This window comes from Nesoenas mayeri, assembly GCF_963082525.1.
Source record: "Nesoenas mayeri genome assembly, chromosome: 8".
NCBI lineage: Eukaryota > Metazoa > Chordata > Aves > Columbiformes > Columbidae > Nesoenas > Nesoenas mayeri.
Window position 1 is genome coordinate 14,913,397 of NC_137554.1, and position 72,089 is coordinate 14,985,485.

General features: G+C 38.6%; 2 protein-coding genes across 6 annotated transcripts; both read left to right on the plus strand.

The window, feature by feature from the left end:
• The first annotated feature begins 21,214 nt into the window (after positions 1-21,214).
• On the plus strand, positions 21,215-38,504 carry RNPC3 (RNA binding region (RNP1, RRM) containing 3). 3 transcript variants are annotated; one of them, XM_080348489.1, is made up of 15 exons: positions 21,215-21,461; positions 22,437-22,484; positions 23,528-23,646; positions 24,770-24,850; positions 25,565-25,676; positions 26,149-26,217; positions 27,664-27,812; positions 30,277-30,402; positions 31,258-31,394; positions 32,254-32,415; positions 32,592-32,686; positions 32,766-32,824; positions 33,365-33,497; positions 34,455-34,527; positions 38,288-38,504. In XM_080348489.1, exons 1-14 carry the CDS (start codon positions 21,240-21,242, stop codon positions 34,512-34,514), a joined length of 1,572 nt encoding a protein of 523 aa, XP_080204615.1. In that variant the 5' UTR covers positions 21,215-21,239; the 3' UTR covers positions 34,515-34,527; positions 38,288-38,504. The 3 variants fall into 3 exon arrangements, with proteins under 3 accessions (XP_080204615.1, XP_080204616.1, XP_080204614.1); XM_080348490.1 differs by lacking the exon at positions 38,288-38,504 and adding an exon at positions 37,407-37,592 and having other exon boundaries at positions 31,261-31,394; XM_080348488.1 differs by lacking the exon at positions 38,288-38,504 and adding an exon at positions 37,407-37,590.
• LOC308042799 (pancreatic alpha-amylase) lies at positions 37,774-59,747 on the plus strand (the record flags this gene model as incomplete). Of its 3 annotated transcripts, XM_080348491.1 has the most annotated exons (11): positions 37,774-38,430; positions 43,912-44,127; positions 45,637-45,783; positions 46,086-46,283; positions 47,563-47,793; positions 48,695-48,828; positions 48,917-49,039; positions 49,157-49,256; positions 49,468-49,589; positions 49,698-49,823; positions 50,979-51,569. In XM_080348491.1, 10 exons carry the CDS (start codon positions 43,936-43,938, stop codon positions 51,166-51,168), a joined length of 1,563 nt encoding a protein of 520 aa, XP_080204617.1. The 3 variants fall into 3 exon arrangements, with proteins under 3 accessions (XP_080204617.1, XP_080204619.1, XP_080204618.1); XM_080348493.1 differs by lacking the exon at positions 37,774-38,430 and having other exon boundaries at positions 43,913-43,963; XM_080348492.1 differs by lacking the exons at positions 37,774-38,430; positions 43,912-44,127; positions 45,637-45,783; ... (6 more) ...; positions 49,698-49,823; positions 50,979-51,569 and adding exons at positions 54,983-55,150; positions 55,415-55,561; positions 55,766-55,963; ... (5 more) ...; positions 59,133-59,258; positions 59,558-59,747.
• Between the last annotated feature and the right edge of the window lie 12,342 nt (positions 59,748-72,089).

A 72,089-nucleotide genomic window follows, 5' to 3' on the forward strand; every position in this document is an offset into this window, starting at 1 on the left:
CAACATACCTTATATATTTATATATGTCTAATTGGTAGCTGCTGTGCATAAAAATAATTTCCTTTTTCTTCCAAACTGCTAGTATACTTTTATCATTATTATTAGAAATCTGTTTCAAAGCTTTATAGGATACACGGAGTGAAGACATAGAAAGCAGGAAACTTTACATGTTACAGGATGATTGAATTTTGTTTGCACATTGTGAAACAATTCAATTTACTAGATTGGCACTAGTTTTAAATAATTTGATCTGGTGATTACACATCTGCAGGCAGCACTTCGACTTGTGAAATTATAATACAACTATGTTTTAATCTAAACAATTAGAAAATAATTACGTAGTAAAATTTTAATCACAGTTCATTAGGTTTTCAAATTCTATGAACAGTCCTGTGAAAACATCAAGATGCAACTTCAGAATAGCCAACAGCAATCACCTGAAGCCAAAAAGTTGAATACAGATGTATTTTTTCTTCCTATAGCTCATGAAACAAGATCTCCCAGTGCTCAAATCAAGGCCATAAGAATTTTACTGTTTGAATAAAATAGTATAGATGTTCAGGAAGCTCTGGCCTCAAATGCAGAATTATATCCTGAACACAGAGAAGACTATAGGCTTCCCTTTGGACATGAGGGAACAAGTGGGTTTGCCATGCATCTCTTCAGCTACTTATACAGACAAAAGAGTCACCTCCCAAAAGATGGGGAGGCAAACAAAGAGAAAACAGCATTTTTTAAAAGATCAAAAATAATTCTGAAGCAAAAATACTGAGCATATAAATATAGTAGAATGGTTGTACAGATTAGTCTGCTAGTGGTAAATAAGCAGTGAAAAGTGTTACAGAACTCATTGCTATAAAATCACATATTTTGTTCTAAGAATACATTATAGTTGTCTGATGCAGATGTTAATTCAGATAGTATCTTTAATAATGAGGCTATTTTGGATTAAAATCCAACAGCATGGTCTTCGTTCCAGTGTAGCAGATTAAATAAACTGGACAGTTCTCTTTGTGAGTCTTCAGGTGGTACACAAAACAACCTTGCAAAAGGTATAGTTACGTGTCCTCTGTCATCACAGTTGATGATACTGAAGAAAACAGGTTTGGTTTTTTCTTTTTATTTCTCTGCCAAATGTATGTATCTGCTTGACCGGTTGTTCTAGGCTTAAAGCTGAACTGAGAAAAAAAATAACAGGAAGACTTCTTTTCCCAGTCAGCACTTTTGCATACTTGAGGTAAAACTGTATTTCACAAAAGCTCTGATAAAGTTGCTAAGATACTTTCTTAAATCTGCCAGAGAGTCAAGATTAGCTTGCTTTAGGTCCCTCAGGTTATTTAATTGTATTAGAAATTAGCTGAAACACATTTAATCCATATTTACACTAGTCTTTTATAAAGGCTGAATCTTTTTGTTGTTAGGTGCTTATGTAATAGCAAAGGTGATGAAAGTAGGAATAATTCTGTCTTCTATAGATGATGGGTGTCCTGGAACACAGGCAGCATCCTTCAATTTGCCCAGCAATATGTAAAGTGATGGTGCTCAATAAATATTTTTCATTAGTAATGTTTGATTGGTCGGTTGATAGAAAATCAGTTGCTGTCGTAGACTATGTGGAATACTTTTTATAGTCATATAAAGCCAATGACTGTTTGTTGGGTTTTTTGTTTGTTTGGTTGTTTTTTTTTCTTTTTCTTCCATTTCTCTGTCTTTTGCAGTAAGAGAACTTGTACAAAGAGTGCTGCAAACCCTTCAGGGATTGAGGTCTCCCATCCCACAGACATTAGTTTCCCTATGAAACAAGTCTTATTGGTCCTATAAAAGTTACTGTTTATTTTGTTGCCTACAAAGAGTCCTAAGCTCCCAATGTAAGTACCTAAGATAGATTCATAAACACAAGTGATAATGATCCCAAAGTGTGTCATAATAACAGAAGCTATTCCTTAGTTGGAATCTTTATTCACGTAATTACTTGGTGTTTTCATAGTCTGAGATAGTAATTTTAAACACCAGAGCAGTCTAGGTACATCACTGGACACAGATGTTTTCCATTCTACATATCCTCTGCAGGCTTTATTAAATTGTCTGTACTGAACAGTAGGACTGAGACTCCTAGTTGTGTCATGCTTTTTGTTTGCTTGTTCTGACTGGTGTATCTTGATGGTGCGCCTCAGGTAGACACACTTTGGGCAAACCTGGACTACAGGGAAGCCTGATGTGGTCCCAATCCGCGCTCCCCTTCCCCTCCTCCCCCCATCCAATTTCTTTCTACTTGCTACACACCAGGGCTTCACACACACTTGCTACACACTTCAGGGCTGAGAATTCATATCCCAATGTGCACAATAGCTACTCTTTTTTCCATATAATAGTTATGTAACCTGTATGAGCATCAGAATCCTGTTGTGCACACAGCACTAATTAAAAGAAAAGCTTGCTGTTGGCTTATAGCTGGCTTGTGATCTCCTCGCATATCCATCGACCTACCTTCTGTATTTTGTTTTTATTTGCCACTTCTTGCACATTCTGCTTTGCCAATAGATGCCACTGGTAGGTTGCCAAAATGCTACTTGGAAATTGCATTTGCATTTTCCAAATTATATGTTAGGTTTTGTAATGTCTTAAATAGACAAATGTTTGAAAAAAGTCCAAACAATATGTTCTTTATAATTTCCTGCCTAATGAGGTAATTTTGCCAAGTAAACTGGGAAAATACAAGGGTTTTGGATACAAATCAGATCTTTGTCATTTACATAACTAATGTCCTTGGTCCGCTTTTTCATGTAATACTGTTGTGGTTTAACCCAGCAGGCAGCTAAACACCACACAGCTGTTCACTCACTCCCCCACAGTGGGATGGGGGAGAGAATCAGAAAAGAAAGGTAAAACTCATGGGTTAAGAGAAAGTTTAATAAGACAGAAAGGGAAAAACAACAACAACAAACAAAACCATACAATGTAATTGCTCACCACTCACTGACCGATGCCCAGCCAGTTCCTGAGCAGCGGCTCTCTGGCTAACTTTTCCCCTAGTTTATATACTGAGCATGATATCATATGGTATGGACCATCCCTTTGGTCAGTTGGGGTCAGCTGTCCCAGCCGTGTCCCCTCCCAACTCCTTGTGCATTCCCAGCCTCCTTGCTGGAGGGGTAGTATGGGAAGCTAAAAAGTCCCTGATTTAGTGTGAGCACTGCTTAGCAACAAGTAAAACACCAGTGTGTTATCATCACATCATAGTAAATACGAAACACAACACTATGACAGCTACTAGGAAGAAAATTAACTCTATCCCAGATAAAACCAGGACAAATGCCTAAAGTTATGCAGGCATAAAAAAATAAAGACGATATATTTCAGTGGAAACATGCCTAATTCCAAGCATATTTCCAATGTGATGACATTTTGTACATGGAAGAAAGGGAAAGCTCATTTACCAACATTTTACTTACATGAATCTATCTATACACTGTATTAATTGGAAATCTACTGACTTCAATATGAATATCATCAGATGCAGTAAAGCCATGTCAATTATAGGAAGATTAGGACTGTAATAAATTTGCTAAGAAGTGTTAAAATGAGAAATTTTGGTTCATCATAATGAATGCAGTTGTTTATGTCCTGATTTGATGCTACCAAAAATCACTGAGAAAGAGGTCATTCATGGTCAGAAAATTCAAAGATTCTTTTCTCCTTCTGTGGTTTATAAGCCTTTCAGTTTTGGATCAGGAAAACCACTTCTGACAGCTTGTCAGTCCAAATACTCTAGGTAAAGAAATTTAATTTCTCTTTTGTCATTTTGACAGGAAAATTATTTTCTGTTGTTCTCAAAGTCCTACTCTAGTGACTTGAATAGCACAAAATGTGAAGATATTACACTTTGTCCTAATGGGACTGACTGTTCTCTTGCTATCACGGGTATGTGATATGAGCCTTAATAAAAGGGAACTGGAATATATAAATTATAACAACATTTCTCTATGTTTCTCTATAAAAGAGTGAAAAAATTCATAATGTGAAACAACGGCTATTTTTTTCAAAACAAAATGAGCAGATAAAAACACCTTCATGTCACCTGCTTAGATGACTGCAGATATGCTCATGTGTGAAATGCATCATGATAAGTGTGTCAGGATGTCTTTTATCTCTTAAAACTTTATAGCTCAGTTTTAACTGCAGAAGCTTTGAGCTTTGTGAATATGGATGAACATGAATCATCCATATACAAGACTCATGTATATGTTCTTGTGAAAGATTATATCACAGGTATCAACTGATAATGAACCTGAACGAATAAGTGAAGTCAAACAAATAATACAGGATTCTACAGTGAGTAGAACAGAGACGTACTGTTAATCGAGAAAACCACTGGGAAATCTCAGAACTGGACCACTCTGCTGTGGATAGATTTAGATACTTGTCTCAGTACCAACTGTTCTGGATTGGATGGATAAGTGTTATTTGCAGGAGCTCTTTCCAGATTGCCAAGACATCTTTGGTCTTTATCACTATACCTGGTCAGCAAAAGAGAAGCATCAGCAAGACACAACTTTCCTCACAGACTTTTTGGCTGATGCTACATTTTAGAACATGGTATCTGTTCTGTCTGGTTTCACTCAGATAACTGCTTCCTGATGCCTTCCTTAGCTCTCAGATGTGATGTTACTTTAGGCAAGGCCACAGACCCAATATCCTGTCATTTCTGGATGCCTGCAGCATAAAGGAAGGGAAAACCAGCTTTTTTTCCTGGACGAACTAGAAAATATTGTTTAATTGTATTTTTGATGCAAAAGCAGCAAAGTTCAATGATGATTCAGTCCTGTATTAAAGCAAGATGAAGACCTATTCTAGACTACTTCTGATGAAATGTTAGCTGTAGCATGCTTTTGCTGAAGAACGCAAACAGAGACCGTTTTCTGAGTGTTTTAAAATTAAATTATAAAAGTACAGACCATACTAGACACTTTTCAGGAGAATGGCTTAGCACAATCTAATGATCATGGAAAGCACAGCTGTCCAAGATAATTGAGAAAATCCTAGCAGATCTGCAGCACGGTCAGTCTGGTATATGCTCAGGACTTTACAGCACTGCTTCTGAAGGTTAATCATGTTCACACTCTTGTCCTCACACTTCCCATTTAAATAGTAATCAGGAAGTGGAAGAGTTTATTAGAAAGTTGGAAATCAAATTATTTCTGTTCCTCTGTTTTCTAGTAATATAGCACCAACGTGAGACATAATGCTTTCTAGACTCCTGCTTTTCTCTAATTTTCTGTACTATTAGCTTTTACTGTAGAAAATAATAAGGAACTACACCATTTTTACTTAACTGACTGTTAGGCTTCTGTGAATTACTTTTATTTCTCTCATTGAATGAATTTGTAGTGTGTACAATATAAGTAATAAAAGATATACTTTTCTACATCAAGCTATTTGAAAGATCTTAATTTTGGATTCCTTTTTATTTAAACATAATCATATCATAAAAACAAAAAAAAATTCCTGTAACTCATTTCCATATTGTATTTTTAAGCCAAGTAAACTTGTCATATTATACTTACTAAAATTTTTTGTTCAATGGTAACTTCTACAGTTTGCAAGTCCATTCATGCTGTTGCATAGAACTATAGTGTTAAGTGCCAATGACAGAATTATTTCACAGTATAATACACCAGGCAATTACTCTAGTTCAGTGATATTCACTGGGAATTACCCTTCTTCAGTGGTGAAGGATTAAGACCATGTATTATGCCATGTTAATGAATGAGATAAGATTGTTCCTAACTAGCTAATGTCATAAGATGTGCTATACCAATATACTCCTCAAGGAAAATACACATTTTCTTAACTTGAAAACTACTGTTTGAATTTAAAAGATACAGCTTCTTCTAAGCCTTACAATGTCTGCGGCATAGTAAGCTTTTTCTGTTTTTCCAACTAGACGTTTTTATAGTACTACAATAAAACAAGCCAAATTAACGGATTCATAATAGGAAGGTACAAATTTGTCTATAGAGAGTGCTGGCATCAAGTAAAAATTAAGCTAACAGAGACTTTTTTTCACTGGATAGTTTTCTGAAACTCAACGTTAATGGATATGGATCATCTATCTCCACTGATATTTTCTGGGCTTTTTGGCTTACATTGTGTATGCACTGCTCTGAGAGATTTTTGGTTTTGTTTCTGTTTTTTTCACTGAGACTAATATAGCTTGTAAAAATACACCCAGTGAGCCAGCAAACACATTTGAATATATTTGGTAAAATCTATGTGGTCACTTCCTGAAATATTAATCTCTTAAAGGCTGTGGGGATGGCTGAAAGCAAGGACACAACATGAACTGTTTTTAGTTTTTTCCAAGGTAGGGGGACATAGTGCTATAAGAAATTCAGACAGATTTGCAACAAAAATGTTGAGCTATTGTCTACTGTAATCAAACACCAGGTCACAAAATTCATAAGTGGGTCTTATCCACAGTTATGCATAGAATCCAAGCAACTTGATCAGTGTTTTATTATTCACTGATTGCTATTTATTAAAAAACAGTTGTTCAGAGGTAGAAGGTTACCTCAGCTTTTTACATTTGTACTGTAGGATATGTTCCATGTCTGGGAGATATTACAGTTTAACAGATGTCTCCCAGATGGTCATCTGATACAAAGTCATACACAGAAGTCATGTCAGCAACTTTGGAAATAAAATCCAACTCACAGGAAATATTTATAGTTGATTCAGCAGGCAGCAATATGACCTTTATTAATGTTTAAGGAAAAACAAGAGAAAAAGTTCACATACTTAGACTAGAAAACTTTCGGTAAAATATCAGGGTAACTTTTAATTTGGCATTCCTAAGGCCTACTCAAAGCTAAAAAAAAAAAAAAAAGAAAGAAAAATGTTTAACATACTTAGAATAGCAAACTTTTCAGTAAAAATATTAGTGAAACCTTTAGTTTGCTATCCTGAGGCCTACTCAATGTAAAACAAACAAAAACCACAAACCAAAACCAAACCAAGCCAACAAACAAAAAAACCCCAAACAAGCAAAAACCCAAACCCAAACAAAACCACCTCAAAATATAATATCATGACATCTGCTCAAAACAGACGGATTAAATGGATTGTAGAAAACTTATGAATTGGAAACAAAATACATTTTCTTTCACATACTCTAAGTAGCTGCCCATAGTTATCCAATTATTTCTCCAAAAGCCATTCAAGGCATTTGGAGTTCTGATACACAATGACCTATTATTTCTATCAATTAATGGCCAAATAATCATCCTTCTTCATGAGCAGAAGCAAAGGCTTACAGCAGGAGTAGAACATATGATTTGTCTGTTCAACTTTGATGGAAAACTGAAACAACTGCCAAGGGACAAACAACATTAACATGGAATAATTTTATCTCAGAAGAGTTCTATCTGCTTGTTAACATGTAGACACCTCACTTAGGCACTCTGCAAACACCATATTCAAAATGAAAATAAATATTAATATTCACAGTTATCTATATTAGGGGTTATTTGCAATGACTAACATTATGATATCTAAAGCCAATGTAGAAAAAAACTACTAACTTAAAATGGTCTGCATTACCCTGAGAGGGGTTATACATCTCTTCTTGGACAGGGAAGCTTTTTTTCATAGCAGAAGCATCTCAGGCGCATGTCTAAAGTTAAACAATTCTGGTCTTGTTGGGTTAGCTTTCAGCCAGATCAGCAGGCAGAAATATCCAGTGGTATGATGGTACCAGCAGTCTGCCAGCACAGGGGAGACAACAGAACATGTGGCTGAAGGGGAGGGAACGCCACTTCTGACAGCAGCATTAGTCAGCTCTGGCTGATTATGACACTACAATCCTTTCTTGCCAGCCTGCCAAAACAATCATCTAAATTGCACTAGAGTACTTCCAGATATTACACTGGAACTCTCCTTTCAACATAAGAGATCCAGCCAGACAATTTGCTATAACAGTTCTTTTACTCTGCTTTGGATTGCATAGGAAGTTTCTATTTTTCTCCTGGCAGTTGCATGTCACTAATTTGTGTAGAATATTTCATTCACAAAACCAAAACTATATGATGACTTCACAGATTTGAAAAATTACTTGAAGAATGAAAAATGTGGATTATAAGTGATTTCCAAGTCTGATTCTCACACTAGTTTTCAGTTTGTTATTCTGCACACAGTATATTTTGCTTCAGTCTTCTATAAGTGCTCAGAAAAGCATTTATCAGGAGACTGCTGTAACACCATTTCAGGTGACATAACTTCTTACTGTGATCAGCATGCTGGTTTTAAGGCAGGTTTACACTATACTGCAGTAACCTCCTTGACTACAACAGCCAGGGGGGCTGACTATCATCTGGGCACTCCCAGAAACCTGGAGAAAAACTCTTAGGGCTTTCAACACTTTTTCAATTCTAAATTGGTCTTAGTCCTGTTTAGAGTTTGAAATAATTTATTTAACACAATTTTTGAATTACGGTGCCTGTTAAGGTGCTTCTGGTTCATACAACTTTAGTGCTCTTTATCTGCCTTTATAAAAGGGACTACAGGATTTCAGGCACAAGAGGCAGTTTCTCAGTTTATTCTTGTGTAAGGTGCAGTGATCTGTTTTCTAGGATCTGGATGAAGAATTTATTTTGGTTCTGGTTTTGGTTTTTATTGCTATTTGTCAAATACACAGGATGCAAAGCCAAAGTGTCTTCTACTTTCCCTGGGGGACCATCGTGGCAGTCCATAGTTAATGGAAGAACAGCATGAAGAACAGATCAGACACCTGGGTTGTGCCATGACTTTTACATTCTTTCTACTTATAAAGATTGCAGAACAGAACAGAACAGAACAGAACAGAACAGAACAGAACAGAATAGAATAGAATAGAATAGAATAGAATAGAATAGAATAGAATAGAATAGAATAGAATAGAATAGTATTTCAGTTGGAAAGGACCTACAACAATCATCTAGTCCAACTGCCTGACCACTTAGAATTAAATAATCTAGTTTTACCATACAGACTCAAACCCCATTAAGAAATATATTTGCCCTAGATTCACACATTTCAGGTCCAGTTCCACTGTCATTATGTGCTCTCAGTGGGAATACTGCCCGAGCAAGGAGAGAAGTCTTCAGCTTTCAATGATATGCTGGTAACATAAACAAGAAAGACACAGAAGAAAACAGATGACTAAAACTTACACTTGTATACAGTTTCAGTCACTAGTATATTAATTTCAATGCCATTTGATATGTGCCCCATTTTTTAGGATGCTTTGAAGCATTCTTGCTAAACACCAAATTCATTTTAAATTGGCTAGAGTGGTGCCTATTAGTGCCTAAAGTAAAAATTAGTTCTAAAATGGATTTTTATATCCTAAGGGTAGACGGTACATTTTAAAGGGTTTGTAAATGTCAAGGTCACTGTAGCTTTTTATTTGTCAAAGTCAGTTTGGGAAGTAGAACATGTTTTCCTGGAGGTGTTCCAGCTTTTTGTAACAGTATTTTTGAATAGAAATTTAGCTTTGATGTTACAAGATTCTATAAAATAGAAAGGAAAGGAAAGTAAGATTACTTCTTGACAGCAGAAGCGTTACTTGGGAGCTTTGCTATGCTACATCAGTTTAAATTAATCTTTCTTAGAACAAATGTTGCTTGAAATTTAAAACAGATTGAAACAAAAATCAAATGGAATAATCCTTAGAAAAACGGACATATTCCATAACTAACTAAGAGTCATGTTATTTTTTTACTCTATTATCATTAAGGGGCAAAGAGTTATTTGTACAGCATTCAAATATAAGCATATTATATAACCAAACAACACAATACCAGTTCCATTTCCCTACTGTAACCTGCAACTTTTTCAGTTGGTCCACTTCAAGTATCCTTGAAATACCCAAACATGCCGATTTCAGTACTCAAGTAGAAAATATCTTCTTCTGAACCAGAAAAATTTCCCTTGCACAGAAAACATCTCTCTAAAGCTGCCTGCCCAACAACTCTTCAGTTCATGCAGATGACATGACCCTTTTGCCAAACTGGGCTCAGTCTAATATGTATCCACTCCACCCCATTCCCCAGTTCTATCTATTTTTGCCTCCACCAGGTGCATTCAGGTGGCCAGACCAGTGCTGCATTTAAGAAGTTGCAAGTAAATGTATTTTACTATATTAAATGATCCATTTATCTCACAATAAATGGTTTGAGAACTACAGTTCAAAGCTCAAAAATATGTCTTCAAGATGGGTATGTTTTACAATTTTAATTATAGCAGACACCAAACAACAGTAATGTTTAACAGCTGTCAAACCTTACATCCATTTGAAAGTCTAATTGATTCATACATATGGTATTGTGTTTGTTATTGGCCTTTGAGAGGGCACACAATTATAATGAGAAGCTTGAAGAAGTTAGCAACATGCAGCTACCCATGGATGACTGCTGAAAATGTTAACCACCTGAGCTCTTGGTTAACACAGTTTGACACAAAATGAAAAGCCTAATAATCTGTCTCTTAAACTACAAAAAAGATATTTAACAGAAAGTAGCTTTACTATAAGGAAGATCCATAAGAAGATGAAAATACTACAGAAAATTTAGGATTATGCATGTCTCAGTGGCCACCATGACGAAGCAGCATAAACCACTGCAAGGAAAAATTTAAAAAGAGTACAATCCCAGCCAATGCAGGTTCAGGGAAATAAGCTATTTCACAACAGACTAAAAAAATGTCATCTAAAGAAAAAGGGGATATAAATTGTTACTAGAATACAGAAATGAAAGCAATGGAAAGATTCCATCTGAACAAGTCATGTAAGAACATCAAAGACCGTTTTTTCCCATTCCTTCCATACCATGGCCCTTTCACTTCCCTGACAATATTTTCTTCCACTATGTGAAGAGATGGAGAGTGCTAGGTATTACTTCAGTACAAAATCTTCTTCTATGATTATGACAGGAATCAAACCACAGCAGCCAACACCTTTACAGTTACAAATCTCTTCCCACTATCATTCTGATAGTCAAAATAGCTATTTTCATGACCTCCTAACTGCTGTGCTCCCAAGGCTGTGTTTGACAGTGCCTTGTTCCTGTTTGTTCCACCATGCCATTTCACTGCTGTCTCTCTACAGCTGACACAAATGCTACTTTAGTATTCAATAAGGCAGTCTATCCTTTCTTCTTCCTAAGGTAAGGAACTAGGAGTAGGAAATTCCTATGGTCATCTAGACCAGGGTATGCCATATGTGTGTTCTCCTTCAATGTGTAGCATATTTAAATTGCAGTTTGACCCATGCGTTTCAAGTTTCAACTATATTGAATACTTAGACCTCAATCCAGCCAGTAATTAATGAGACTGATGTGCTTACAGCTTCTACTTGAAGTGCTGTCCTTGAGGCAGAGTGCTCAGCACCAGGCATGTAGAAGCTTTTGGCAAAGTGAGCAATCCATGGGTGACACTTCCTGCAACTACTAGGGTTCAGTGAAACTGCAGGGAATGGTCTTAGCCTGAGGTAGCTTGGTCTGAAAATTATTAAACTTATAGGAAAAAAGGTCTAGTAAGACAATGATCTTTCACTTGAAGACCTCTGACAGCTCATTCTGAAAGCATACAGATGAAGGCATTGTGATGCTTTGCTGCACAGATTTATCAAAGTTGCACTACAAAATTATTGTTCTAAATGTATAAAATGCTTTGTTAGCCCTATAGCTTTTTCAGCTATTGTGCAAAAAGTAAAAGAAATGTTTGTCTCAAGGGGAGAATTAATACTTTAATATCATCATACATGTAAAAAAAAAAGGCTTTCTAAAAGTCAGAAAAAAACAAGCGTACTTAGGAGAGTGTGTACTTGAAAGCCTTCCACAACAGTCAAGCTCTTATTCAGTAGAGTCAGAACAATAACGCACTGGATAAAAATTCTAATTAGGGTACAAGGAGAAGAACCTAGAGGGAATTACGGCCTTTTATAGCTGTGTCTTAAATGAAGCAGAGCTGCAAAAGAACTTTTATAGACACTACACTGGAAGGAATTTAACCACTACTGAATATTCCTTATGTTTTGCAGTTTGGCTTAAGATAGTGTTCTCTCATTCTTCTCTGTTCCTCCCTTTAAACATGACCTGACTCCAATCTCAGGCTGACTTTGGTATTAATACATAAAGTAAATGTACACATCTAATATTAATGGCTGAAATCCACTATATTCCTATATGAAATCTGTCATCCTCTTCTGTGATTTACACAAAGCCTTAGTAACAAGTGAGCTGCTGTAATTCAAGTCAATAAATCTCCAGATGACTTGTTAAAGTTATCAAAGAAAATTGTTTTGGCAGCAGGGAGGCTTTTTCTGACCAATAAAGTTCTGCCAGACTAGAAACATATACACCTACTAGCATCTAAAAACAGAGTTGAAACACAAAGAAAAATATAAAAAAAAAGGTAAAAAAAAAAGTCACTCTTAAACCAAATAGGAGTGTGTTACAACCCAAGACTCTTCCGGGTCTGCGAAATACATAGATTTATTTGAATGGAAATTCTGGTGATGAAGCCTTTTGTAACAGTTTCAAACCTTACAGTTGTACATCAATAGTTTTAAGACCAGGTAAAGTCCAGTTGTAATGCTGATATCCTCACTAATACTGAATAAATACTTCATGCAGTACCTGGATATCAGTGGGACCACCAGTGAAATACGGGTCTAAGCTTCCCAGTCACGGAGTGGAAAAAGAAAAACAAGTGGCTTTGTCATTCTCTAGAATGTAAGACTGGCTTCCACTTAAGCCAGAAGAAAGCCTTATGACAGCTCTGTCATGCTGTCTCGTTAGAAAGTGTTATTGCATGCACACTGCAAGTGTGTAAGCATACTCTGTAGATTCGAGGTCCCTAACACTGTCATTCCAGTGGCACAGAATTTTCAACAAATTTTATTGGCGAATATTTCACTTAAGGACTTCTACTTCATGTATTTGTTGCCTATATAAGTATATAAGGACTTTTTTGAAGGCAATCTTAGGTGTCTTTGAAGGTACCAGTGAGCTTATACCTGGAAGTATAAAGAGGAATATCCTATATATTTAGCATAACTACTACAACTTGCTGTCCTTTACATGAACCTACCTCCAAGTAATTTAGTAGAAACATGCACCAAAACAAGATTCAGCACACTTATGCGACAGGAGCTCAGGTCCAGTACAATCGTTAACGACTTTGCGAAAAAGAAGCTCACTTTTAAAATGAATGTTGAATATACCTCAACTCAGAGCCTGCTGTGGAGATAATGTCACAGTGAAGCTGGCATTGCAGTACAATGTGGTCATTTCCTGACTAGACCCCAGTGCAACCAGCAGATGCTATTTCAGTGAGGGCAAAATAGACTTTACATACTACTTATTGCTCAAAGAGTGTAGTTTCCTTGCTTACAAATTGAAAACAGGACCCAGATCTCTGACTGGTGGAAGTATACTACATTCATGCCTGAAAGTGTGAAAGGCTGACCAATATTAGGCTAGTTCCAAACCTCTTTTATGCTGGAACTGACCTAGCTTACAGGCTTTCTGAATTGTATAACCTGTTTTCATTCCTGCACTGGTTTTGACATATGGGGATCACCTGAATGGAGCTGTGCCTTTAACACTTATACAGGAGGCAGCTAGTTGAGTATGTATGTTTTGTCTGCTGCAATGAATTTAACCTTATTGTGGTTAACATTTCCCATAAGAAGATTAAAGAATTACTGAACAAATTAAAAAGTGTTTTTTGTAGGGGTTCACAGAAATGACAAATGGTGAAAAACAATTAGCTCACGTGAAAGAATTATGTTATTCTGAAATCACTTTGAGGAGACCATCAGTAAAATGGTGTCATCTTTGAAAGTCTAATGGAGCTCTTGGCTATAGAGACCCAACAGTGAGGATCGAAACACCACACTTTTTGATATACAAAGGGGAAATGCCTTATGGCAACAGAAATCAGAAGTAATGCCTATGGAAATAAGTAAGATAATCTCATTTTTTTAACAATATTTGCAAAATAGAAATGTCACTCTTAATTCTAGATGCAGTGACAGCATAGGAAAAAAGAATAAACTGAAACTAAAAGGACCATTCTAACTAATGACATGGGAGACACAAACAGAATGAAATATAAATCTGAATTAAATGTATCAAATCTCTTCTCAGTATACTTTCGAATTTCTGCAAAAATCTTTACTCAAAGGACCATGCATCTGCATATATGGAGAATATATATATGTACATCTCCTAGAATAGTGATGTTTTCAGTACTAGAAGAAAGAGCTACTGCTAAGACGTGATCTACACGGGTTTGTGTAAAATATAATTAGTATATATCCAGTAACAGCTACAATGCATGTAAGAACAAGAAAGAAAATAACATTTTTTCATATAAGAAAATGCTGCAGCTGTATAAAATGAAAGAATAACAACAAAATGTTAACAGCACAGTATCATCTGCAACTGAGTCACAGCATCATCTAGTGGCCAAATACGAAAAGCAGAACTCTAAGTGAATTATCCATTGTTTCATCTGTTTATTCAAATAAAAACAATCAAAAGCATGAAGAAAATGGCTCCTTACACTTCAGGGAGCATTGTAGGCAAAAGCCAGGAAAGCAGCGAACTGATTTAGGGCTTTTAAAAGGGCTAATTTCCCTTTTCTTTTCACAGAAATTTAATAAAGCACACTAACAGAGACATGTACTCTTGCTTGCTTTTTCTTTAACTGTATTCAGATATACTCCGAATGGAACTAAAATCCTCCACAAAATGTACAAGTCAAATAAATGGCATTTAGCAATCATTTTGCAGTCTCTTTGAGCTTATATATATGCTTACATGGTACCTAAAAAAATACAGCTCTTGTCCATGCCTGAAGCTTCTGTAATATCTATACAGGATGCTAACAGTCACAGATATTGTCAGCGGTATCCTGGTCCTCTGTGACCTTATTTCTAAGGCTATTTTGTTACACTACACTATTCATATTAATATGAAGAAAGTTATAGAACTACCACCATGATAATCAGATTTTCCCCATCAGTTTTGCGTTTTATATCTCAAAGCTGCTCTTGTAGTTTTCTTTATGACGTTAATAATTAAAACACTTTGTCCTGAGGCTTCTAAAACTTAAAAAATGCCTTGCTAGCCTTCTCTAGCTCACAAGAAATTTGTCAGAAAAAATATTTTTGGGAAGTGAATCTGAAAAACATGTAATGCCACCTTTACCTCCTATAATTTTGATCTACAGATTTGTTATTGCAATAATGACCTGGTAATAGAGGATGTTACCCTGTAGGCCAATAAATACAGTATTGACATTACTAATAATGAGCTACAGGGTTTCAGAGTTTGCAAAGCCTCAGGACTGAGGCACATCAGACTTGCTTTGCTTGAATCCACTTAGACCTGTCTGGAGCTTTATCTTAACTTGTTTAGATGTTAATTGATTTTTCTTATCAGGTGGCTATGCCTAATTTCATTTACTTTTGTTTACCTCTCTACTGAGAAAGAGATTTTATATAAACTGTAGTAACAAGTAGTCATTCTGTATAGAACGAAATATTTACCACTCTAATGCAGAAATACAGGCCTAGTATGACAAGAGGCCTTGAAATCAATGAGGTGTATGGAGACCTTCTTATCAACCTTTCAATTTGTCTGTAATTGTATGCAAACACACCATAGTGGTTGTAGCTGCTTTATAGAAACTGGAGTGCTACACAGTATTTGTAACCTATATTTTTAATCTATTGCGCAAAAGTAAAAGCAGACTTCACTCAGAAAACCAGTCAATCAAGTCCTGGCTGCACATTACACAGTTCTGCAAGTCACTGTATAGTTACAGATCAGCTGTTGCATATGGAGTTTGAGAGCTAAGATGGAACCTGTACTTTGAAGTTATATTAGTCTTTCTTCAACACTAGTCCCAAGAATAAGGCTGAGAACCCTAGCATTGGATAAGGTTTGACAGAGAGACTTGTGATGAAGGCATCTTTGAGAACTACATGGTTTATTTTCCCATGAGGTACTCCTGCCTTTCCATAGAGGAAATCTATTTACTTATCCGCCAGTTGATGGAATCTATGCTGTGCCATGGTCCACAAACTGAGAAGTTCTGCTTTAAAGGATGCAATTGCAGAAACAGCAAAGTCAACATATATCACCCTAAAGTACAGCTAATGCTGAACAGGTCAACATTTTTGGTATTTTGAGAAAATCCACATATCAACATACAAATGGAATGCAATGCAATTTATGTATAGCTTTGAATGTCTCGTGCCAAATACTCGGCATACAAATATTAATCACTAGACACTTCTAACACTGAAGTCAGAGTAATGATGTCACCAAATCCTTTATGGTGTATTAATTCTGATTCACAGGTAATAAACGCCCTATACTAGACAATCTTTCATTAAATCAAGTCTCTTTTGATGACTTTTTGAAGTAAGGCAGAAAATATATGAATTAAAAACCCAGGATGAGAGTAAAAAAGGGAATTTTGACAAATGCCAAATTTGTAGCTATGGAGAACTAAAATATTCCTGTGGAATAAGCCATTTGCTTGTTATACATTCCTCTTTCTAAGGAAAAGCAAAGATTCTTCCTTCCCTAGATATTTTTTTTTCACCTATAACGATTTCTCACATAGCTACAGATACCATTCCACAGAGCAGGAGGAACAGAAAGAAGAGAAATTGCAGATTGCAATTGCCAGATCTTTCAGTGTCAAACAGCTTGCTGAAAGTAACACATCAGCTGCTTCTGGAATGACAGCGTGTAACTGAGTGTCCAGGCTCTTCATCTCAATGTAAAGCAGCATGTCTGAAGCCCCATAGCCCAATGATCTAGAGCAAAGTTGTACTTGCATATAAAGTATTGATTTAGTGGAAAAGACACTGTCTTACACAGAAGTATAACATGCAATAAGACATTGGTCCTGAACCTCACACCCTGTGGGTAAAAAAAGCAGGCTCTCAGCTTATGTAGAGGTAGATTTTATGCTTTCACCTGAAAGGTTCTTGACACTTGCTTTAAGATATGAAATCCATCGCCTTACCATTAGACGTATTACCTGAGAGCTGACTTTGAAAACAGATGAAATGTAGCGTGTAGTTCTTCCCCTCAACACATTGAGTGACAGGTAATTTGTTTTGATTGACACTTCACTTTAACAGTAGCACTTCATAATAAAGTGTTACACTACATGGTTTCTTACTCTTATGCTGCAAGACACGCTTTAATGTGCAGATGCTGTTAAAATAAATTTATTCAAAGGCTTGGAGGAAAAGCAACCAGAACCTAACTGCATAAGGAAAGAAAGGCAAAAAAGCACCACTGTTAGAACAAACTCTGTGAACTTTGTTTAAAAGGTTAAAGAAATTATTAGAACTTGCTGCTGAGGCTTCTCAGTGTGCAGGGACAACTCTTCCCTTATTCTGATACTGGAGTTCCAGTTGTCACACTTTGAGTAATGTACAGAATATATGGAGAGTAACAAAAGTCTTTCAAGCGCTTCATTAAAGGCAGAAAACAAAACAAAACAAAACAAACCACAAACAAAACAAAAACCAAAAAAACAAGAAAGAACAAGGAAAGCAATTTTTCTTCCCTTTAGTGAAGAGATTGTTTTCTTTCAAAAAGCTTTTCTGACAGCCTCTCAAATTATATTAAAAGTTCTGACTGTTCTTTCAGTGGGAAGGAACTTGAATTAAGGTTATTTGGAGCTGCTGCTGTTGTAATTCGAAGGTTTTTTCTTGTGTCAGCAGAGGCTGAATGCAAAACCAGAAGAGTCAATAAATTCAAATGTACAGTCTTTCTGTAGTGCTAACTATAACATGCAATTTCATTAATGAAAGAATTTGACCCCATTATGCTGTGTTATTTATTCTGTGGACTATGCAACCAGTTTGGGGAGCTATTTAGAACTCTGCTTCTGGTGGCCTTCTGGTCTTAGCCATGCAAGAGAGTTCAAAACTGTTAGGTTGCTCTTGGAAAGTAATTTAAGTACATGGCTATACAGTATTTTGTAGACAAGGTAAAACAAGCAATACTACCTTGGGCTTATCTTCTTGCTAACACAGCTATTTATCTCCTCACTTAGAGCTTGATTGTGTACAGTCAAGTGGAACATCCACTGGAGACAACAGAAAATACCTAGAGGTGTATATTAAAAAAAAAAAAAAAAAGACAATCAATAATGATAAGAGCAAAGTCTAGAAATCACACACTGAAGCTTTTCTTCAATGTTTATCCTCATTCTAGTCTCACTTTATCAGGATGATGATCTAACAGAATCTTTGTCCATCTTAATTGTTCCAAGAAACAGTAGCATTGCTGCTTTCATAATAAAGCTCGTCTTTCCCTAAGGATGCAACAAAATTGTGAGCCTCCCTACTCACACCATCCAAAAGTAAACTGAACTGTTTCAAGTGGACCCTTACATACTTTTAAAATCAATTTAAATAAACTAGTTTATTTTCAATATATCACAGATTTGCTACTTCCATTAATAACTGTAAAGGACAGGCTTAGTTGGGTTTCTGTTACTTTGGACAACTATATCTGCCCCTGGCTACTGCTGATTTGATGTCACTAATGTCAACCTTAGGGGGTGGGTAATGAATGGTGTGCAAAATGTCAGGATATTCTGCAAAGCTGGCTTTCTTGATCTTTTTCAAAATTGTTCTCCTTACCAACTCAAAAGATTTTAATTGAGAATCTGGAATTTTGTCTTCATTAAGTTACCACACATTTATACAGTCACTTCCAAGTGGATAAAAGGGAAAAAAGAATCACTGGGAGGTTAATTAATGAGTAGAAAACCTTGTATGTTGAGGCTTTAGAACTTTCATTCTTAGTGCCTTAGGCTGGAGAAAGTCCCCAGTGATGTGGCTGGAATTCGGTGTTGACCCTGCTTTGAGCAGGATCCTGTACTAGAGATCTCTACATAAGGATCTCCATCCTCTCCAACCTGATCGAGTCTGTATTTCTGACTCATAGGGATATTACTAAAACACTTGAAGTTGCATTGACATTTCCCTCTGTGTAAGCAAAGAACCCCTAAACCTAGAATTTCAACAAAACATGATGCACTTGTGTTGTTTGAGTATCTCCAAATTTAACATCTTGGAAAAGAAAAATAATAATAAAAAAATTAATTAGTCACCATTTTGAATGTGAAGATGAGGGAGAAAGGAATTTTTTTTCTTATTTTTTTCTTTATGCATATTAGAGAAGAAAATCCTGTGCATTTGTATCGCCCTGACTTGCATGATACTATGTTAAACTTCTGCTCTAGGGATGTTCAGCTTCAGTTCACTGGTCCAACAGGGTGACCAGACTTTAAAAAAAAAATATCTTTCTTTGATGAGGATCTTGTGCTGAGAAGGAGAGGTGGGTTGAACAACCATGAGATATTAGGGTGGTTTCCAGTGAAATTGGTCTTGTCACTTTAGTGTCCAATGTCACTAAGAAAATACATGTTTTTCTCAGCCTACTCTGATTGGAATTGAGAACAGTGTTTCCTAGTTCTGAGGGAAAAACATATTTGAAGTTATATCATTATTTCACCATCTGGTGACTGATGTGCAGATTAATAATTGGAATGTACCAGAGAGGTATAAGGGAAACAGAGAAGTTCGTTTTGCCTATAAGTTTCAGAGACCTGCTGCATAAAAAGTTCTCCTATGTCATTAGCAAGGAGTGAACTAAAAGTCAGGCTAATTTAAACAGGATGCAGCAGCAAAGCCACCACAGCCTTGCTTTTGCAATCCTGATGCTCCCATCTGCTGCAATTGCATGTTGACTAGCATATCCCATGAAGTCTAGACTTTATACAAATGACAGGCACACATGGAACTTACTAGGCTGGATGGTGTTACTTCTAAAGTTCAATAGGCTCAGAAAAAAACCCAGTACCACTGGTATCATCAAGAGAGAAAGAACACTGTCATATTTGCATACTGTGCCAATTCTTCCACCTGTTTCCAAGTTCATAGATATTTCCTAGCTTATACAAATGACAACAACGAAAAAAGCAGTAATGGATTCTGTAAGAAATTGTTGCTAAATTGCTGCTTTTCTCCGAGATAGTTCTTGAACATCCTGTGTTTCCATAGTCTTTTTTCTCAACTCCTTCCCAAGCCCATCTGGATGAACTTGGACTGTCATCTGATCTACCCAGTGAGACCACTGTGACCACCCATGATGGCCAGATCTTTCCCCAAATTATCAATGTTCAGTCACCAAATGAGCACGGCCCAAGAGCCTTCAAGTGTACTGCCGTACAGCATCAGGTCCATCATGACTCTTCAAGGAAAAGCAGCGGTCTTGAGGACTTTATGGACTGAAGGACTTATTTGTTCTGTTGAAAGATTCAATAAACATTCCCTATTCACCAGGTACGCTGCACAGGCTACAGAACATGTTTTCTCTGAGGCTGGTCTCGGTGCACCCTGGCAGTCCCAGCCCCTGGGTGTCACTCAGGAGTCTGCTGCCTAGGGGCAGGGCAGGTCCCGCAGGCTCTGCCCAGTGGCACCAGGCACTGTGGCTCTGTCAGGCCCAGAGCCCATGGCAATGGGGATACAGGCAGGTGGTGGATCTGCCAGCCAGCAAATGGCTAATTAGATACGGTAAAACCTGAGATTTCAGCAGTCATGTGTGGAGATTACTTTTCCCCCTTTTGAGTTCATGGCCTGTGGCCTCAGAAAAAGCACCTGGCTCTGGATTATTCTGTCTAGGTTGGATAGCAGCTGGCTGGTGACTGCCTCTGTGCTCACTGCTCACGCTGCAGAATCCCCCTCAGGCCCACGACTACAGGTTGTAACTAGGGCTGTGCCTCACCCCTGCTGCTTGCCTTTGCCACTCAGCAGCTGCTACCCCGAAGCAGCATGTTAAGGTCCACCAAAAAGATCTTGCTGTTCAGGTGAAGTGGCAAGTTGAAAAGAGAAGCCTCTTGAGCTAAATGCTTATGAGAATGGTATTTTGAAAGCAATAAAACTTGTTACAATTTAGCCAGTGAGCTGGCGCAAAACCGCTGACAGACGGGCGCGCACCCGCCGCCTGCGCGCGCACTTCCCAGCCCAGACACCCCATCCCTCAAGCCCGCCAGTCTCGCGAGACTTGAGGCCCAAGAGGCTGCCTGAACTCTCGCGAGATTTGTGCTTTTGCTTCCGGGTGCTCGCGGCAGTCGCGCGGGTTCGGCGGGCTGCCATGGCGGCGCCGGGCTGTGAGGAGACACGGGCAGCCTGTCCGGGGCTGGGGGTCGTCCCGCCTCACCCCGGCGTCCCGCCTCACCCCGGCGTGGCGCGGCGGCGGGGCCGGACGCTGCTGGTGCGGCACCTGCCCGCTGAGCTGACGGCGGCAGAGAAGGAGGATCTGTTGAAGCACTTCGGGGCGGTGTCCGTGCGCGTCCTGTCGGACCACGGGCGGCTGGTGAGGGCCGGGACCTGAGGAGGCTCCGGGCGGTGGGACGGGAGGAGAGACTTGCCGCTGGCCTGGGCCGTTTGTCGCCCCCCAGGAGCGCGAGGTGGCCGCAGGGTCAGCGTTCTTCCTTGTCCCCGGGCGGGCCGGAGCGCGCTGCGGCGCGGTGGCCCCGCGGGCGGGAATGCACCGCCGGGCCGAGGGGAGCGGTCGGGAGGTGTCTGACACGGGGGCCCGTCCCCCGCTGCCTGCCCGTTCCGTGCCCTTGGCCGCAGCTTTGGCCTTGCCTGTCGTTAGGAGTAAGGCTGTGGAAAAGCAATGTGGGAGGGTCTGTTGGTAGGTGTTGGGATGCAGTTTCACAGGTCTGTCTCTTGAAATTTTTATTTTTCTTTCTCAAAATTATGAAAACGTGGGAACGTCTGTCAGGCAACAGATGCTGTTTGGAAAGAGCCTTGGATTACTGCGGATAAATTATGTCCACATCCCGTGTCAGGGCCATGCTTTCTTTTATAGGATATTAAAAATACAGACTTCATTACAATGATTTTCCTGTTAGCTACTCTTATAAAAGTGTTATGTTTTGGGGTTTTAATACCAAATCATGTGGTGGCAAAATGAAGTAACAAAGTTTGTTAAAACAAATTGAAGTGTAAGATGAACTATGTATTCTGTGAGGATTTGGTCTAACTTAGAAAGTAAGAGAAAATATTAGTTAGAAACCTTCTGAACTTTCATAGCACTACAATAGTTATGACTTGTGTAGCGGGAAAAGTACTACTTTTAGGGGTTGCTTTGATGAAAATCTTCTGCTGAGAGGTGCTGAAATAAATTTCCTTTTTTTGAGAAGAGGATTAAACTATTTTATTGATATGTTCTTTCTTGCAGTATAGGATGGGTTTTGTTCACTAGAAAAGAAATACTGTTTTCCTGTATTTCTCAAACTGCTGAGTTCCTATCTTGACAATTTTTGTTTTGTTTATTTTCTAGAAACATACTGCTTTTGCTACCTTTCCCAGTGAAAATGCAGCTGTGAAGGTTTGTATTGGGTTTTGAATGTTTTAGCAAAGCACTTTTCTCAATTGCCAGTTGTTCTCTAAATATTTTACACGTCATCTAGTACTCGGTGTTGGGGAAAAAAATGCAGAGCAATGTAATATTACAGTTCTGTTTCAGTAGGTACTTGAGGGATTTGATAAAATGAACACTTCTGTAGAGTCATAAGAAAGGTGGGTTGGAAGTGGCTTGTGAAAGTAATTTGCTCCAACCTGTCACTTAGAGCATGGCAAACTTACATGAATTGAGACTGATCAGAGCCCCACCGAGTGTGTGTGCAAGTTTATGTATGAACTATAAATCAAATGTAATTTACTTGTCTCCTGCTTAATTGCATATTTGCCATAAAATTCAGACATACTGATGTACTGAATTCAAGACTGCCTCGAATGCCCAGCTTTTACAAGAAAAAGAAAACTACTATGTTAATGTAGGACATGAATGCTGAAAAGATGATACTAATAATACTTTTAAAATATGAATCTAGTAAAAAGCTTGTGTCCTGAATTTCTCTATTATGCTCTGTTGTGTTTTTTTTTTTTTTAGGCCGTGCTGTAAAGTACTGCTCAAAAAGTTACAAAGACTACACAAGTTGAACAATGTTGAATTTAGGTTGCTTTGTGTCAGTTGTTAGCAACCTATGAGGATCTGGACTTGCAAAATGCTAGAGCTCCTAGTGTCACTGTTCAGAATCTTGATTTCAAAATTCCCAGCTGTTACTAGTGGACTTTGTTAAGGCTGCAGTCCTGCTACTGTGTTCCGATGACCTAAGTCTCTGCAATGGTTCTAGCTGTGCAGCCTCATCTTTTTCCTTTCTGCTAACCCAAAAGAGGCTGCTGAAAGCAGGGCTGTGAAGGCAGGTGCAGAACCACCTCTGTCTCTAGTGGCCCACACTTCACACAAAGCAGTTGGGACTGCTTTGTCTGTCTAGTTTACAAACCAAAGAAAAATCAGTTACACTTTGAAGTAATTCTCATGTTTTTCCTCTTCACTTTCTTTATTTTCTCCGTTATAATTATTTGAAGGCTTTGTCAAGACTGCATCAGCTGAAACTTTTAGGTCACACCTTAGTTGTTGAATTTGCGAAGGAGCAAGATAGTGTGCAGGTACTTAGCCAGCCTTCTGTCTCAGAGAATTGTAAAAGGTATGTGCATTATAATTTAGTTTCTATGTTTGTGGTCAAGGAAAGGAAATTCTGTATTATGATACTTTACTGTTGAGTCAAAGGATAAATTGTAACCATTTAGAAGTGTTAACAAGGAGGTTCAGTTTTACAGATAAGTGGCTACATTCCTCTCATTAGTATTGTTTCATTCAGTATCATCATGAAATAATTCCCATCTTTATTCCTGTAGTTATAAATATCTTTAATCAGCAGATGGTCCTGTTTGTTCTCATTTACAGAGCAAGACTCCAATGTGTGTAAGCTGACCTCTGTTGCACAGGTTCCCTGTGTTTAAAAAAAGACTATTCTACTTTTTTTGGTGTGTGTCAGGATTATACTTGTCTTTTGCTGTTAAGACCAGGAAAGCATTGCATGCACTGTTTTCTTTCTAATCTAATCAAGAGTCAGGCAGGATTGACACCTAGGATAACTGTAAGACTGTACTATTATAGCCACTGGCTTCTAAGCTGGAACTGATTAGCATCTATCTAGCTTGAAGCGTGAGGAGAACAAACATAAAACCATCCAAGTCTCTCTTCAAATAATTAAAGGATATGTAATATTTAAAAATAAAAATAAATTAATGCATCTGAATGCTACTGTGACCAAGAACTGCGATAGTTTGGATTTCAATTGTCTGTCAAATACTTAATTAAAAAATTAAGTTGCATAGTTAGGCTTCAAGTTTACCTGAGTAATATGTAACTAAGTGATAGAAACTATGTGGTAGTCTTTAATTAAAATCAACTACCAAGGTTTTAAGTTATTTATTCCATTCTGAATATTAACAAAACCATTATTTAATACCTTTGATTTTTTACAGTCTCTGAACAGAGAGTAACATGAAATAATTTTAGTTCTTTTCCTGTGAGTAGATTTAGGTCAGGAGTGTTTGAATACAGGGATAGTTACTTAAATCTGAATAAAGATTTATTTTAGTCTGGCTACTATAATTATCCACATGCATTAATTCTTAAGAATTAATAATGTCTTTGATAAAAGACATATATTTATTTTATTTTAAATAGATGAGGTTAAACATATTGCATATGTTAGGCACTTAAATTTTGCCCCGTTTAAATAATGCTAAATTAATTTTCAGTTCAGAAGAACCAGTGAAAGAAGAAGAGAAGAAAGAACCAAGCTGTGTTAAAATAGAGAATGGAATTGCACCCAACCATGGGTTAGTGTGGTTTTTTTTGTCTTAATTATTTTATTCTGTTACAGTTCATTTCGAAGGAAGTGTTATGCAGTGTTCTGTTTCATACCATACTGCTTTTCCACATGCATATCTATAGTAATTGCCATAAAAATGACATTTCAGTTCTTCAAGTTTAGAACCCTCATAGTGTCTGGTGTTTTGAGCTGTGAAGTTGTGGGCTGCAGAATAGCCTTCTAGCACTATACATTGCTTTCTCAGGAGGAGCGTGAGGACTGGGTAGGTTGTTCCAGTGTTAACAACAGAATACTGTTAACTTCTGTCTTTCCAGATGTTTCTTGTTCATTTTTCCCCCATTTGCATTTTTACATACATGAAGAATAAATTTATTTGTGGTCTAGTAAATCTAGCACTTTGAGCATTTAATTTATGATGGTTGTACAGCATGCTATGCTGTGGTTTTGGTTTTGGACATGTTGATTGTTTCTGTATGCTGTAGGCTTTCTGCATGTGTTGGTACTTTCCTTGTGCCCATCCCAGTAAGTGTGTCATGCCTTAGGGGACTATTCCCTGATGTTAGAGACATGATGTAAGTGGCCCCAAACTGTTCAAGGGAAAACAATATTTCAGTGATACTTCAGATGTAATGAATACTTAAACCTCTAGTAATCATCAATTGTTATCAGTCATAGTGGCAGTGGTGCTAAGATGTCTTGGTTTTCATCTTTTTTTCCTCAGCCTCACCTTTCCCATCAATTCTTGCCTTAAATACTTGTATCCACCACCTTCAAGTACAATTCTAGCAAATATAGCAAACGCCTTGGCAAGTGTGCCCAAATTTTACGTCCAGGTAAGTGGAAAATGGCAAAAAAAAAAAAGTATAAAAATAAGAACATCTCCTTTTTCCTCTTTTAGTTATCTACAGAAATAATTTTTGTCATAGTAAATACTAAGTTAGCTTTGCTGTGATACTGTTAAAATGTTAAGTTTTTATTATGTTGAGAAAATAAGATTTCATTAATACTGAAGACTTAATTGGCTATGATCTTCCTAATTAGATGTGAACTGGGTACTTGAAATTTCGTTCTGAGAAGATACTTTACTTTTTTTTATTAGCCTTTTTAGGGTGTTTGGGATATTTGCTATTAGTGTTGGATCTCCAGTGCAGACTTTCACATTGTTTAATAACCAATGTAGTTATGTCTTCGTTAAAACTATGCAAAAAGTTATCAGCTATGATACCTAGCAAGGAACTATTTTCATTTGTATATTTAGGTATTTATTTATTTGAAGGAAATCTTACTTATCTTGCATAATTTCAGGTACTTCATCTTATGAATAAAATGAATCTTCCTCCACCTTTTGGACCAATTACTGCTCGCCCTCCCATGGTAACTTTTTTTAAATATATGTTTTAAGTACTGTAAAATGGATTCACAATTTAAAATGTTAGCAACATGGTGGGAGATCTAAGTTCAAACTTCTAAAAGTTGGAGAAATCTCTAGAGGATAGCAAATACTGCTGCATTTCATTGCGTAAGATGCACATGTTAATCTTATAAAGAAATCTTTTTCACTGTACTTACAACAAAGAAATATGGCCGTATGACAGCAGCACTGGAATATGTCAAGCTGTTGGATATTAAAAAAAAAGAAGAGGGAGGTTATAACATCATATTACTGACGCAGGAAATAAAGAATACCATTAGCCCATTGCCTTACGAAGATGTACTAAGTTCTTTTATTTGTGTGTTTGTTTGGAGTTCTGATTAGATTCAGATTGATAGGGAGATCATACAACACTTTTGTACTTTACTTGCTCTGTCTCCAGGATGTTTTTTCAATGAGGCAGGGCTGAGGGAAACTGACAGAGGCTTATGGGGAGCTCTTTCTGAAGGGAAATAGAAATACCAGCTCTGTGGTCTGAGTTGTCTGTTGCAGTGATAAAGTAGTTTGACTGCCAGCAGTAGACAGAGCAAGTGAGGACTTAAATGAGTAGTGCTGTCTACAGTATTTGAATATAGTGAAGTTGTGCTCCACTGCACTTGGTGTTTGCCCTAACAAAACACTTGCTTCTAATAAGAGGGAAGCTGACTGGTAAAGAAAACTATGAAATAAGTCTGTCAAATAAGTGAATTCACACTGATGTTCTGGGAATAATTTTATTTGTTGCCTGGTATTGGGACAGGTTAAGCACTGTGAATTTAATGGTCACGCGAAAAAGAGTAGTAAGGTGAGAAACCTCAGAATTCTTGGAGCAGTTTCTAAAGGGCACAGCATTTCTAAAACCAGAAGGCATCAGTGCCTAATGGAACTGATGGTGCAAAGAAGTAGCTGTTAAGGGTAGTTAAGACTGTTGAAAGTGAGGCTGGAGGTGATTTTTTACATAGGGAATTCCTAATATGTGTTTATTGCAGTCTCGGTGAAAAAAAAGATTCATTTCATGAAATCCTCTCTCCTTACAGAAATAGAACTGTAGCTTGGATAGGTTCAGTGTAGAAACTGAGATGGCTTGGGAGCTTAGGCCGCTTACCGTATGTTTTGACCATATTCTTCTCAGGAAAGCCCTTAAAGCTGAATGCAAAGTAAAAACCCAGGGCTGTGGTTGCTTTTTTGTTTTAAACTCCTCAAGTTAGAATGAGAACATTCAATGTTACACTTTCTTGTGGCAAGTTTTCATTAATGATGTAGCTTAGCAAAGTAGTATCTAGATCCCTAAAAACATACTTTAAAAAACCCTGCTTCTTGTCATCTTCCGATTTAGTGATTTGGCTATTTTTATTATGGAGAGGAAAAAATGTTTAATTACCTTTTTAAAACTTTTTCCCCTTAATTAGTATGAAGAGTATTTATCAGTGCCTGTGCCACCTCCCCCAGTCCCACCTCTGCCTCCTGAAGAGCCTCCTTTGCCTGACGAGGAAGAAGAGCAACTATCTAGTGGAGATGAATCAGAATATGAAAGTGATGATGAGGAGGAAAAGGAGAGGTATGCATTTTACAGCCATTTGTGAGAATTTTGGCTTTTTTAAAGTGGTTTTTTTACTTTTGTAGCTTCTAGTTCAGCAAATGATAGTCTGATAATATTTGCAGTACATAGATAATCTTTCCAGATGCTTAGGGAAGCTCCAGTGACTGAAAAGCAGGAGGGCAGTGCTGTTCTGAATCCTAGAAAGAGAAGGAAAATGGCCAAATGGTATGTGAATCGTCATTTGTTCCCATGTCCAAAAACCTAACAAAACAAAAACTCAGAATGAAGATAGAGTGCAGATATAAGGAATTAATAATTAGCTTGTTTTTGGTAGTCTTCATTTTTCTGCAGCCTGAATCATACGTGCAGTCTGACTTCCAAAGTGTTTTTTGTACATTGGTGTGTGTTGCTAGGAGTAGTAATAATGAGAGATTTCATGTGCTGAGGATTCCCTTGCAGTTTTGAGACTGAGTTACATTATAGCTGTTGTTTTTTGTTGTGTGTGATTTGGTTTTATTTTTTTAAGCTTTATATTCATACTAAATGAAGAAGCGATTTTCTTTGTTTGCTATTTAAACTGAAAAGTATATCAGAAAGTCCCTATGCTATATTCAGAAAAATACTTGGCGTGTGGAAGTAGTATTATGAAAAAAGAATCATAGAACACCCTGAGTTGGAAGGGACCAACAAGGATCATCGAGTCCAACTCCTGTCCCTGCATATGACAACTCCACGGTTCACACCATGTGTCTGAGGGTGTTGTCCAGTCTCTTCTTGAACACTGTCAGGCTTGGGGCCGTGACACGTCCCTGGACAGCCTGTTCCAGTGCTCCACCACCCTCTGGGTGAAGAACCTTTTCCTGATGTTCAACCTCAACCTCCCTGGAACATCTTCCTGCCATTCCCTTGGGTTCTGTCATGGGTCTCTCTGCCCTCAAGAGTGTTAACAGCTCTCCCCAATTTTGTGTAATCAGCAAACTTACTAAGCAATCCCTTAAGTCCTGAGTCCAAGTTGTTTATAAAGTCACTGAAGAATGCTGGCCCCAAGATGGATCCCTGCAGAACCCTGCTAGTGACTGGTCACCAGCCCAACATTACCCCATTTACTAGAACCCTTTGAGCCTGGCCTGTCAGCCAGTTGCTCACCCACTGCATTGTGTGCTTACCCAGCTGTGTGCTGGACATCTTGTCCAGGAGGATACTGTGAGAACCGGTATCAAAGGCTTTACTGAATCCAAAAGGTCACATCGACAGGCTTCCCTTGGTCAACTAGGTGGGTAACCTTGTCGTAGAATAAAATTAAGTTTGTCAAGCAAGACTTTCCCCTCATGAACCTGTGTTGGCTGGGACCAATGGCTGCATTTTCATTCAGATGTTTTTCAATAACTCCCAGAACAATCTTTTTCATGATTTTACCAGCAACAGAAGTGGGGCTGGCCTATAGTTGCCAGGGTCATCTGTGTTGCCCTTGTTGTAGGCTGGGATGATGCTTGCCAGCTTCCAGTCATCCAGGACCTCTCCAGATACCCAGAAGCATTGAAAAATCACAGAGGGAGGTCTTGCTATGATGTCAGCCAGCTCTTTAAGCACCCTTGGATGAATCCCATCAGGCCCCATTGACTTGTAGGGATCTAGCTGGAGTAGCAAATCCCTTACAAATTCTGGATCGACTGGGAGTTTATTGTTCTCACAGCCATGATTTTCCAGCCCAGGGTTATGGGAGCCCCCAAGTCCATTATCGGTGTTGGAGACTGAGACGAAGAAACCGTTAAATGTCTCAGCTTTGTGTGTGTCCCTGTTGGTAAGGTGACCATGCTCATCAAGCAACGGGCCAATGTTATTTCTAGTTTGCCTTTTGCAATTAATATATTTTAAAAAGCCTTTTTTATTGTCCTTCACAGTACTGGCCAGCTTCAATTCTGATTGAGCTTTGACAGCATGTATTTCCTCCCTACAGTGGCAAGCAGCATCTCTGTAGTCCTTCCATGTTGCCTGACCTTGCTTCCACTGACCATGGAATTTCTTTGTTCGCTGTATTTCAAGCTGTCTTTTTGCCTCATCTGCTACATTTTCAGCATTTTGGAATTGCCTGGTCCTATGCTCTTAGTAGGTGGTACTTAAAAAACAACCAACACTGGGGAACCCCAACACCTTCAAAAGCTTCTTCCCAGAAAGGTTCAGCTTAGGGCTTCTTAGCATTCCTGCAGCTTCAGTGTCCTAATTAGGAGCATGCTTGGGAAAGGAAAGGGCATCATGGAACTCATTATAATTTTGATTGTCACTTAAGTGTTTTGTATATATTGGTTTGCTATGTGTTATAGTTTATTAATGTAGTGTCGGTCTTAAGGCAGCTTTATTTATAACCATATTCGGAAAAGTTGTATTTCAAGGGCTTTAAAGAAGAGGGAAACGTTTTCAAAATTGGTATTTTCAAGTAAACTGTAAACCACTTTGGTTCTTTTTTAAATGTTGTTTTAAACAGAATGACCAAGTTGATGGAATTAGCAACACTTCAGCCTAAAAGACCAATAAACACAAAGAAGCGTGGTGTTAGAAAAAGGCAAAGAATTAAAGACTTATTGAATGTTCCAGTGTGTACTCCTCACAGGTTTGTATTATTTCTGTGGGTTTTGAACTTTTTCAGAAGATTATTCCTTTTACTACACGGTGTTCTCTGTATCATGTTGCTTCAGTGTTGCTGTTTTAAAACAAGTATTCTTCACTGATACGTAAATTTGGTAGTGGAGTTGATCTTCCCTTATCCTCATGCTTGGTTGTATTGCTTTAAAGGTCAAAACTTTCATGTAATTTGTACTCAAGTCTGCTCAACAACCTTTATCTGTAAAGTGTAGCTGGTTCAAGCTCTGTGTTTCTCTCGCTATCACACTGATAAAAGTCCCTTTTTCATAAAAAAAGAAAAACAATTTTCATATCACAACCCTGACAGAAGCCATCTGGGTTTATTGTCTGAGATACTTCTTAAAATAAAAATCTAAAATAAAAAGAGGATGATTTGGTTTAAAATAAGTTTTTGGTTTTTGAAACTGCAGTACCGTAGCACAGCAGACACCAGTGTAGTATTTCTTTGTAGTGATGATCTGTATTGAATGCATTTTTGCTAATAGCTGCATTCTTTCTCCATGTGATTTGCTATCTTTTTTGAACACTTTGTATATTTTCTATACTATCTGAGAGCAGCAGCAAGGCCAGTTCTTTTTCATATTCAAGTTAGTGTGGTGTGTCTCTTTTTTTCTTCTTTTTTTTTTTTTTTTTTTTCCCCTCTGACTGCCAGCCTTCTGTATTTACAGTGTTTTAATCAACCTGAACTGTATTGGGTGAAATTTGTGAAACAGAGAACTTACATATTTGTGGTAAACAACAGCATAAAATTATCTGGAAAAAATCATGTACACTATGCATTCATTAGTGTCTGAATCTTAATTAACATTGTTGTTTCAAACAGTAGTTTGCACCCTACACTGTCACCTTCAGATGTCTTTGATCAGCCACAGCATGTAGGTCATAAGAAAATCGAGTTCCATATTACTACTGACATCCCAGCTGTTCTTCAGATAAACTCAGAAAAAGAAGAAAAAAATGGTAAGAGTGTTCATACTTCAAATGTATTTGATACTGAATTCATGTAGTTTCAGTGTGTAGGAGGCTGCTGAAATTTAGGTCTGGGAATAATATTCTTCTTTTGTATTGGAACTTTTGTAAATAGTATACATCAGGGTTTAAGAACACCCACTTGTGTCTTGTCTGCATTTGCTAGTTTTCCCATGTTAAAGCACAGAGCTCTGTGCTTTGGTATAGTAAAGGATCCAGACGATCTTAAAGGTCTCTTTCTCTGACATGATCTGTGGGTTTATGGTGAATTGCACTCTCTTTTAAATGTTAAGGGGTTTTTTTAGCAAATACGTTGCAAATGCATTCTCAGTATTATATAGTGCAATTTAATATATCAGGCTAATTTCAGATTTCCTTTTCCAGCTTTTAAAAAGCATCGTTCAAGTGGTTGCCAGCTCCTCTGGGATGCACTGATTATCTGCTCTAAAAATGCTGGGTCATAATAGCAATGAGGTGTGATGGTTTCTTATAGGTTTATGGTCAGTCTGTGTTTCTTGGTACTTTACAGGTCTATACAGCTTCTTTGAATGAAAGTGAGATAAACCATTGAAATGGATGCAGGCTTGAACAGCAAGGCTAGCTTTACCTTAACTGCCATGTGCAATGGCTTTTCTTTGTACTACAGTTGATTTTATAGGACTATATAGAGCAGTTGTGTTTGTCAGACCAGGGATTAAGATGCACTTCTTTAAGGATATGTCCAAATTGCTTCACAAAGTAAAACTATAACTATATTAAAATGTTACTGAAAGGAGTATAATTTTTTGCTTGCTGTTGATCCTCTTGTGAATAACACATAAATCACTTACATAATGTGTTGAAATTTCAGACCTTTATGCAGCCACAGAAGAAATCAATAATACAGGCTTTGGAAGGATTTTCCCAGCTCCTAGCTCAAATGATAAAATGGAAACTGAAGAGGAGGAAGATGAAATACCATCAGAATTTATTTCTAGAAGGGATCTAGAAAAAAACAGGCTTTCTAGAGAAGGTATAACTGTGAGAATGTATTATCTAATAATAGTTCTTTGATTTGTTGCAAGAAATAGTTAAAATCAGTATTTCCTTTGTTAATTGATCATATATTAAATTTATTTATTTTATACTGAGCAAAAATAAAAAGTAAGTAAATAAGCTAAAACAGTCTGTTTTTCTGTCTTCTTCAAGAAATGGAAAAATTTTCTGTTTTCAAAAACTACGAGCCAGGTGAACCAAATTGCAGGATATATGTGAAGAATTTAGCTAAACAAGTTCAAGAAAAGGTAGGTAAACAAGCAAATGAAATATTTATCAAAAGGGCTTTTTATCAGTTTTCATCTTATACCTACTGTTTAATTTCAGGATCTCAAGTTCATTTTTGGAAGATACGTTAACTTCCAGTCAGAAGAGGAACGAAATATGTAAGTTAATTTGGTCCCTGGTTAAAATTAAGCCTTTTAGGTTAAAAATTCTGTAATACTGTTGAAAATTGTGATTTGAATCTAGTCATCTGTACTTTCTTCTTTATGCGCCTGCATAAAGAAAAAAGTGTGTTCCATCTGAAAACCTTAGTTTATCACAAGTACAGAAATAGAATTATTTTTTGAACAGTGTCTGAAAACCCTACTATTTTGCCCTTATATTTTTTTGTTGCCAAATATACAGTTTCTTGGCTGAGCAACACAGAATGAACAGTGTAGATGATTGATTGTTTCTGATTATTTTGCATATGTCATATTTACCATAGTTGCACACCAATTTGCTGTTCTGCAGTCTAATGTCACTTTTTATTAAATGGTTTCCCCAGGCAAAATGGTCTACAATGACATAATTCCTGCTTGTAGGCTCTGCTCCTGTTTCTGCTATTTCTCCAACTGGAAGCATTAGAATTACATTTGTACTGTGAAATACGAAAGTGCGGTTAAACATGAGTCATTCCCCATTCTCAATTTTGCCTCTAGGTTTGATATACGTTTGATGAAAGAAGGTCGTATGAAGGGACAGGCTTTCATTGGACTTCCTAATGAAAAAGCAGCTGCTAAAGCTTTAAAAGAAGCAAATGGATATGTCTTATTTGAAAAACCCATGGTGGTTGTATCTTTTTCTTCAAACATTTACATTATATTATTTGTAATCTGTCTGTCAATCTGTCGTTTTGGTGTCATAATGTTCTACCAATTGGAAATCTATGGAAAGAGGAAATACCTTAAAACCAGGCAGCATAGCACAATGTGCTATTATCGAGTTTAAGATAACTGAAAAATATATAGAAGCACCTCTTCTGATATAGGGAAGTAAATGTGCTTTATTTAAGACAATAAAATTGTCTCTTCTGGTGTTAGCTCTTTGATCCTGCACACACAGTATAAAAGACAATTTAGCTTGTATGACCATTGTATTTAAATTAAGTAGGCTTTTGACTTAGTTAAGCCTGTGTTTGCAGAATTAATAATATAAAGAAGTGGTTCCTCTCAGTGGTCTCTGTTTAGACTGCTTCTCCAGCTGGAACTGTCAGTTACTTTTTGGACCTGTGTTGGTTTGGTATTTGGTTTGGGATTTCTACACTTTTTGATTACATTGCCCTGTTTTGTGTCTGTGAGTCCTTTTTTATTTTTCACTTAAATGTTTCATAGTTTATTTCTTTGTACTGTTGTTCATTCCGACCTCTGTTCCTTTTAGCTTTTTTTTCTTCCCAACTACCTACTGAGACATCAAAGTTAGGGAATTAACATGCTGGGATGGAGGATTGTAAATATCAAGCATTTATCCTGTAGTTGCTCTGCTTGCACCCAACCCATTCCCACTTAGTCCTTCTTATTTATTAGTATTGTAAACTCTTGGACAGGGTCTCTTAAAATTGTTTTGTACTGCAAATTAGTGTAGGCTTAATCTTTGACTAATAGACACTACTGTTATAATATTGAATACTGTAGTGGAACTGATTCACAGATAAAGGCCACTTTTTAAACTCTTGCTTAAATAATACTTGTCTTTTGCTTCTGATTGACGTCCTTTTATCATTGACACTTTTAGTCCTTAACAGAATCTTAGCAATTTGCTCGTTCAGCTAGACCAAAACAGGATGCCAATGAAGGGAAAAGAAAAAAGTAGAACACTGCACAAGGTATGGATTCTCTGCCTGAAAATACAAATAAACAAATTGTTCATTTGTTTTGTTGGGGTTTTTTCGTTTGGTTTTATTTATTATATTTTTAGTGGCATCTTTAGGAATGGTGATGGTTGGGGGGGAAATGTTCCATGCAATTTTTTTTTCTTAAATGTGCAGTTACATCAGAATACCAGAATGCAAGGTATATAGTTGGTGTAAGTTTAAGATGTTGCATCCTCCTGTTTAGAAAATTGGAGACTGCCATTTCCCTAATCCTGATATCCAAGGGTAGTTGTCAGTTTCTCTAACCCTTAATCTGGGGAATTTAATGAGAATAATTCTGTGGAATCAGACCACTTACCTTTTAGTAATCTGGGGCTTTGGCTTTGAAAAAACTTGTTCCTTTCTCCTTCCCTTCTGTCCTTACCGTTGTAAAGTGAACCTGAATAACTGTTTCCAGGAATTAACCCACTTTTGCTAGCTCTGTAAACGGACCCTTGGCTTTGCTAACTTTGGAAAAATGAGATTGTAGTGCTGTTGCAGTGTGCCTTAAACTTGTGTGATTTAGGAAAGGATATTGTGTCAGAAAGTGCTATTTAATAATTAATCATTTGATCAAGGCTTCCTTTGCTGTGGAATGCATAGGTCTTGGTTTTTTCCATTTTTGTCTAAACTTGATGGGAAAGTAACTGTTAGCAGAAAGTAACCACCATTTAACTATTCCTGTTATATAGCTTTACTTCATTGCTGCTTACTCTAAGTATTTGCTTTATATGAGAGTGACTCAAGCCAAATCAGCTCTGATTTAACTGTGGGGGGTTTCATGGACTAAAAACATTTGAGTAATGAACTGTCTCAAATTATTGTGTGAAATAACTGGTGCAAGAATTAGAAGCACTTATTTCTTATTCTGCACCCTCTGATAGATCAGCTCAAATTTAAAGGGCATTTAACTTAATTACGGATTACAATTGGGCATCACCCTGGTTATGCCTCCACCTAAGACCAAATGAACTCAAAGTTTAGGCTGAACGCTTCTGAAACATTCTACTTAATCCATTATGTGTTTTTAATCTGGATGTTTTGATCATTGTTACTTTGGAAAAAAAACCTTGAAGTTTGTAATAAAGAATGTGAACAGCTGGTTTTTATTTTCAGAAATTTGTTGGAGACCCCACAGTATGGTTATTGTGAGGGCAGTACTTTTCTTTATAACAACTAATTCAGTTGTAGGATTCTTGTTCTGTCAGTTGTTTAAGGATTTTTTCTTCAGATTATGTTTGAGATGGTTTCCTTCATTTCTGAGATGCTATTTGGTTTTACCAGTTCCTATTTTGAGCTATTGATTTGTGGTTTGCAAAAATCTTTATTTTATCAAATTAAAGATCAGGTTTTTACAGGCATTCTTCTGTATTGGTCGTTGAAAAAGACAAATGAGCCTTGGCTAAAGTATTCCATAAGGAACAAGGATTTATGAGAATGTTTCAGTCTTGTTTCTTACTCCTGTGTTAGACATAACCTTGCATTTATATTATCTAGTATTTCATAAGAAGAAATTAGTAAGGTTTCTTTAAATGCAAAAAAGAAACTTGAAGTATTTTAGCTATTGGAAAGCCTTATAAATGAACTCTGGACACTTTTAGGAGTTCCATGTCCTTCCAACTAGTTTTGTACATTAAATCTAATTCTGACTTCACTAAACATGCTAAATAATATGTGAATTACATAAAGATAATAATGAGGTGTTTAGCTGGTTATTAATCATGTTGATGGTCAACTCGGAAGCTTTTTTTGAGTGAGCAAACACATACTTATGCAAGACTTGTGAACTTGAAAGTCTTCCATGAGTTACCTTGATGTCACTGGTTTAATGTGTCGTGGGGTAGAACTTCTTCCTTACCTTGATCATTTATATGTAAAGATCACAGTATGTGCCATAGACTAATACAGATCTCTAGGGATACATGAAGTTTAATTAAAAATCCTTACTTCCCGAATAGTAATGAAACTGAACCCTCTGTCTGCATGCCTATGTTTTCCTGCTCCTGATGGAATATTGTGATGGGTGTTGATTTATGATGCAAAATTCCATGATAGAAATCTGAGTCTATAAGGAAGAACAGTGACAGAAGAATCTCATTGAAAAATAAATATGCATATAGACAAGTTAATGCAAACTTTTGAGGGACTTAAAATTGATCTGTATCTTGTGTCTCAATTTTTTTGTTGTTGTTTGATTGGGGTTTTTTAACAACTAAATTGACAAAAGTTAAACTTCTGGTTATTTTTAAACAGGAAGAAGCTGTGTTAAATTAATGAATGTTATTATTTTTAGTATTTTCTCTACAAAGGTTTCATCCTTTTTAGAGACAATAATATATATGGTTTATAAAAATAGTATGTAACTCCTTGCTGACTGAAATGGCTTTTTCTTGATGGACTAGCAAAAATTTCAGTTAGTATTTGGGGTGCCTATTTTTTCTGTAGCTAAAATACAGCTTTTTTGGAGAAAGGTTATGTAGAAGAAACTGATGTTGAGAGGTCTCCAGCTTCTTCGTAGGGAAGAAGTGACTTGAAAGCCTACATTGAGTGGAAACACGATTGGGTTTTGGACCTGGTGGAAAAAGTGAGTCTGTAAAATGGCAGACTTGAAGGAGAATTAATGAGACAGAAAAATCTGGTGTTGTCCTAGTAGTTCAAGTTATCAAAAATGTATTTACTTTTGGATATGGAGTTTAGTGTTGGTGGACTCATCAGCCCTCATTAAATCTCTTAAGGGGTCAAAACTGTATCTTGTCGAAGAAGCATATTTGCTTTTGGTAGGTAGCATAAAGTTGTGTATGCAATACTGAGAATCAAGTAAAATTAAACCACATTCTGCTGTTCTTCTTTAGAAACATTCCTGCGTAAATACTGCAGTAATACTGTCATGCAGAGTGTATCCTTTCTTGTTGTATCCTTTTTTTGCGCAATGTTTCCCATAGCACTCAACTGCATCTAAGTTTTCATATAGAGTAGGTGTGGGGAGGAGTTTACATATTTTAGAACTCGAACTAACCCAGTAATTTTAAAAGCAAAGGGCACTTTTTGGGGGGGGGGCGGGGGGAAAGAAAGTCAATGAGTTATCTGTCTTGTGTGAATAGACACAATGAAGTTTCCTTGTTTTGAAATGTGGCCTCTACCTCGTTTGTCAAAGGTCATATAACTTGCTAATTTGTGGTCCAATTCTCTAGCTTGTATGAGCTAGAAGTGTTCCACTGATATGTGTAGAGCTGTGCTGAGCTTACGCGGAGGATGTATTTTTCTTTAAATAAATATAATAATAATACATTGGTTAAAATATGTTGCAGAGCAATTCTTAATAATATGAAAGGGTTGACTGGTAATTTAGATCTCTTGATGATTACTGTTGTCCTGATATATGAGAAACAATCTGTAGTTGACTTAGATTGTACATTCCTTACTCTTTCCTATTAGAGGAGAAAATCTAACAATATCTTGCAATGAAGTATTTGGAATTGAACTAATAATCAACTATTAATCAATTCTACCTTTTTGCTGGTTCTTTTTTTTTAGACTGTTCTTGTTCTCTGTACTGCAATAGTGCTAGCTTATTGTAACATAAAATTAATAATATCTATTAAGTCAGATTTTTTCAGACATTCTGCACTTTTCTAAATACTAAGGATTTTTCAATTCATTTGTCAAAAAGAAAGCATAACAGTACTATTTTTCTAGTTGTTCCTACTTTTAACATGCCTTTGTGATGTTCCAGGTCCCTTTTGTGTTCCATCTGTTTCAAGTATTATCAAGCTGGGGAAGAAGCAGTGTAATCATCGGGACTCTTGAACTGTGCGTAGTAGCAGTTCTAAAGTATTTAAGGCAGAGTATGAAATTTTCTCATCTTAAAAGTTCCAGGTATCTTTAAACTGTCACAAGACTTACATGATGAATGTATGTTACTTTGCTTGTAAAATCTCTAATAAATTATTTCCATGGTCTTCATTTTGCCTTTTTTCTTCATTTTGACTTTTGTCGTGGAGTTTGGGAGGGGCAAGGTGAAGGAAGACACTTTATTTTTTGAAAAGATGAACAGTCCAATTGTAACTGTGCAGCATGTTCTAGATGATTCAAAATGTATACTCATGTGCACCTACTTGAGTGGGATGTTTAGCTGTTAGTGTTTCAGGGTAAAAAGATAAGAAAATCTAAGGATAATCTCATTTTAGTGTAAATATTTTTGTTGTTTTGGAAACCAAGCAGGAGGACTAGTGCACTGGCATGAATTTGTACTGTGAAATTAGGCCCTTTTTTCCTCAGTGATAACTTCCATCATTCAGCCACATCTTGAAAAATATCACTAGTGAGACTAAAGTCATTAAAACAAGAGTAGCAGTTAAAACTGTTAAACCAGTGTAGCTGTGGTCCTTGCCCTTTTGAATTGTGTGTAGTAAAAATCAATGCTGTGGAGGTCACAGAGTAAGATTTGTTACATACTAGGAAGATTAGCATAACTTCCTAAAACCACATGGAAAACGTTGCAGTGATGTTTACTTTGCAAGAGAGTCGATTTGATTTAAGGAGAAAATTGTTCCATAAAATATTAATTCATGGTTGATGGTGTGGTAACAGGCTGGTTTAAAGACCTTTGTCATCATTCCAGCTGCAAACAGCCTAAATCACTAGTATTGATTGCTGACCAAAATAAGTACATCTTTGCTGTTTTTTCAATATGAACTGGTTTAGCAGATTACTTTTAAATGCTTTTACTGGAATTCTTCTTCCCTTATTTGCTGTGTTCCCATGTGGACTGTGTATTTGTTCATTAGTTTATCTTGTCTGCATTTGTAGTAGGCCAAGAAAAATACACTGAGGATGTTTTATGAGAACCTCTGAGGAGTTTATGATGCTGGGAAGAGAAAAAAGTGGCTTAAAAAAAATGAGCGTTCTGTGACTGTTCATTATGATTAAAGCTGAGCTGTGTTCTTGGTGGGGTTATATTATTGAAGAATAAATAAAGCATACTCACCACCATCATGTACTAAGTATCTGTCAAGGAAGCTGCTTCTGCAGTCTAGTTGGGAGAACTTGCTTAAAATGGGAAGGCAAAGCTTTAGTTCCCTTGAATCAACTGGTTTTGTGTTTTGTTTTGGGTTGGTGTTTGGTGGTGTGGGTTTTCTTGTTTGGTGGTTGATTAGTGTGTTTGGAGTTTGTTTTGTATGTCTTTGTTGTTGTTGTTCTTCTTGTGGGTTTTTTGGTTTTGTTTTCCCCTCAGAACCTTTGATCTGATATTTCAGGTCAAATGACCTCTATTTTTTAAGAAGTCACTAGGGCTGGCTTTTGAGATTGCCTATAAGCAGTGAGTGCAGGCTTATTTCACAAATTTCACAGCAACCTTTCTCATTTAATTAAATTTTGAACATACATCACTATAATTTTCAAGGTGAGGCTGACTCAGATAATCTAAATAATGAATTTTACTATAGGGCTGTTATATAAATTGACTCCTTGATATAGCAAAGATCTTGTGATAGCAGAAGCTAAATTAACTTTATTTTCTACCTATAAATGTGAGTTGTGTGCCTTGTCGGAGTTCTCTGTGAAAGCCAAATTCAGGTCATTCTAATATGCTTTTAATTCTAAAGAGATGGATTTTAAAAAGCATGCACATTTCTCCAGTGTCCCTGCTGTGAGTTTGATACACAAGGCTCATCTCTAGTTCCAGTCTTTTGAGTGGTTTTTGTTTTGTTTTTTATATTTTTTTTCCCCACAAAAACTGAATTTTGGGAACTTCACTATATGGTAGTAAAAAGAAATTTTGGGGTTGAGAGAGTAAAAATAATGTGTCATCTGTGGAGTTAACATGCATTTACTAATGGGCCGTTTCTGGCTAATTTATCCTTATGACACTAGTGACTTGAAAAATTCACTGAGACATTTCACATGTTACATAGTTTGCATCTTTGTTATCCCTTCATGTCTTTGGAAGCTGACACCTAAAGGGATCTGATCTGAAACTGGGAATCACTTTTCCTTTATTATTTTCTAGGACATTTCAAACTGCTTCCAGTTTATTCATTAAATGTGTCTTCCTACTGGATACAAGGCTGCAGGGAACAGCCTTGTGGTTGTCAATACACAGGTTATGTTAAGTAGCTGGAGAGTTGCCTCTGTTGCTGTTGTATGACAAACACTTGAGTCCCAGAGCTCATACCCGAATCTTTTACTCCAGCCTAGCAAGCAGCTTCTGGTGTGAGATCCTCTTATATTTTGTATAGAGAAACATATATTGTAGCTGTGTTTTTGACTGGTCCCAGAGAAAAGAAACATTCTGATAATGACAAGCCACTCTAGCAACATTAAAGTAGAAAACTTTAGTTAATTCATGGTAGCCTTCAAAGATGCAGAACCCTTCCTTGTGCTACTGTGTTTTTACTCTGTATAGGGACATGGCCACTTTACAAACCTTTGTGACTCAGTTTATTGCACATAAAGAGGTATATAATAGAGGGAATGCGCAGTATGTCCTAACATCCACGTTGAGTTAGAAGTACGGAACCAAGCTATTAAAACATTACATAGAAGGCCACCAAGTAGATTTGCAAAGCAGTGGAGTACCGTGACAGCAAGGTGGTGCTATACTCAAAAGACAAATATCCTTTAACAATAGAAAAAAGGAGATAAATGTATATGTAGAGATCTTTCTCAAATCTCCAGCCTCAGTGTATTCCAGAATGTAATTTTATCTCGATTCAACGTGATCTCGTGTGCTGCGCAGCTGTTAGACGAGCCCGCTCCCCTTAAGCTAACGCAGGCGGAAGGGGCGGGGCTGCCGGCGCCGCCGCGGCGCCGGGCGGGCGGCGGCCGCTGCTGAAGCCGCTGGAGCTGACGCGGGGTCCCGAAACGTGCGTGTTGCGTTCCCTGCTCGCTCTCGGGGTGTTCGTGGCCTGTCTGTGCTCAAGAGGCGCGGCAGGACGTGGGGCGGTAGAGCGATTCCCGGCGAGGGTTGTGCGAGGGGTAGTGTTGCGTCTCTAAAGGAGGCGCCGAAGCAGAGTTGCTTCGTCTGCATGAAACATGCAGCTGCTGAGCGGAGTTGTGTGGACGGTGACTACAACTACTTTCCTATATCAGCCTTTTACCACCTGCAGATTCAACAGGCCTGCCTCAAACTTCTCGCGAATTTAAATATTGTTGCCAGTATTCTGTAGATAGCAGCTGAGTGTCATACCACAGACTAACTCAGCAGAAGACAAGCTGACCTGAGCTCTCAGGTTGCCCAAGACAGCAATAGTGTTCTCCAGAAACAGTTCTCTCACATGGTCTTTGACTTGGAATCAGTTGTGCTTTCTTTTCTTCCATATAGGAATATGGGCCTATTCCTTTTTTCCAAGTTTCAAAAGCGTTTTGAAGCTAGAGCCTCCAGAGTGCATTGAGCATTTCAACATCTCTGTTCTCTTACCATGGCTTCTACTGAAGCCAAAGCAGCAGTAAACCTGTTTCAAATACATTAAAAACTATGTTGACTTGTCTCTTCAAGCCCTAGGCCTTGGAGCTGGTTAGGTCAAAATGTATTATTCTTACTGCTTTGTGTACTTACTGCTGTAAGTAAAAATTGCCAATCTGATAAATGACTTCCCTCAAGAGGGAAGACTGAACTTTTTTAGCTTGTTTTCTGTTAATTTGTGTTCTTCCTATCAGGGCAAATAAGTATTCTTCCATGAAAATGAAAGCGCACAGGACACATGCTTACAGATGAAATTTATCTGTATATTCTGCCAAAGAACTACAAGTAAATAAGTTCATTAAAATAGTTTTGTTCACAAGCAGAAAAACAATCTAAAATTAGCAAATGATTCGTTCTAAATAACTCTGGCGGCGTGTGAAGTGCAGTGACAGATGATATTAACAGGCTGTGGAAGGCAGGTTCCATACTTTATAAACTGGCATATTTTTGTGCTTGAATTAGCTCCAAAGTGCAGCTTGACTGACTGAGAGATAGGGATCGTACATTTCCTAAAATAAAAATGAGAGAAGGAGGGTAGTTTTGTAGAAATCATTAAGATGTTATATAAACTTTTGTTTGTTTTTTGTATCGGTGATAGCAGGTTGGAGTGTTCAGAAGTGCACTCCTAAATGTGTATTGAATCAGGAAAGGTTGCAGGTTTATTTCATGTAACAAACCTGAAGACACATGTATTCATATTTAAACCTTCACTGAGGTGTTTGCTGTCCCCTGTGACAGCACTTGGGAATCTTCTTATTCCCTCCTTGTCCTGTGTTGTTTTTGTGTTACGATAGATTTTTATTTTTTTTTTGCAACATGTAGAGACTTAGAGGAAAGAAAGAGGATTCTGTATTTTGTTATTTAGGGGAAGCAATCATTCAGCCTTTTGTTTGCAAAAGATGTCCTTCTAGGACTTCTTTGTATCTCAGGCTCTCTAAATCAACTTCTAAACATAAGGAATGCAGAGTGACATCCTAAATGGTGTAGTGTAAACTTTAATCATTGTTTAACTTCTGGTTTGTTATATCTCTCTTTAGATGAGAAAAAGGAGAGGCAATTTCAATAGGCCTGTCATCTGTGTTGGTATATAAGTAAATACAAATACGATATTAATTGCAAAGTATAGTTCCTAGCCTGGCTTGTCAGAAGGTAAGGCAACTGTTTTTCTTCCTTCGGAAAGCTCCTTCAGTGCCTTTGCAGAACTCTGTACCTGGGCACTGCAGAGAGTTCTTGGCTATGGAGCTTCACGCCACCTCTAACCTCTGCATGCCATTGGGTTGTGTCCTTGGGGAGAAGAATACCTCCACACAAATTGCACAGGTGTACAGAGATTAACCATTTAGCGTTTCTGGTTTGGGGTCAGTATGGTCACTTCTGTACCTGAGAGATCTTCCAAGATTAGGGCATGATAGTTGTCATGCATATCACAAATGACAGACTCACATATGTTACACCTCCAAAGTATCTGGGGTTTCATGGCAACTCATGATGAGAAACATGCTTCTTCTCCAAGTCCTTGTCTAAATATGCACAAGTCATAGTAACACAGGTTGGAAGATGACTCTCAAGGATAAACAGGAATTTAAAGTATTATACATTAAAATGAGACATAAAACGTCCATTTCAATCTATATAATTACTCCTTTGCCTTTTGGGGTTATTTTGGCTTTATACTAATAAAAATTTGCGCACTAGAGACAGCCTGTATTAGACAACGTCTGAATTTTAACTTCAGAAAAACACAGTTACCGTTAGTATGGGAGGTTGGTATGGCTTAAGTAGAATCCAATTCTCAAACAAAATGACAATCAAGTAAAGTTAAATAAATATGATGCCAGAGATGGGCATTTAGTTTTTAATGTGTATTTTGTAATGTGTACTTTACTCTCTTGCAGGTACACAAGTAGGCAGTAAGAAGAATGCAACCGATCACAAATCACAGGATGGGTATCTATTTTCTTCTGCTAATTGTAGGGTTTTGCTGGGCACAGTACAACCCTAACGCTCTCTCTGGAAGGACGTCTATTGTACATCTCTTTGAATGGCGCTGGGCTGATATTGCTCTTGAGTGTGAACGCTATTTAGCTCCTAATGGATTTGGAGGAGTTCAGGTATTTCTATTCCTATCAGTAGGTAGTAAAATTGCTACATAGATGATAATTTGTTTTCCAGAGAAAATGTTCAATTTACTAAAGGACAGGTACTGAGAAAGAAAAATAGAAATTGGTAATGGAAGTAGTAAATGATGACAAATATATTCTTCAGCCATCATCGTGTAAGCCTGAATTTATTTCATTGCTCCGAAGTGCATGTTTCGTGCTCTGCGCTATTGCATTTAGATGAATTAGAATTGTGTATCACTGACTAAATCTTTATTTTACTGCTGTGAGGAATAACCTACGTTTATCTGCTTGATTTTATTTATATCAAGGGAAGCTCTTAAGAGCTAGATAAACATAAAATGAAACTATGAATGGAAAAAAAAGGGACTCCCAAAGAGAATACCAAAGTGCTGAAGGTTTTAAATAAATAAATAAAGAAATATTAAAGTCTGCTAATTGCATTCACCCACACTGGCAGGTTTCTCTCTATAAAGCCTAGTGTCAGAGTAAGCCATTAGGAGACCCTTCTTTGCAGGAACCTGGAGTGAGCAGGCAGAAATGAACGGAACCCAGGTTCTGGTGCAGATGTGTGGATGTGAGTCCGCTCTGTTTGAACAACAGACACATGTTCCTGTGGAACCAGTAGTATCAGATGGTGGGGTGGTACGGCTGGAGAGCAGTTAGCTATTAAACTATTTCAGTTTGTTTGTCAGATTGCTCAGGAAAAATTGGTGAGAGGAGTCTGCCTGTCTCTTGTAGCTCAGGAGTTGACCTGAGAACTTGCCCATAATTTTCAAATAATACATCTTTTCTTTGCAGCCTTCTTTCCAGGCACACAGGCCTGAACGATTTCTCAGACCAAAGTATGTGCCTGGATATTTTTTTAATCCATGCTGTGACAGGGTCATGGAAAGGAAGGTTTTTCAGATGCAGACTTGCTGAGCTGGTCACAAAGGCCTGGCAGCTACATAGGCTGCAGCCTGGGCATCTTTGTGAGAAGTGGTGGGATCAGGTCGTTATGTCCAGAGACTTAGAGGTAGCAGCAAAAGCTTGTTGCCTGAAAAATATCCTTAAAAGTGTCTATAAAAGGAAGAGGTATAGCTTATCTGGAAACGGTGGCAAGTCGGATCGATTTTAGAGGCAGGACGTTATGTCAGTTGTTCTGCTGTCAGTTCCTTCCTGATTCTGGGCTACCTCTATGGACCTAGTCCTTCAGATTTCAGACTCTACTTTTGATCTTTGAGGCTGCATTCACAAAGATAATTAGGATGCTATGTCCATGAACATAATTTTCATAGTATGTTTCTACCTGCTGAAGTTCCAGGCCCAAGTCTTTTATTTCCAGCCCACTACAGTGTAGGCAGAGGATAGAGAGGATCTACATGGGTTAGGTATTATGAGCATCTTCCATTAAATGGACCATATTTTCTATTTTTATATTCTTTCTCTTACAACACTGGATGAACAAATAGACCATTACCAGTATCTTGTTACCAAGAGACTCCATCTTATTCACAGATTTCGCCTCCAAATGAAAACGTTATCATTACTGACCCCTGGCAACCGTGGTGGGAAAGATACCAGCCTGTCAGCTACAAGTTGTGCACACGATCTGGAAATGAAACTGAATTTAGAGATATGGTGACCAGGTGCAACGATGTTGGAGTAAGTGCTCTGAAAACCTTCTGGTGTGAGCAATGCAAGGATATAGACAACCACTGATTTAGAAGGGAAGACGTGGTAGCGCTGGCGTGAAGATGAAGATTTTTTCTGCCTGTTAAGATAGAATACATGTTATATCACCATTGCTATATGTTAATAAAAGAGAAATATCTAAAATAAAATGTTGGGGGAAGCAAGTGAACAGAAATAAGGGAGTAAGGCAAGAGGTAAGAGAGAGAGAATGTTAATTAGTGGTGGCATGGGAAGTAGCTTTCTCAAATTGAAATGTTAATGCTGTTCTCTAGGTACATGTCTATGTGGATGCAGTAATCAACCATATGTGTGGAGCTAATGCTGGTGCTGGCAACCATGCTACTTGTAAAAGCTATTTCAATGCAAAGACTGAAGATTTTCCAGCTGTGCCATATTCTGCCTTGGACTTTAATGATGCTAAATGTAAATCTAGAAGTGGAAACATTGAGAATTATCAGGATGTATCTCAGGTAAACCTTGAAATATAACTATATTCTTCATGTACATCCATTCCTGGGCTGTGGTTTCTTTGCTGCCCTTTACTATCAGATATTTTTTAAAAAACAAAGCAAAACAAAAACCTTAATGAAAAACTATACAAATTGATTATAGAAGTTAGTGTTGCTATCAGGAACACCACTTCCTAACGGTATAGCTCTGCTTGAGCCAGTGGCTTCATTTCAGATTTAGACAAATGTGCTTGGGTACTTTATAAACACAGTTTTAAAGCTCATAAAATCTGTTTAGGGATTATCTTATGGTTTGGGGTTTTTTTGGTGGTGGTGGTGGGATTTTTGTTTGTTTTGTTTTGTTTGGGGTTTTGTTTGTTTGGTTTTTAAATAAGAGTTATTTTTTGCCTTCTATTGTAATTTGGAAGTTTTCCTTGCTCTCAATTTCAGAAGAGAGAGACTGGGATTTCATAAAGAAAAAAAACAAGGCTAAAAATCTTGGAAATCAACCTTCTGTTTAGAGATTTCTCTTCCTAGTAGTCTATCTGTTCTTCCGTATCAGATTATGAGGTCAGGAATTTGAATGTACCACAGAATGAAAAATTATTTAATAAAGAGAAATACCTGTCTTTCTTGAATAATATATTATGCCTTTCAAATGCATTTGATACTTCCTGAATCTAAGTTGAGGGGAGAGGAGTTTTGGAGAAATGGCCATGAAAATCCATTGTAAGTGTTACTAAACCAACCAACCAAACGATTCAGTATATACAGTGTGTATTTAAAGTATTCATTTAATGAAAGTCAATGCCCATCATTTTGTATATACAAGAAACAAAAGCAAAAAGGGAACAGAAAACAAGAGTTTAATGTTTTGTAAGGCTATAATAACTGAGGTTTTTAAAAGATTTAGAAATGTAATTTCTAGAAATCTCTCCTACATCAGAGAAGAAATGAGTGCACTTAAAATAATAAGGAATCTATTCCCTACCATACTGGAGTAAAAATAATGTACAATATTTTTGCAATATACTTGAATTAAAATGCTGATTTTAGATTTAAGGGTTTGACTCTGTTATAATCCTTCAGCACCTACAGCTGTGTAAGCCAGGTTAATGCAGATTTCTTAGTGTTCCTTCTGTGTGGACAACCTTTTGAAGGCGAAGATATGCATGTGAACAATGGCTAGTTAAGGTTTTATTTTGGCACTGTAAAGTAGGTAATAAAATTCAAAATGTATGTAGAACACTACATTCAGTTTATTAGATGAAAAATGTTTAATTCCAGAATTTTTATATAGGTTCGAAACTGCCGCTTGGTTAGTCTTCTTGATCTGGCCCTGGAGAAGGATTATGTGCGCTCAAAAGTTGCTGAGTACCTGAACTACCTCATTGATATTGGTGTAGCAGGCTTCCGAATTGATGCTGCCAAGCATATGTGGCCTGGAGATGTGAAGGCGATTTTGGAAAAGCTGAAAGACCTGAATACTAAATGGTTTTCTGCAGGAACTAAACCTGTCATTTACCAGGAGGTGATTTCTTTTTTCCTTTCTTTTTTTTTTTTTTTTAATGTACTTCACAAACACATTTCTTGCAGGCAGAGTGTATTGACTCAATCCCACACTGGAAGCCATGCTTTGCTTGAGCTGGGCCCAAGCAGTTTTCAGGCTCAAGATGTATAGAAATCAACACTGAGATTTAATAACCCTATTTACAAATATCTGAACTGTCCACAAATGGTAGTTGATATGCAAAATGTGCCAGTTGTTTTGGACCTTCTGGAAGTAGGTAACCTGGAAGTTTTGCTTGAGATGAAGTTAGTGTAAAAATTGTATTGGTTTAAAAAGAGATTTCACTCCCGGAATTTTAAATTCTGAATAATTTTGAAAATATAAATGGTGATTACAGTCTGAAACTTTGTTTTCCAATGGCATAACCACTGTTACTTGACATTCCAAGTTTGTGGTTTATTTTTGAATAACAAATCCTAACAAGACCTAAGAAACAGGTAATTATTGGCTTCAGTCATGAGCAGCTAAAGCTTCCAGGCACATTTTATTAAATCAGTATGTTGCCTGCAAGTTCTAGGGCAAATATTGAAACATTCCTGAGCTGCATAGTGAAATGAGGTTGCCCATGTGCTGGAAGCAGAGACATTGGTGACTAGACTAAATATAAAGTTGGTACAGCCCAAGCTTTAATTGTGTGGTAATGATCAAATAAGGTGAGGAGATTTAGGATGGAGATGGAAAAAAATTCACAGCTAGGGTGAAAGAAAATGAAAAAATAGTTTAAAATACAATTTTGCAAATAACCCGAATAATATACTTAGCTCAAGTAGTGCCTGTTCCTTAAAAAAAAAGTCTAGAGCAATGTCTTTTACTTGTTTGATTTTTTTAAGTAGAAAGGAATACTTTATCTTTCCTGTACCAGGTAATTGACTTGGGCGGAGAGCCGATCACGGGCAGTGAGTACTTTGGAAATGGCCGAGTGACAGAGTTCAAATACGGTGCAAAACTGGGGACAGTGATCCGCAAGTGGAACGGAGAAAAGATGGCCTACTTAAAGTAAGGACGAAGATCCTGTGACTTTTTTGGGAATATGCTGGGTGCTCCAGTTGACTGAGTAGCTTCAAGTATTTGTGGTTTTGTCTAGGAATTGGGGAGAAGGCTGGGGCCTTGTGCCTTCTGACAGAGCCCTGGTCTTTGTGGATAATCACGACAACCAGCGTGGGCACGGGGCCGGCGGAGCTTCCATTCTGACCTTCTGGGATGCCAGGTAAAGGTTGCTCTTGTCTGGGTGACGCTTCTTCCTTTTGCTTGTTTGTCTGTCTGTTTTCTGGCATGGTTTCTCTTTCCACATCTCATGATGATTTTTTTTTTGTCTAACGAACAGGCTTTATAAAATGGCAGTTGGTTTCATGCTTGCTCATCCATATGGGTTCACCCGTGTGATGTCAAGTTATCGCTGGCCAAGATCTTTTGTAAATGGACGGGTAAGCTTGTGATGTTGAAGATATATTTGTGGTGAGTAAGGATCAGAACAGTGACAGGGAAGCCGTCCAGTGCATGCAAATTTGTTAAGTGATTTCCCTGTCCCATGCTGAATCTAGGAGGTGGAAATTGGTCGCTCCATCTAGCTTTTCTCCAGAGATGGGCTCTCTGTATTTCTAGTAAGAAATCTTAAACTTCTCTTTTCAATCACAGGACATCAATGACTGGATTGGACCCCCAAGCTACTCAGATGGAACCACGAAGCCTGTTACGATCAATGCAGACACTACCTGTGGCAACGACTGGGTTTGTGAACATCGCTGGCATGAAATAAGGTAGTAGACTGTGGAGGAAAAAGAAGTAAGGGCAGTTCCTTTGATTGGTGTTGCTGGTGGCTTTAGAGCTCGTGCAGCCACAGTGACAGACGTTCATTGCATTTTCAGGAACATGGTTGTCTTCCGTAATGTGGTGGATGGTCAGCCTTTCTCCAACTGGTGGGACAACGGCAGCAATCAAGTAGCTTTTGGCCGTGGTAGTAAAGGCTTCATCGTTTTCAACAATGATGACTGGTAAGTAAGAGAGGAACAAATTATAATACTTGTAGTTAGAACAGAAGGCTTTTAAAGTTTTATGAACTCCAAGAGATCTTTGTAACAGATGCTTTCTCTGTCTTGGTTGTTGGTAGTTTAAATTCGCAGTCCAGGGTTAGGCCTTGTGCTGTGCTCTTGCTGTTTCCGAGTTCTGGAGCTGGCTGTGTCACTGAAGAGCATGATCAGCCAGCAACAGCTGAACTTAAAGGAATGAGGGAACTTGACAAATTGGGGCTATGGTCGAAAAGTGACCCCTTTAAAAACTGTCTGGCAATCCTGTGTGTAAGAGTGAGATGATTTAAGAGAATGTGAGTTTGTCAGATCTGTAATAATTAAAAGTAACTTGGGGTCATTACCAACTTGAAGTATGTAGTGGCTCACAGTTAACTGTCTTCCAGCCTACTGTGCTGTCTACCACAACAGTTTCTTTTGGACACCCTTTCAAAGATGTGAGAGGAGTTTTATTAGGGCTGACAGTTTTTTAGACTATTTTGGTATGTTCTTCTAGAGCACTGTAATGTCAGGAATACAGTATTTGCATGGAATCTGGCATTTCTCAAGTACCTTTAAGCTCCTTAAAAAAACCCAGGTTACTAGTAGACATTTCCAAGAACTGATTATGTGATAATCTAAAAAAGCTATCTGGGGTTTGGTGGGGAAAAAAGGAAGATTTCACTAGAGCACAATTTGAAGTTCTGGAGTTGAAGTCCTAAAGTTCCTGGAGAGTGAGAACACCTAAGCTTCATATCATTGCTGGTAAATGCTTAAATAGTACTATTTGTTTATGTAATTATTTTTCTTAACTGTAAAGAGGTGTAATTCTGTGTGATTAGAACCAAATTCCTTTAAGTGTCATAATGTAAAAGAGCTCACATGAAAAATTATTTTTACTAGTGTGTGTTGAGCAGCCTTACAAGGCCTGAGCACAACATGAACCTTTGATGTTTCTCTAGGCTTCTCACTCAGTAGCACTAGACTATTGTCATTTTGTGGGAAAATAGATTTTGGAGTTTTCCAGAGAAGTGCTGCAGAATAGTAATTCCAGAATTACCTAACGTCTAGAAGGTCTCGAATATGAGTTGCAAAGCATTTGAGAGTCCAATAATCCTTGTTGCATTTCAATATTTTCCAAAGGTCTTTGAATGTAACTCTGCAGACTGGTCTGCCTGCTGGCACTTACTGCGATGTCATTTCTGGCCAAAAGAAAGGTGACTACTGTACAGCAGTTGAAGTTCACGTTGCTGCTGATGGCATGGCTAATTTCCTGATCAGTAATGAGAATGAAGACCCATTCATTGCAATTCATGTTGATGCTAAATTGTAACTACATCTGTTGTGCACACGTTGTTTCTTCTCTTTTTTTGCTAATAGCATACATGGTGGTCTGATTGTCTTGGCTCTTCAGCACTGAATGAACTGTGACAGGGCAAAGTGTATTAGCTTACATTAATTAAATACTGAGTAGCTGCTATACAGAGACAGGAGCTAGTGCTGCTAGTGCAAATCTGGAACAGGCAGTATACACCTGTTTGCCTTTGTAATTGTGCTTTATTTGGTTAAAGTACTAAAAAATTATGAAAGGAGAAAATGGAAATTACTTAATTTTAAATTTTGCTGCTCTGTGCATAAGTGGAAATGTGGTTCTCTCTATTTGGAAGCTGGACTGGGAATTGACAGCATGTCCAAAGATCAAGAGAAGACACCTTTGTGCTGAACCATGGTGGAATTCCAGATGATACCAAGTTATAACTCAGTTGAAAATCTGTTTCTTCTGTTGGTCTGTACATCTACTATTTCCCTTATATGTGATTCCCTGTTATTGGAGTATGAGTGATTCTCTGTATTTAGTGAATAATAAATGGCAATCAAATTCAAGAGTAATGCTTTTTCCCCTCATGAACTGGATTGTAAATTACTCACTTCATAACTACTGGCAAAGCAGTGATAGGTTTTAAGGCAATGCAGCACTGCGTTTCCCAGATCAAAGAAACATGGAAGAAAATAAAATAGATAAAAAGAACTCAAACTAACACCTGGGCGAGTTACAATGTAGTATTTCCAAAGGCTATCCTTACACACACATCTGTATCCCAGAGCAGCCACATTGTGTGCAGCACCTACCAGAGCTGCCTACACGCACAGACAGTTTATCTCTTTCTTTTGACAAACCAGACCGAAGGTGTACTTCTAAAGGCTGTTTCCCTTCTGTGGCAGAGGGTGCACGGGTGTTGGGGTGGATATTGGCTCTTGATGTGCCTAAGGGGTCAAAGTGTCTGGCAAGGCCATGATGCTGAGGGAGGAAGGGCCAGGTAGTGCCTCTGGCCTATGGGCTGGATTTGCCGCCTGTCTCCCTCGCTGGCTGTGGCCAGCGCTGCCTTGCTGAGAGCAGGAGCCTGCTGCCAAAACACAGTCAATGGATCTGCTCACTGGAGCGGTGTCAGAGATTGGGAGACCCATGTGGCTGGATGTTAATAGCCATTGTAACCATGTGGCTTGGCCCCAGGATCAGGACAGAGGGACCCCTCCTGCCCCTCTGACACAGACCAGCTCCACTTGTCTGTGCAAGCTGGGGTGGCAGGAGGATGGATTCACATCCATTTTGTGCTGGAACATTCCTTGAATCAATTTTTAGGAAAGCTGGTACAAAAGCATGACATCTCGTGTAGTGAACGTGTGTGCTCCTAACTGTGCTGGTCTGGGTAAACTGGGAGCATTCACATTCTTTGAATGACCTCAGGGACAAACAGGTACACAACCAGCTGAGGCACTGAGCTGCCACAGCTGCTTATCTAAAAGGCCGCACTCCAGCTCTCCTTTTTGATGAAATAAAGTCAGCATTCCTTGCAACACCTGTGGACAGTCACAGCCTGCGTTATTCCCTGAGCTGCAAGGGCCAGTCACTCTTGCCCGTCTCCTCTGAGCCTTCTTGCTTTGGAGGGGTGTGTTGGTCACGTGCGGGTAGGCCTTGTGTACACATCGATGCCGCACCAGTGTATTAGGACAACGCTGCCTTTGCAGCATGGTGTTGGTTGTGTCTTTGATTGACAGGTCTGTACTATAACCACACAGGGAAGCATAGGGGTGGGCCTCCTTTTTTAGGTTTGCAGTGTAAAAGCTTGCAAATGAAAGGGTCTTATTTCCATAGCTAGAACCCACCTGCTCGAGTGCTTCACAACCAGGTGTCCAAGGATACTGGGGGATGAAATGGCGTAAAACAAGGGATTTCAAAACAAAGCCAAACCCTCCCAATGTCTCGTCTGCCCAAAGCTTCTATTCCCCTGAAAATCAGAAGCAATTTGTTAGGCATCTGACTTTTTTAACATACCAAAAGAGATGCCATGTCAGAAACTGTACATTGAAGACTTTCTGCTTGGAGTTTTACTTCAGAGAGGCTCATAAACCATCAGTGCTGCACGACCACCTCCTCTCCTGCCCTCGTGCATTTCCTCAGCATGCTAAAACACTGCAGCCTCTTCCGCTTGAGCTGCTGAATAGCTTGTCATGTGAGGGCTCCCAGTCCCCTTGCCAGTGGGTTGGCCATCAAGGATGGGTGCTTACTCTCCTTGGCTGATAGCAGGTAGTTCAGTGGAAAGCACGTACCAGTGAAACTGAGCGTTATGCAGTGACGTGCCATCACATCAGTGCAACCCCTTGGAGAATGAAGAGGGTGGTTGGCTTCAGGCATGTTTGGTTGCTCTCGGTAATACCGAGGAATGGGGGGGCTCGTTCTCGCTGAGTTGGTAGTCACACGGTGCAGTGAACTCACTGGTTCTTTGCTGTTGACGAGCAGGCAAGGTCATTTTGAGTAATTTACTGTTTCATTGTTGTAGTGGAAAAAGAGACCTTGGATAAGGTGTGTGATATGAAAATGAACAGGTGGGCAAATGGGACCTGTTTCTGCGTTTTGTCCTTGAAGAGAAATTCTGGGTAAGAGAAGGATGCATGTGACATAATCAGTGGCCTGGGTAGTTTCAGAGAGAACACACTAGAGGCAGTTCAGGTACAAAGTGAACTGAGGTTTCTTTTCTCTTGGAGTGGATATGCCATTTTGTGGGCTTTTTGTTTTTCTCACAGGTGTTCATCAAATGTCAGGGGTTTTCTGGCCTTTGTGTTCTCTCAGAGTGTTCTTGAGTGGGACTCAAGTTTATTCATGGAATGTTGTTCCCGAGACATTGATCCTGTGAGTCAGTTCCAAACGAAGACATGAAATTATGTCACAGGCCAAAGTCAGGAGGTTGGTTTTTTTTTGAAGGAGGAGATTGTAGGAAAAGCCAGAAGGGACTTGGGCAACAGCTCTGGCCTTCAAATGTTCTTTTATGTCAGGCAGCTCAACCTCATCTGCAGTGTCACTTTACCTCTGATTTTGGCTTTCCTTCCTCGACTCAGATGAATTATTGGTCATCTAAGGTGCGATGAAACCTGGTGCAGAGTCCCTGTTGGAGAGGCAAACACTTGCAGCTCTGATCACTTTCAATCAGGCAGTGCAAGAGTTGCTCTGCACGACCATGTGAAGAAAACTGATAGCAGCTCCCAGCAGGGACTGGACAATGATGCTGGGAGAACTGCAAGCATGATAAGGGGTCAGTTTCGGGTTACCAATGTGATTTGCCTGGTGAAGACCCAGGAGGTGTTGTGTGATACATCTGCTATTGCCTGAGAGTGGCTGATCAGGTACTGCGGACAGAGCTGAGACTAATCCTAAGAGCTTGATGCCTCTGAATGCTGGCACACACCTTCATTCTCATAGAGCAGTTAGACGTCCCGTTGTCTCTTAATCACCCTCCTTTCCTTTTACTTTCCAGAGCCCCCTTTGAGGGTCTGTGTGTTACGTTTTGGGATAGTTTTGATGAAGTAGCTTTGCTTATGTGGTTGGAAAGAGTACAATTCTGAGTTTGGGTGCCCTGCTCACAGACGGCTTGGTTTGTGATAAGTTATTATCATTGTGAAAAGATATTTTATCTTCAGCTGTTGGGCAATCCAGGAAAAAACAAAACAGAAGAATGATAGTGAGCTAGCTAGCCATATCAGAACTGATAGCGTTGATCTGTGTGAATTTTGACGGCTGCAGTAGGAACTTTGTCATCCTGCAGGAGTATAAATTGGCAGTGGAGAGACCACAGCTTTATACTGAAGGCACCATGCAAGTCCTTCTGCTGCTCGCAGCTGTGGGGGTGTGCTGGGGTCAGTACAACCCCAACATCCAGGCCGGGACAACATCTATCGTACATCTCTTTGAATGGCGCTGGGCCGACATTGCTCTTGAGTGTGAACGCTATTTAGCTCCTTATGGATTTGGAGGAGTTCAGGTAAGTTGTTTCCTGTAAGCAGGTAGAAAAGTGGCATTGTAGCATTCAACTAGTAAATCAAACTGCCTGATTTGGAGACAGCCAGCTGCAAGTAACTTTGCTGCTGGAAAGTGGGGGATGGAAAGTAGTGGCTGCTGCTAGACGCAACCCTAGACCCTGCAGGGCCAATGAAAGATAGACATTGTGTCTCTGGCAGATTTTGCCCTTAAAATGTTGAAATAAAACCAGTTGGTTTCTGATCAGAATACATCATTTTGTCTGCAGGTTTCTCCTCCAAATGAAAATATTGTCATTACTAGCCCTTTCAGACCCTGGTGGGAAAGATACCAGCCCATCAGCTACAAGCTCTGTACCCGATCAGGAAACGAAGATGAATTCAGGGACATGGTGAGCAGATGCAACAACGTTGGGGTAAGTGCCTTGAATTTCTGCATCCGATACAGTAAGAAGTGCTGTTCCAGCAGAGGGGAGTTACTGCTGCTGTCCTCAAAGGAGGCATAAACTGAGAGCAAAGTGAAGGGGAAAAAGGTCGAATGGAAAGGGATGTGGTAAAGCTCTGGCTCTCACTTTGCCATCCTGATGAGACATACTGAAATGCAGTTATTTCTTTTCCAGGTTCGTATTTATGTGGATGCTGTTGTCAACCACATGTGTGGGGCTGCGGGTGGCTCAGGCACCCATTCCACCTGTGGGAGCTATTTTAATGCTGGGAGTGAAGATTTTCCAGCTGTGCCATACTCAGGCTGGGATTTCAATGATGGCAGATGTCACACTGGAAATGGAGAAATTCAGAATTACGGTGATATATATCAGGTAAGTTTCTCTGGCAAAAGTTCTCCCCTTTCCCTTTCCTTTCCTTTCCTTTCCTTTCCTTTCCTTTCCTTTCCTTTCCTTTCCTTTCCTTTCCTTTCCTTTCCTTTCCTTTCCTTTCCTTTCCTTTCCTTTCCTTTCCTTTCCTTTCCTTTCCTTTCCTTTCCTCTTTCCTTTCCTTTCCTTTCCTTTCCTTTCCTTTCCTTTCCTTTCCTTTCCTTTCCTTTCCTTTCCTTTCCTTTCCTTTCTTCCTCTCCCTTCCCTTCCCTTCCCTTCCCTTCCCTTCCCTTCCCTTCCCTTCCCTTCCCTTCCCTTCCCTTCCCTTCCCTTCTTTTCTGTTTTTCTTTTCATTTCTCTCTTTTTGTTTTTAAGCAGATAGTAGTTGCTCACAGAACCTGTACTTAGTAACCTGACAGCTGAATGAAGTAGAGACTGTAGGTACAGAAAAGATAGATACCCATGGTGCAAAAATATTCTAAGCACTAAGAAATCAAGAACCCTCCCTACATATTTCAAGTGGGCATGTGCAGGAGTTTGCTCCTGAACTGAGCCCAGTGTACTCAGCGCAGCTGGTGACCTCTTTCTTGTAGCTTGTAAATTCACCTGATCTTGACAAGAGTCCCCTTGCAACATTCAGAGCAGTGCAAGGCAGTAGCCTAATAGAGCAACTGTTTTTTGTCAATGGAATGTGTGGCAGTTCTTTCTCAAGGTTAATGTTCTTCCTTAGACCACTTTGCAATGATACACCATGCCGTTTCTCATCTTCAGTTCTGATGACATCTGCACAAGGAGCTGCTATCCTTCTCCAACTGTCCTAACTTACGTATGCAGCTGTATAGTAGATATACCAGTATCTTGGTGCAGACCTTGGCATAACTCTCTTCTGTGCCCGTTAGATATCCAAACAGAATTGATTTTACAGCTGAAAACATGTCATTGCAAAGTTTTACAAGCTGAGAGAGTGGCACCTCAAAACTCTCTGTTTGTTTTGTTTTCTTTTCTTCCCTATCGCCTAGGTTCGGGACTGTCGCTTGTCTGGCCTACTTGATCTGGCCCTGGAGAAGGACTATGTGCGCTCAAAAATTGCCGAGTACATGAACCATCTCATCGATATTGGTGTAGCAGGCTTCCGAATTGATGCTGCCAAGCATATGTGGCCTGGGGACATAAAAGCATTTCTGGACAAGCTGAAGAATCTAAATACTAGATGGTTTTCTGAAGGAACAAGACCCTTCATTTACCAGGAGGTAATCTCCATGATTTTTCCTTTATGTTTGTCTTTGCTATCTGTTTTACCATCCTCCTGCAGAGGAATGGCGGCGATACATCTTCACCAAATGTTATCCCAGAAAGAGGCAGCCATGTCCTTGGAGCAGCATTGCAGACATAAGTAGTTTGCTTTTGAAAAATGCCTCCCCAACAGATTGTCATTCAGCTTTACTTTTTCTTTGCTCAGTCTTGTTTTTACCCATGTCCATCACGTATCATATCGACTTATCCCACCTGGGGTACTGTGTGCAGTTCTGGGTGCCGCAGTATAAAAAAGATATTGAGCTACTGGAGAGTGTCCAGCAGAGGGCTACAAAGTTGGTGAAGGGTTTGGAGCGGAAGCCATTTGAGGAGGGGCTAATGTCACTTGGTTTGTTCATCCTGGAGAAGAGGAGACTAAGGAGGAACCTCATCCAGTTGGCAGCTTCCTCACAAGTGTAGGAGGAGGAGTAGGTGCTAAACGCTCCTCTTTAGTGACCCATGACAGAACCCAAGGGAATGGCAGGAAGATGTCCCAGGGGAGGTTGATGTTGAACATCAGGAAAAGGTTCTTCACCCAGAGGGTGGTGGAGCACTGGAACAGGCTGCCCAGGGAGGTGTCATGGCCCCAAGCCTGACAGTGTTCAAGAAGAGACTGGACAACATGCTCAGACACATGGTGTGAACTGTGGGGTTGTCATATGCATGGGCGGGAGCTGGACTCGATGATCCTTGTGGGTCCCTTCCAACTCAGGACATTTTATGATTCTGTGTCTTTGCCTTGATCTACACAGCAGAAATAAACGTACTTTAGTATGTTTTCTCTCAGCGTAAAGCAAGAGCTAATGTCGAGGACTGTAGGCTGCATGTTTTGTCTCTGTGAGACAAGAAGAGATGTACAGTTTTTCATTCCTGTACCAGGTAATTGACTTGGGCGGAGAGCCGATCACGGGCAGTGAGTACTTTGGAAATGGCCGAGTGACAGAGTTCAAATACGGTGCAAAACTGGGGACAGTGATCCGCAAGTGGAACGGAGAAAAGATGGCCTACTTAAAGTAAGGATGAAGATCCTGTGACTTTTTTGGGAATATGCTGGGTGCTCCAGTTGACTGAGTAGCTTCAAGTATTTGTGGTTTTGTCTAGGAATTGGGGAGAAGGCTGGGGCTTTGTGCCTTCTGACAGAGCCCTGGTCTTTGTGGATAATCACGACAACCAGCGTGGGCACGGGGCCGGCGGAGCTTCCATTCTGACCTTCTGGGATGCCAGGTAAAGGTTGCTCTTGTCTGGGTGACGCTTCTTCCTTTTGCTTGTTTGTCTGTCTGTTTTCTGGCATGGTTTCTCTTTCCACATCTCATGATGATTTTTTTTTTGTCTAATGAATAGGCTTTATAAAATGGCAGTTGGTTTCATGCTTGCTCATCCATATGGGTTCACCCGTGTGATGTCAAGTTATCGCTGGTCAAGAAATTTTGTAAATGGACAGGTAAGCTTGTGATGTTGAAGATATATTTGTGGTGAGTAAGGATCAGAACAGTGACAGGGAAGCCGTCCAGTGCATGCAAATTTGCTAAGTGATTTCCCTGTCCCACGCTGAATCTAGCAGGTGGACATTGGTTGCTCCATCTAGCTTTTCTCCAGAGATGGGCTCTCTGTATTTTTAGTAAGAAGTTTTAAACTTCTCTTTTCAATCACAGGACGCCAATGACTGGATTGGACCCCCAAGCTACTCAGATGGAACCACGAAGCCTGTTACGATCAATGCAGACACTACCTGTGGCAACGACTGGGTTTGTGAACATCGCTGGCGTCAAATAAGGTAGTAGACTGTGGAGGAAAAAGAAGTAAAGGCAGTTCCTTTGATTGGTGTTGCTGGTGGCTTTAGAGCTCGTGCAGCCACAGTGGCAGACGTTCGTTGCATTTTCAGGAACATGGTTGTCTTCCGTAATGTGGTGGACGGTCAGCCTTTCTCCAACTGGTGGGACAACGGCAGCAATCAAGTAGCTTTTGGCCGTGGTAGTAAAGGCTTCATCGTTTTCAACAATGATGACTGGTAAGTCAGAAGGAAAGACGGCGTCCCCAGAGGGAAGCGTAGCGTTCCTCAGTAGCAATACCGATGGGGAGGGTAATGTCCTCTTCTCCTGATGCGCGCGATCACTACAGCCTGAGTGAGTCATGCAGGTGCATGTCAGGTCTTCAGAGCCAAAACGGAAGCGTAAGGAGCAAAGCCAGGATAGGGTCTGCAAGCTCCCACTTTACATTGCCCTTCAAAGTAAGGGAGTAGCATCAAGTCTAAAAATGCAAAATATCTGTTTTGAAAACCATGGTTAAATAGCTTTCACTTTCACATAGGAATCTGAACACCAATTTGCAAACTGGCCTGCCTGCTGGTACCTACTGTGATGTTATTTCTGGAGACAAAGAGGGCAACAGATGTACGGGAACACAGGTGTACGTTTCTGGTGATGGGATGGCTAATTTCCAGATTAGCAACAGTGCTGAAGATCCATTCATTGCAATTCACGTTGGTGCCAAGTTATAACTCAGGAGAAATGTCCTTCTCCGTTTGGTCTGTGCATTTCTGTTTCCCCCATATGTGATTTCCTGGTATTTGAGCATAAGTGATTCTCTGTATTGACTGAACAATAAATGGTAATCAAATTGAAGAGTAATGCTTTTTCCCCTCAAGAATTGGATTGTAACTTTATTACATGATAAGGCAATGCAGTGGTGGGGTTTGAGGCAACACAGCAATGTGTTTCCCAGATCACAGAAAGAAGGTAGAAAATAAAATAAACAAAAAGGCCAAACCAACACTTGGGTGAGTTAAAATGCAGGTCAATACATACACACGCGTCTGTATCCACAAGCAGACGCATTGTGGGCAGTCGCCTATGAGTGGTGCCTACGCATGCAGAGGGTTTACCTGTTCCTTGTGACAAAGCAAACCCAAGCTGTGAGTCAACAGAGGAAACTGGGCTGTGCCCATTAGTTATTCCAGCCTATGACAACAGTCAAGCCAGCGTGTTGCCTGGTTCCTGGTCAGTTTTTGCCGGTATGTTGTGGTTTAACCCCAGCTGGCAGCTAAGCACCACACAGATAAGAACAGTTTAATAATTGGAAGAAAATAGAATGCTAGTTGTACTAATGTTACTACTACTACTAAATTGTAATGAGAAGGAAAATAAGGGAGATAAATAAAACACAAGAATGACAAGTGATGCAAATGAAAACAACTGCTCACAAGCAACTGACTGATGCCTAGCCAGTCCCTGAGCAGTGGGGGCTATTATTGTGACATTACCTAATTCCAAATGTAATAGTCAATTGCTCTCAAAATTACAAATCCGCCCCCAGCCCCCCTTAACTATTGTGGCAAATGATCGAAATGACACACATTGATGTGAGGTGTCCAGAAGGTGCTGAATATGGAGAAGGATATGTCTGTTTCTGTGACCATATGTGGATCCACTTTTCAATTACATTGGAGTGCCTTGAGTGTTTTGCCTGATGTAGATTCCATCTTAGCTGTGCATTCAACAATGGAATTAAACACAACATGGAAAAAAAGAACATGAACCAGTTTCCTTAAGTTTAAGTAAAACTTTGTGGGCCAGATGTTCACTGGTTCAAGAGGACCAAACCTGCATCCAGACTTTGGTTTTTGTTCTTTTATATCAAGCTTTTTGGCACATTGCCTTATAATTTGAGCACAAAGAAGCTGAAGAAAGCAACAGCATCATCCAGAGAAACACCAAGTCTTTCATATGAGTCATTAAGTATTTTCAAAAATTATTAGCACTAGGAAATTATTATCATTTATATTACTATTCTTCTATAGGTAAAGTGATGTCACTTAGGCTCTAATTTTGTATGACAGTAATGAATGCAAATTTGAAATCCTCTTATAAAATTTATCAAATTTAAAGTCAGGTATTTGCTGGAGCACAACAGGATTTCAAACAGATTTGCTGAAGTGTAAGGTTTTGACTTTTTTGGGCATTATGCAATGTTTAATTTTCCATAGCAAAGTAGTGCTCACTTTCATTGGCCAAACAGTGAATTTGAGTAATGTCAAAACCTTTTTACAGGCTAATATTCTAAAGTTTTGTTGTAATAATTCCAGTCTGAAGCCTTCCAAAATAACATCGCAAACCTTAGAAATTCTGAGATTTAAAATAAATTAGAGTTGAGGTTTAATTTTTGAGTTTTCCAGGTACACTCTCTTCTTGTTTTTATATTTTGTTTTGAAATTTAGTATAGAATTTAAACACGGGAAAAGCCCCTAAAACCTAATCACCTGGGATTAAGCAAACATAACATAACATAACATAACATAACATAACATAACATAACATAACATAACATAACATAAATATTTCCATTTCTAGGAATATGCCATGTAGCTGATTGGAAGAAATGTGACTGCAAGCAAAGGTAAATACTATTACCTCTTCACAGACTATCAGGTTATCAGACTGTTTTTTTAAAGGGAATGGAAGAAAGATGATGCCTAGTAATAGACTGGCCTATTCTTCCTTTGGGATCTATGAGATTTCTTTTCCAGATAAATTTAACTGGTTCTGTTTTACAGTTTCCTTTTCTGTTCCTTCACTGCAGAAGAGCATGAATACAGTTGCTGGTTCAAGCATGGTTTGTTTTGTGCTGTACAACATATTGAGACATTTAAGGGAGGCAGACTGGAACAGAAGGAAGATCAATGAAGAGATAATTAACTTGCAGTGTAGGTATGAGAAAAATTCCTTGACTTATTTTACCCAGATGGTCTATAAGTATCCATTATTGGCAATAGTATCCCTTAGAGAACATTTTAGGGACCGTAGTTAAACAGTTTTACAGATAAAGTTTAAGACTCTACCAATTCTTGTTGTAAACTTTATTATGGTCCTCTAGTTGAGCATCTTCTTCTTTTGTTTTCTTCTCCCTCTTTTTCTTACTTCTTCTTTCATTCTTCATTCTTTTTTTTTCTTTCTCTTTTCATTTCTTACTGTAGTTCTGGCTCTATGAGGATCTTTCAGCATAATAGTGATCAGAATTTACTGGAAGTGATGCACAATAAAGCCAGGTGAATGGCTACATTGTATATGTAACTGCTCATGAACACTAAGTTACATATAGAGACACATTGAGGCAGTAAACACTTCCACAGTCACCTGATCAGAAAAGAGAAAGGATGCGTCTGATATATCACAAGATGTTTTGTCCTTTTAGTGGTTTTAGTCCATAGAGTTGAGATTATGTATTTGTCAGAGAAGGTGAAATAAATAGTGCAGCTAGAAAAAAACATGAACTTCTAGTGGATTGTCTATGAGTGGACCAGCAGGTTAAGTTTACTGAATTATTAATGGAAATTTAATTGTTCAGCTCAATGCAACAGCAAAAAATGAAAACTTCTGTTCAGCTCTGCATGCCTCATGTGTCAGCTTATTATTTCCCTGAATCACTATTATACTTCTAGCAGAAGAAAGAGTTCTGTAAAGGGAAGCTAGCAGTCTACATTTTTTTTTTAATAGAGACACTGAAAATTTTATTCCAGTTATCATTTTGTTTTAAGGGGAAACGAATGAAAAACTCAACACATAACACTAACTTTTTAACTGCTGATCATGTGTTTGTTTCCTTTATCTGCAATCTGTGCTTGTAACAGTCTCAGTCTATTAGTCTCACTGCACAACGTATTCTGAGCAATATACAGATATTTCCTTTGCAAATGTTTTCAAGACATGACAATTTTCAGTTTGCCTTAATGTTAAATCAAAATGGTGGTAAGAAAGACCAGTATTAGAAATAATGCTACTAAATATGTTGCCTTTCAGGTGGCATTTAATACAAAAGTCTTGGTCATAAATATTCTGGTGACATTGGTTGAGATAATAGTGGTGCATTATCTCTACTTACTGGAGTCAAAGTGTTTGGGTTTTCACCCAGTTGGCACACCAAGTGCTCTGGGATAAACAGCCAGAGCACTTAATGTATGGTTAAGAAAGCTACTTACACCCTGTAGGAGAGCAGTAATGTGTGAAAGATTCTGTGGCACTTGTGAGCTGAAAATGGAAATACCAAACATTTTTCAGGGAATGAAATTCTGTTGTCTTCTTTGATCTTAAACTAAGAATTAATATTTTCATTACCCAGCCACCAGGACTGAAAAGTAGACAGCTTAATTAACTGCATTATATTTCTTTATTATTCTTAGTATATATATATATTTTTTTGTTGTTGTTGTTTGTTTGTTTTGTTGGTTTGGTTTTGTTTTCTTTTTTCTCTGAGAAAAATAAAGGGTGGTGTGAAGGTAAATATACACCACTACCTTCATATTTTATTTTTCATTCCAGTTGTGAAGAAAGCCTTTTGAAGCTTAGCAATTTCTGTGTGTTTGTAGTTGATGGTTAATAACTGTGGATGCTAATTTTTGCAATGTTCTGAATACTCTATGGAACATGAAGTCTGTCAGAAGACCCTTGAAGAAAGTTAACCTTTAGAATTTGGGCGAGGTGACTACAGGAAAGTCATTATGTTTACAATAATGAACATTCAGCTATCAGCATAATTTCCATTCGTATCATTTGTGAGCTGTTCCCTTACAGTATATGTGGGAGGCAGTCACTAAGATTTTGATTCATTGTCTTACAGGACCTCATGGTATATTTCAAGTATTGGAATTCATTTCTATTTAAGATGAGCTGTTTGTTACACCCTTATTGTCCAGAGTCTTCTGTCTTTAAGGTTTTGTAAAGTATATCTGTGCCTTTGGAATTGTCAAGATTAAGCTCAAATAATTGCTGAGATCGTGTGATAAAAACATTCACTTGCTAAATAGCCATTGATTTTAGGCCATTTAGATACAAATCATAGAATAGGTTGTGTTGGAACGGACCTTAAAAGCTCATCTAGTCCACCCTCCCGCCCCCCAACCACCATGAGCAGGGACATCTTCACCCAGATCAAGTTGCTCAGAGCCCTGTCCAGCCTGGCCTTGAATGTTTCCAGGGATGGGGCATCTACCACCTCTCTAGGCAACCTGGGCCATTGTTTTACCACCCTCATTGTAAAATGTTTGCTCCTCATGTGTAGCCCAAATCTCTCCTCTCCTTTAGTTTAAAATATAGATTCATAGAATAATCTCAGAATAATCATAGAGTATCTCAGGGAACAGAAAATGCAATAGGGCTGCTCCCCTTCTTCTTGCAAAGGGGAGCACTTCTGGGTGCATGTTTTTCCCCCTTAACAGCCCAGCCTGTTAAGAAGCAGAGCTGTCACCTGCGTTTGCTGATAACTGTGCACAGCTGCAGCTCCTGATGCACCACGCTCATCCCAGGTGTATCTGAGGGGGCTCCTCCTATTCTTCCAGCAAAGCATGGGCTTTGTGTGCTCCTTGGAGGTCTCACGTTGATCCACTGAGCCTTTTTCAAGTGTTTCAACAGTGTGGATGGGGCTTCAGGCTGGTGGGATGTGGCTTTGTGCTCACCATGGCTGAGGTGAGTCTCATGTTTGCTGTTCCTCATTTCTTGGGAAGGTGCAGAAAACGGACAACCTGTAAATGTGTGCTCGTGTTGATGTTAGTTGGGATTGCCTTTTGGCCTCAGAGTGAGAGTTACATACAGGTGTCTTTAAAATATATGAATTTTTTTGTTTTTAAAATACAGGGGAGGGGTTAAGAGGTACTGGAGTGAAGCTCCTTGCAAGCAGGCAGGAAAGCAGAGGTGTGTGTGTATTTATGTATAGGCATGTGTGTGGGAGAGCTCATGTGAGGTCTGGTCTGTGCACAGCTGTTGAAGCAGCCTGGGTGCTGTCTTGAGAAGTCCTTTATGTTTTAGATGTTGGAGGCGTGAGGCTCTAGCCTCTTCATGAGAGAAGGTGCATATTGCCTCTGCTGATATTCCCTTGTGGCACTGTGTGAGTATCAGAAAGTCATCGTACAGCTAGTCAAGGCCTCTCTCACCTTACACGAGACTAGAGAAGGTTTTTCTTAACAAGTATGCAGCTTGTTTACAAAGTTGATAAATTGGAGAAGTGCAGAGCCTGTGCAGGGCTGCATTTTTCTAGATGAAGGAAACATCACATAATTTAGCTTTGAATTACTACTACTATCTTCCAATTTGTTATGGATGCAATCCAATTGCTCTATGTCTGCTGACTTTGGAAAAACATTCCTCTCCTAGTGTTACAGGTGGCTTTCTGTTCATTTGATGTTCACACTCAAATGCCATGTTCTCTTTATCCCACACTTAGAAATCAGAAGGTTGAATAAGACCATTGGGACCATTTCAGAGGCACTATAATTACAAGATGATCCTCTCCACTTAAGTGTTTCATCTGATCTACTTTGAACATAGCTTTGTTGATGCATCAGCGACTTCGTCTGAAAAGCTACTCTACTGCCTAGTGGACTTTATGGGTAGATTTCTTTTTATCAGTAAGCTAAAATGTACATGTTTATATTATAGCTTATTACTCTTTAATCACCTTAAATAATGTCTTCTGTTTTCCTGATGGTATTTCATATCAGTAGATGAGAAATTACGTGTTTGCTGAATGTCAGTGTATGCTAGTGGTGTGTAGAATAATTCTAATCAAGTCCACTGTCACAAAATGAAAGCCACTTTCATTTTTCCCTTTCTCATTTTTATCTAAGTAGACACAAAAATCTAGTAATAGAATTTTTCTGCTCATGAATGATTCAGTAGATTTTTGGCCTCACATGATCTGGTACTTATAGACTTATAAACTTCGCTAGCTAACCTGTGGTCATTGCAGTTATAACCTTGTTCCAATCTATTTGTCTACCCTGAAAAGATTAGGCAACAGGTGGTGTGACTAATATAAAATCAGTAGCACATAAGTATATGTGTGCATGTATCCGTACACACACATCTACATCTATTAGTGTGTATTTTTTTCATTCCTTATGCCTGCAGGACATTGCTTAGGCACTTAGCTGGAGATTATATTAAATATTTATAGATCCCATTATGTTCAATTTCTGCCATAACTGTTTAGGTATCCTAGTTAGCAAAGAAGGTTTTATTTATGGGATAATCAATGGTCCAATCTCATGCTTTTTGTGCATACAGAATTTTCATTGAGATCAAGTAGATGTCAGTATGAAAACAAAATAAAACAAAAAGCACAGAGACTGGAATGATCAGTTAAAGTAATCTTTTTGGTTTAGGCATTTTCCCTTAAAATGTGTGGAATAGTGAGTCTTGTTTTTATACTGAGCTCTAATATAATCTTTTAAGATGCTTGTATGATTTTGCAGTTAGTTTAGTTCACCCTTATCCTAACAAATGAGTGAATAAGTGGAGAATTTTCTACTGAAGCCCAGTGCCCTCTATACAGTAAAATACCTGCAGTTGCTAGTCTCCCTACTTCCTATTCTATTCCTCAAAAAAGGCCAAAATGGCAGTTTTTCTTCACATTTGTATTTATGGGTCCTTTAAGCAAACCTGATTTTTGTCCTTTCCCCTTCACTAATTTCCCAGTATATACTCTGTTTCTACATGGCTACTTGAAATATTCACGATGGTGAGAAGTGACTTCAGGTTTGGAAGAATGAAAAGCAAATAGAAATATTTTATTTCTTGCCTTCTGTATGTGCTGATGGCAGACACAAGACTAGTCGGGGGCCATAGGCTGTGCTGCAGGATGCCTTTCAGTTCAGGGATTGCACCAGGAGGCACCAGCGCTCCTGCGGCACTAAACAGCATCGTGGCTCTTTCTGGTCTGCAGTCCAGAGCCAGAGACTTGCTTTGCAAGTGTTTGTAACACCGATACTGCGGTTGGGAAATAGCACATGGAGGCCAAGTCGAAAAGTCTCATAAAGGAAGCATGAGAGCTGACAGCTCTGTTTGGTGTGTGATTACAAGGCAGTCACATATGGAATGAAATAATTAATTAAAGCAATACTTGTCCTAAACTGAGCTCAGTTTAAGGCTGAGTATGGAATAAGGCCGCATCTATTTATCTTTGTATTTATACTTCATCCCTTCCTTCTTCTCCTAATATGTAAATACCTGAAAAGTTTGAATGAATTTATCATCATGGCAACTTGTGTTGGGGAAAGACTTGTGTTTCAGAAGGGTAACTGAGGCATTTGAAGCCTGGATCTGCTTGGTCTTCAGCCTCCCAAATTAAAGACTTGGTCAGGACAGACTCAGGAAGGAACAGGGCAGTGTTGTGAAAGCCTTAGAACAGCTCACTAAAGCCCAGAAAATTACTACCTGTATGGAATAATAATGCAAAACATTTTATGTCATCAGTGGCAAGATATTAGTCACAACCATTTCAACAAAATGTGCTTTGTTTTTAGGGAATAGATGTTCAGTAAGTTGACCACAGTGACAGATAAAGCTGCAATCTAAACACCAAAGACAACAATAAAAAATAAACATCAACTCACCACCAGGAAATTAAACTGATGAGAATGAGACAGTTATTTTATCACAATGGTCTATTCTCATGACTTTATTGCTTCTTGACTAATCAATTAAGTGTATATATATATAACCTCGTTGTTTTGTTCCCATGTTCTTAACAATGCTTCAAAACCATGTGCCTTTTTTATACTTTAACTGTTGTGCAATAAACTGTATGTTTTCAAGTCAGTTTTAGAGTAGATCTAATGAAAAAATTTCAAGGAAATTACAGGTCAATTCTTCTGTTATTGAAAAGCTGTCTTCTGATTGAAAACACAAGTATTTTATAGGCATCTTTGCCCACCAGAAACAGATACTTAATAAATCTATTATTTTACAATTATGTTTTATAAATGAAACAGGTGAAGAATTTTGTCCCTAAGAAATTCCTAGGAAACACTACTCATTTAGTTTATATGTGAGCAAAGTGACCACTTACTAGCATTTGCAGCCTCATGATAAAATTTTTCATCTGTTCAAAAAACATTTGTGCTGCTACTAACTAAAATTTGGAGTTTTAGGAATGCACTGCTGTAGAGCACCTTGGCAACAATTTTTCAGTCCATGGTTCCATGCATTTTTCTGTCATTCTTGAATAAATAATAATGGCATTCTGCTCACAAAAAAAAAATAAGCCATCCAAAAATAAAAATTCCTTGTGTCATGGCGTTAGGAAATGATTTTGTTCACAACTATGTTTAATTACTTCTATAATAACAGTGATAATATGAAATTAAATCTGTGTGGGATTTCCAATCTGCGGTAGCTCAAGCACTAACTGAATTTTCTCAGCACTACAATATATAAAAAGAGAAAAAAAGATACTCTTTACATTCATGACATCTTGTACTTGTTTTTGTTTGTTTGTTTGTTGTTTGTGCTTGCAGCCGTAACACACAGCTCCACAAATGCTTGTATCAGCAAAACTGAGAAGTTCCCAAGCGTTTAATATATGGGAATGAACAAATTATCTAAAACAAATATCTGGAGAAGCTGTCCATGCTGCTATTGAGGTCATGGTTACAATTTTGCTATTTGAAAACATGCTGCTATTTACTTTAGAAACAATACGCACTAAACCAGATATAGTGTATAAAACCACACTTCTACTGCTCTCTAATTTGATAGTATTTAAATTGTGCAAAATAAATATCTTACCCTAGCTACTAATGTGTATATATTGTACATACACATATATACACAGAAGCAGTATTGTATCCATGTTTATAATATAGATGACATCATCTTTGTGTTCAGGAGACATTTCTACAGAATGTAACAGAATTCTAAGATATGCTGAGTATCTCACTGAATTGAAATATATAGCTTAGGCTCTTCAAATTCCATTTTTATGCTCAACAAACTGTCACCAAAGAAGTAGTTTTGCATGCTTTATTACAGCTTCAAGAGATTTGCACTTGTGCCCTGAATGCATTCAGTTGTACTTAATATCAGCCTTCAAAATTACTTTTTACCATTACTTAGACAACTTTAGTGCAGAGGAAAGAGCTTTCTTCAGAGATACTATGCTAATGACATCTATTTGAACATCTGATATATTCAAACAAGCCATTCCACATGGAGAAAAAATTGCATCAAGTATATGTCCAATATCATAGGCCTTTTTCCCGCAGTATTATCAGGCTGAGCAGTTAACTGCAGTGACTGGGCCCGAGGCTGCGGACAGGCTGAGTCCTGGGGAAGCCCCTGCTGCTGTGGCAGAGCTTGGGCCCCAGGGACTGCGCGTGGACCTCGTACATCAGGAACTACCTCTTCTTTGTCACTTGACTGTGGCTTCAGTCTCTAGAAAATTTAAGAGAAGAACAGGTTATAAAAACACTACTTGAAAAAAACCCATAGGGTTTCTGCCTCCCCCTGCTTTGGACAAGGCAGATGGTCTCTCACCTGTGGACTCTGAACGTCTCCACTGGTCCTATGCATTGGGCTTTACCAGATTAACCTCATGTAACTGGCCCTGCAACTATTGCTGATTCCACATGCATTATTAAGCAGTCACCCCTGTTCTGTGTTTGCAGCTGTGGAAGGCCTGAAACTCTTTAAAGCTAAATACTGGATCTGCTGTCCTTTGGTCTCTGAAGCCAGTCAGTACTGTGACAACAAAAACCTAAATATTAAAACATACATGTTGTTTTCATGGACAGGAAAGCAGTGCCTTAGAGTGTGTGTTTTGGGGTTTAGCACTTAAAAGGACTCTGAGGGGTGAGTGGTGAGGTGCTGGCAGGGGAGCTGCTGGGGCAGCCTGTGAGAGGAGGCCAGACCCTGCCCTGTGGTGGGCACAGCCATTTCCAGATGGTTCCTCAACAGGGCACAGCTGAGCCCGTTGGTGAAAAGTAATGATGCCTTTGTGAGAGTGTATTTAAGAAAGGACAAAAATGCTGTACCGGCCAAGGAGTGAGTAAATAAGTGTGAGGAATAGTCCTGTGACCACCAAGGTCAAAGAAGGAAGGGGAGGATGAGGTAGCTCCATGTGCCAGAGCAGAAATTCTTCCGCAGCCTGTGGAACGGACCATGGTGGAGCAGACATCCATGCAGGTTCTGCAGAACCGGCCCCAGGTCCCCTTGCCATGACATGCAGTCCTGTGGGTAGACCTGGTGAATGTGCAGAGCAAGAGACATTGTAAGTTCATACGAAAAAAAAGGTATTTGCTTTCATCACAAGTCAATATCATGCTTTAGTCTGTTACCTCTACCAATCTACAGCCTAAGTTTACATGTAGCAAAGCGCTTTTTAAAAAAATTTCAAATAATCTCCACTCCTTGAATGCAATCCTGTGATAGTTCAATTAAGAAATATTTCAAAAAGATGACATGCAACTCAGAGATAAGGCCTGGTTGCTAGGTATTTCTTCTGACAGAACATGATGTGTCAGTAAGGCTAATGAGACTCTAACAAAAAAAAAAATAAATTGAAAAGACTGTCTACAAAAGAGTAATCTTATATAGACATGCTGATGTGCCTAATTAAAGAAGCTGAATCATGATTATCAGGATAATCTAAGTACTAATAATGTAATAGTTTAGCTTAATCTAAATTGGACTGTTCTGGAAAATAACCACTAATTTGTATTGAGACTGATGAAGTCATGTAATTTTTGCTAATAATACTATGCTTAGCGCACAGAAACAAGTTCGATGCTAGACAAAAGAGTTCTAGTGAATTGCAAATAAGCATATGACATAAATGCTGCCTTTTTGTTAAGTGCTAAGCATCAATAATGTCCTGTTATCTGCAGCCTCAATTAGAGAAAACTTTCTGTTTTGGCAGCGGTAACAAACCATTGTATAATACGCGTTGGCAGCAGCCTGCAGGCCCGGGATCAGCCAGGCTGGGCTGCAGCAGGACGTGGAGTTTCCTTCAGTACAGCTCCTCTGGCAGCCTGAGCTGGGGGCCTGGCACAGCTGGCTCAGGCGGGTGTCCTGCTATGAGAAACTAACACCTTACTCAAGTCTTTACAGTCCTGCAAAGCTTCCACTTCTTGTTAGAACTGACACAGTATAATTCTGCAAGGCCAGTGATGGCTATGCAAGCAATATAAAAGCCCATTAGCTAACTCAAATGATATGATAATAGCCTCTAACATTTTTATTTTCTGTTAGTGAGCACTGAAGTCACGTAAAGGTTCTAACACCTAGCTCTTATTTTCCCTCATTTTGGCAGGGAGTGAAACAAGAGAAAAGGTAAAAAATGGAATGTACTATTTTGTAGTTAGAGCAATTATATAAAAAATCGGAACACTACAAAACTTAGTTTCTCATATTAAACACTAATTTGGCAATTTGTTATATTATTGTATTATATTTATGCAGTGATAGAATCTTTGTGTTATTGTGTACCCTGAAATATAAAAAGAGTACAAGTTCAACAGTTTCATTGAAGATTTCAAAATCATCTTGAGGAAAATTTGTATATTTCGTGTCACTGGCTTTTATAGGTGCCTGAAGATTCTGTATTACAATTATACAGAGTGACTGTTTTTAGTAGTACACCTAGTTTCATGCCTTTTAGTTATGGATAAAGTCTAAACATTTTAATTGTTATTCTGCTTACTACAACTCCAGCTGCTAATTTTGACTCAAATGAGCATGTACCTGCTCCAGGTCACCATCATACCTACAGATGGATACCATTAGAATTTTGTCAGTGTTAAGTGAGAACAAGATGCACAAGACAGGTGATCTTTTGATTTAGCTTTTAGAACAAGATCTTTGCTGATGACAGAGCAGATGGTCAACTTTGTTGAAATGGAACATTAAAATAACTAGGTAGATTTTTGACAGATGTTCACTACATTCATGCATAAGCAAACATAATTCTCATCCCTTATCTCTCCTATCTGGGTTCTAGATGTAAAGGATGTCATCTTCTGAAACCTGAACCGTGATATCTCTTTTCTAGTATCACTACAGTTAAAGAATGATGCTTT

Coding starts and splice junctions, on each gene's coding strand:
- RNPC3 (XM_080348489.1), top strand. CDS start 21,240: ATGGCGGCGCCGGGCTGTGAGGAGACACGGGCAGCCTGTCCGGGGCTG. Junction 21,462..22,436: donor TGTCGGACCACGGGCGGCTG/GTGAGGGCCGGG, acceptor TTTATTTTCTAG/AAACATACTGCTTTTGCTAC. Junction 31,395..32,253: donor AGAAAAAGAAGAAAAAAATG/GTAAGAGTGTTC, acceptor TTGAAATTTCAG/ACCTTTATGCAGCCACAGAA.